We start from the raw sequence: 72089 nt of genomic DNA, 5'->3' as shown, positions 1-72089 counted from the left end.
TGGAAACAAGGTTTGCCTCTTTTCCAACTTTCCTTTTCCTACACTTGATAGTTTCCCTTTTTGTGAAATGTTGCCAATTCCATTGTTCAACCATATTAATGATAAATCTAATTACTTAATAATTAAAAATAATTATCAAATAATATATTATCATTTATTTTATTAATAATGAAACTAATTAAAGTTTCTTAATTAATAAATATGCCCTTCAAAATCTCTATTTACTGTTTTGCCCTTAATGAGTGTTAAATTCTCAAACTGACAAGTCTATCTTGAGAATTTTTAATTGATTAATTAAAATCAACTAAATGAGTCCTACAAGTAATATCATCTCAACTAGTGAGGGGACCATGGGTCTATATATCCGAGCTTCCAATAAGCAGATCTAGAATTTACTACTTAAATTCACTGACTTATTAATTCTTCGTTGAATCCACACATAGAACTCAGAATTGCACTCTCAGTATATAGAATGCTCTATATGTTCCACCATATAGACACATTATTAGTTATCCATTGTTATAATCCTAATGTGATCAATGATCCTCTATATGGATGATCTACACTGTAAAGGGACTTAGATTACCGTAACACCCTACAATGTATTTTATCCTTAAAACACTTAACCCTGTATAAATGATATTTCAACTAAGTGAAATGAGTACTCAATCATTTATCTCGTTTGGTTAAGCTCGAAGGAAATCACCCTTTGCTTACTATTCGCCAGATAGAAGCTATAGATTTCATATTTATGTTAGCGCTCCCACTCAATCGTACTATCGTGTTCCCAAAATGTATGTATTGCCTAGACTAAAGTTTTAGGCTTAACTAACAAATCAAAGAACACGAATAACACTCTTGAAATTAAGCCTAACCATATCAGGATTTAGATCATGTGATCTAGGATCAACTTCTGATATTGAATTGAATAGATGTTTACGGTAAGTTTCAAAATCTAATTCAAAGTTCAATATCGATCCATTCCAATGCATACTCCATGCATCCAACCTGAGCTTTACTTTAACCTATGTTCTGGAAAGAACATAACATTTCTCCAAATGTAAGTAAACTCTGTTGTAGATTGTCATATCAGTGAAACCGAGTGTTCTGATAAATCTAAGAATACTTTATTCACATAGTCATGTTTATTTTCCACTGTGTTGACAACACAATAAACATGTTCAAGTATGTGAAAGGGGTTTGGATGAATTTATAAATCAAATAGACAAGCAATTGATTAAGTGAACCAAAACATACACAAGTGAATGAAAAATTACTTCTGTTACTTTATTGATATAGAATAATCTGGATTACATTGAAACAGAGTTTTATATAGGGCATAAAACCCAAAAAACTCCCACTTGCACTAATATAAAACAAATCAGTACATTTCAATTAATCCTAAATTCTGACGGTGCTTTTCGAATGAAGTTACTGCCAAGACTTTGGTGAATGGATCAGCCAAGTTATCCTGCGTATCCACTTTCTCCACCAGTACATCCCCTCTTGCCACATATTCTCTGATAATATGATACTTTCTTTCTATGTGCTTACTTCTCTTGTGGCTCCGAGGTTCCTTACTGTTGGCTATAGCTCCAGTGTTATCACAAAGCAGGACTAGAGGCCTTTCCATTCCAGGAACTACACCAAGACTGGTGAAGAACTTCCTAAGCCAGACAACCTCTTTAGCTGCTTCAGCCGCAGCTATGTATTCTTCCTCCATGGTAGAATCCGAAATCGTAGTTTGTTTAGCACTTCTCCAAACCACTGCTCCACCCCAAGAGTAAACACCATCCCAGATGTAGATTTCCTGTCTTCAAGACATCCCTGAAAATCTGAGTTTGTATAGCCTAAGGGATTCAAAGCACCACCCTTGTAGGCTAATACATAATCTCTTGTACTCTTTAAGTATTTCAAAATATACTTAACCGCGTTCCAATGTACCCTTCCTGGATTTGACTGATATCTGCTCACGATTCCAACTGCATAGCAGATGTCAGGTCTAGTGCATAGCATAGCTTACATCAGACTCCCAACTGTAGAAGCATAAGGAATTTTTGCCATGTCTTCTATCTCTTGAGGATCGCAGGACACTGTTCCTTAGATAGACGGATACCATGTCTAGAGGGCATGTTTGCCCCTTTGGTATTGGTCATGGAAAATCTCTCAAGAACTTTGTCAATGTAGGCTGTTTGAGAGAGAGCAAGGGATCTGTTCTTCCGGTTTCTGACAATCTGAATACCAAGAACATAGGCTGCTTCACCCAAGTCTTTCATGTCGAATTGAGTGTCAAGCCATTCTTTGATGTGAGTCATTTTCTTGACATTGTTTCCAATGATCAAAATGTCATCAACATAAAGGACCAGGAATACTACTACTTGGTTTTCCTTGAGTTGGTAAACGCAAGATTCATCTTCATTCTGATGAAAGCCATAGGTCTTGATGATCTCATCAAACCTTTTGTTCCATGAGCGAGAAGCTTGCTTAAGCCCATATATGGACCTATTTAATTTGCAAACTTTATTCTCCTGCCCAGGAAGAACATAACCTTCTGGTTGCTCCATATAGATGGTTTCTTCAAGAAGCCCATTAAGAAAGGCTGTCTTGACATCCATTTGCCAGATTTCATAATCTAAAGCGGCAGCTATGGAGAGAAGAATTCGGATGGATTTGAGCATGGCAACAGGACTAAAAGTTTCCTCATAGTCCACACCTTCTCTTTGGGTATAACCCTTGGCGACCAGTCTAGCTTTGAAAGTTTCGACTTCGCCTCCAGCACCTCTTTTCTTCTTGTAGACCCATTTACATCCAATTGGACGAAAATCTTCAGGTGGTTCTACATATTCCCAGACTTTGTTCTTCTTCATGGAATCCATTTCTGAATCCATACCGACTGACCATCGCTTCCGTTGCGGACTTGCCATTGCCTGTTTATAGGTCAATGGGTCGTCATCAATACCGTCACCAACGACCATATTGATTTCACCATCCAAGCCATAACGAGATGGTTTCGTTGAAACCCTCCCACTACGACGAGGAGCGATGACTTTCTGAACAGGAGCTTTAGTAGTAGTTTTCTCAGTTGCTACAACTGAGGGAGTGGGATGTTCCTCTTTTTGAGTAGAAGAAGATGGTACATTTGAAGGAACAGTATCTGTGAGCATTTCCTCTAATACAATTTCACTTTTCGGTTTGTTGTCTTTCATATAGTTCTCTTCAAGGAAAGTAGCATTTGTAGAGACAAACACTTTGTTATCCTTGTGACTATAGAATAGTCCACCCCTAGTCTCTTTAGAATTTCCGACAAACATGCAAACTTCAGTTCGCGATTCCAGATTGCTTTCTTTATTTCTTAAGACGTGAGCAGGGCACCCCCAAATCCTATAATGGCGCAAACTAGGTGTGCGACCATTCCATAGTTCGACGGGTGTCTTAGGGACTGCTTTAGATGGAACAACATTCAAAATGTCGTTTGCCATTTGAATAGCATATCCCCAGAAGGACGTAGACAGAGTTGAGTAACTCAGCATAGACCTAACCATTTCTAAGAGAGTGCGATTTCTTCTTTCTGCAACTCCATTCTGCTGTGGAGTGCTAGGGGCAGTATATTGGGATTCAATTCCAAGTTCAATTAAATGATCTTTGAACTGCATATCCATATATTCTTCACCCCTATCAGTTTGCAAGATCTTTAATGTTTTACCTAATTGGTTTTGAGCCAAAGCATGAAATTCCTGAAACTTTTCAAACGTTTCAGATTTCTTTTGCATTAGGTAAAGAAAACTATATCTAGAGAAATCGTCAATGAAAGTGACGAAATACTCATAACCTCCTCTGGCTTTTACATTCAGCGGTCCGCAAACATCTGAATGTACTAACCCTAGTGGTTCTTTGGCACGCTCTCCCTTTGCAGAGAAAGAACGTTTGGTCATTTTACCTTCTAGGCAAGACTCGCAGACTGGCAGCTCTCCTAAGACGACATTTTTCAATGGATCGTCTTTGGTTAGCCTATTGAGTCTATCAAAGCCTATATGACCTAAACGTAAATGCCATAGATAAGTTTGATCACCATTATCAATCTCTTTTCTCTTAAGGCTTCTAGGTCTAGCTACATTGAAAAGTTCAGTATTTAGTGAGATTTGAGTATCAGGTCTTAAAACATAAAGCCCTCGTTCCATGTTTGCAACACATATATGAAATCCATTACGAGAAATTGAACAATTTGAACTCGAAAAATTCAATATATAAAAATGTGTCTATAAACATGAAACACTAATCAAGTTTCTACTAAAATTAGGAATATATAAAACATTCTCTAAAAGTAAAAACTTCTTAGAATTAAACTTGATTCGGGCTGTTCCTCTTGCTTTAACTGATACCAACTCGCCATTTCCAACTTTAAGCTTTAACTCATCTGGGTGAAGATTATCCCAAGTTTCAAGCAGCTGTAATGAAGAACATACATGGTTAGTAGATCCAGAATCAACAATCCACGAGGATTTGTCGTTCTCTAAAACACATGATTCAAATACAAAAGCATCACCTTCGTTTGAATTGTCTAGAAGCCTGGGACATTGTTCTTCTTTATGTCCCTTTCCATTACAATTCGCACATAGAACATGATGTTTGACATTTGTACTTAAAGAAGCAGCTTTGTTGGAGCCCTCATGCTTAATCTTCTTCCTCTGATTAAAACTTGCAATGCTAGCAGGTCTCATTGCAATCAGATCCCGCTCATGGGCCCTCAACTCAGACTCGAGTTTGTCCATGTCGGAGGAGTTAGGATTGTTCAATAAGTAATATAGAACAAAACTGTTATACTCCTGAGGAAGACTATAAAGTATGAGTTTCACCCATTGTTCCTTTGATAAATCAATTCCTAGTAGATTTGCCTTTTGGAATTTCAGATTCATCAACAATAGGTGCGAGTTAATGCAACTACCAGGATGCATTTTCACACTATTGAGTTCTTTTGCAAAGATACTAACTAGGAGTGGATCGGGATGAGGGTTATTCATTTTGGCACTACAACATATCAATAAACAGAAGTAAGGTTTCGGTTCTATAAATTCATACACAGGTTTAGAAAACAAACAATCACTTATGTTATAAAAATACTAAATCTAACATAGTTTATTTTCCAAGGTTTCCAACGAACTAATACAGTGTCCCGTTTAGGCGAGAGTCAAAGCATCATCCATTGAATAGAGTTGTCAATTCATCTAAAATGTCAAACATTCTAGCAACCTTTTATTCGATCAAGATTGGAATTCAGCGTTGTCCCGTTTAGGCGAGAGTCAAGGCAATTCTATCCTATGAGCTTCTATCATTGTTTCGCATTCTTATAAGTCTTACATAGTCGCCACCATTAGGGTGGTCATGAACCATATAAATAAACCTATAAGAATACTTATCTTTGAGATTAAACGGCGCTAACTTGCTAATGAACGTTCCTCCATTAGGGAGGATTACTCACTAAAACAATAGCTATGTAAAACCAACAATGGAGATCGAATTTCTCTTTGATTAAAGCTCATTATTTAAACATGTATTTTATCTAATCATTTATATTCCATATCTCAATAATGAAATATTACAAATTAAAGTAAAAACTTTAATTAAATTTCAAAAAAATGGAATAATTTTGAAAAATATCTTATTTAAGTTGTTTAGAAAATCTAAATACCTAACTTAAAAATATTCCTCAAACAATGACTTAATTAAATATTACCAATTAAGTAGTAACCACTTAATTTAGAAGATATTCCATTTTAAGTTCCCATATTTAGAAAATATCAACTTAAAAAATATCTAAAAAATCTTAATAACCAATTTCCAAAATTCCTCAACTTAATTTATAATAGGAAATTCAAAAATATTCAAATCTAAGTTGATTTGATAGATTTAACTAAATCTCAACTTAAATAGGAATATTTAATGAAATTATAAAATTAAGATTCAGAAAGAATTTATATGGTTATAATTCCATATTTAATTAAAACAAGAAAAATACATATAGCTTTCTAGAATATGACTATTCAAACTATGTTTTTCTTAAATTAATTTCAAGGAACAATGAAATTAATTATGTTGCTAATCAATCTTTTATTAGGTCAAACTAATATAATTAACCTATCACAGTTATCCAAATCAGGCAAATGGGCCTTCACAATTGGGGTTGTTCATGTGAGGGGGAGCTGGGTCCAGTATGTCGCACCCACTTCTAAGGCTCCCAACTCTCACACAAGGCCCAAAAGAGAGGAATTTAACCTTACAATGAATAACTGTTATTAATTGAATAGGCTCACAACTAAATGAGCCTAAATAAAATCTATCAGTTATGATATTTTATTTAGCAACAACCACCTATATGTATCTATAATAGAAATTAAACATATAGGCTCACACAGGCATACACATTTGGATGGATCCTATCATGTTGCTAAGTCATACACAGATGAAAGAAGTTTGTAAAAATTACCTGTTACAAATTATTTACTTGATCTATTGTCAATTGAACCTTTGGTTAAAACTAGATCATCTGATCTATTATCAAGTTAACCAAGGTAATTTAGATCAAGCAATAATAGGTTTTAGAAAACTTACAAACAATCTAAAACACATACTCCTACAACAAGGTTAGATTTGGATAGTAGGATGTAGGATTTATTTAATTTTAATCATTTATTTCGAAAAATAAAAATAAAATTAAACCTACCATTTTGAAAAATTAGGTTTTGGGTAACCTAAATGTCATTTCAAAATAAATTGCTAACTTTCCTTTTAAATTTCATGTTATTTAATAAATTAAAAAATAAAATAGAAAATGGTAAATACATACCCTTTTCTTGTTTTATAATTTAAAATAACAAATTTAAAAGTTAACAAAAAATACCTTATTTCCTCTTTTAAAAATTATCATGATTATTGTGATCTTATTTTAATTAAGGTCAAGTTACAAAAAAAAATTAATATCTGACCTTAAAAAAATAAAATAATCAAATTTTAAAGGAAATAAGAAAAAGGTAAGCAAAACCTGATTTTTTCCTATTTTCAAAATCAAATTACACTAATATCTAAAATTAATTTTAAAAATTAAAATTAATTTATTTCTAATAATTAGATTTGAAATTTGAAAAACAAAAATCAATATACAAAACTACTCAAAAAATCGGAATTTAATTCCATGAAATAGCATGAAAAATCGAAAAAATTGGAAAATTGGATGAACTGTATGGATGGCATGCTGTGCATGGCCATCCGCGCGCGGATCTGGGTGCATGACCGAGAGATCACGGCGCAGGGAGGCTGCAAGCAGCCCTTCCGCGCGCGTGATCATGTTGCTTGTCACCCCGATTTTGCCAATTTTCAAAAATTCATAACTAATTCAAATTAAATCGAAATCGAGTTCTGTAAAAAGGTAAATTGCTTAGAATTTTCCAAACTATCCAAAAATAATAATTACAAAATAAAAACAGTAACCATTTTTCCCAGAATTCACAAACAACATTCAAACATCAATATGACACTCAAAGCAACATGATACCATCCAAAAAACAAGCAAATCGTTTTAAGTCCAAATTTCTTGCAAGCAAATCAATTACCATGGCTCTGGTGCCAGTTGTTGGAAGTTATTTTACCAGGAACTTAGATCTACTCACAAGTATGTTGATTTAACAACCTAAATATGAACTTCTAAAACGATATGAAATTAAACACATAAGAGTATCAGAAATCTTACAGTGATTGCAGCGGAATATATATGTCTCCTCCCACTCAGATCTCTAACCCTTGATTCCTTTCTGTAGCAGAGTATAATCAAGATCTGAGCCCGAAAGTCCTTCTTTGTTGTCTCTGAAATCTACACAGCCTTCCTCACTATGATTGAGGTATTACTTGATGTGTGTGGGCACTACTCTAGCACTCATACATTTCGAAACAGTGAAGGTATAGAGAGAGAGAGAGGGTGGCGGCTCAGAGAGAATTTTCTGAGAGAAAATTCTTTCAGAATAATGCTGTGAAAAGCTTGTACAGTTGTTATAAAACTCTGAAGCCTTTGCCTTCTATTTATAGAAGACCACCAAGGGCTATGATTGATATTTTGAACTGAGAAAATCAAGGGGAAAAGGAAGGTAAAGGGGCCGGCCTAGGCAATGTGGAAACAAGGCTTGCCTCTTTTCCAACTTTCCTTTTCCTACACTTGATAGTTTCCCTTTTTGTGAAATGTTGCCAATTCCATTGTTCAACCATATTAATGATAAATCTAATTACTTAATAATTAAAAATAATTATCAAATAATATATTATCATTTATTTTATTAATAATGAAACTAATTAAAGTTTCCTAATTAATAAATATGCCCTTCAAAATCTCTATTTACTGTTTTGCCCTTAATGAGTGTTAAATTCTCAAACTGACAAGTCTATCTTGAGAATTTTTAATTGATTAATTAAAATCAATTAAATGAGTCCTACAAGTAATATCATCTCACCATGGGTCTATATATCCGAGCTTCCAATAAGCAGATCTTGAATTTACCACTTAAATTCACTGACTTATTAATTCTTCGTTGAATCCACACATAGAACTCAGAATTACACTCTCAGTATATAGAATGCTCTATATGTTCCACCATATAGACACATTATTAGTTATCCATTGTTATAATCCTAATGTGATCAATGATCCTCTATATGGATGATCTACACTGTAAAGGGACTTAGATTACCGTAACACCCTACAATGTATTTTATCCTTAAAACACTTAACCCTGTATAAATGATATTTCAACTAAGTGAAATGAGTACTCAATCATTTATCTCGTTTGGTTAAGCTCGAAGGAAATCACCCTTTGCTTACTATTCGCCAGATAGAAGCTATAGATTCCATATTTATGTTAGCGCTCCCACTCAATCGTACTATCGTGTTCCCAAAATGTATGTATTGCCCAGACTAAAGTTTTAGGCTTAACTAACAAATCAAAGAACACGAATAACACTCTTGAAATTAAGCCTAACCATATCAGGATTTAGATCATGTGATCTAGGATCAACTTCTGATATTGAATTGAATAGATGTTTACGGTAAGTTTCAAAATCTAATTCAAAGTTCAATATCGGTCCATTCCAATGCATACTCCATGCATCCAACCTGAGCTTTACTTTAACTTATGTTCTGGAAAGAACATAACATTTCTCCAAATGTAAGTAAACTCTGTTGTAGATTGTCATATCAGTGAAACCCAGTGTTCTGATAAATCTAGGAATACTTTATTCACATAGTCATGTTTATTTTCCACTGTGTTGACAACACAATAAACATGTTCAAGTATGTGAAAGGGGTTTGGATGAATTTATATAGGGCATAAAACCCAACAATATCCTGCTATCCCGGTGGGATAGTATCCTCCATAGGCCACTATTTGGGCCTCTTCAAGGTTGATGTACTTTTGGACTCTTTTCTAGAAGTTCTGAAGGCTGGCAGCTCCTTCCTGTTGTAGTTCATTCCAGAATGGAGTCCCTGTACGGATGCCTGCCTGGAGAAGGGCGAGTTGTTGTCCGTCATCAACTTTCTTGGTCTTCGAGGCTTCCTCTCGGAACCTCTTTATATAGTTTTTCAAGGTCTCTGTGGGCAGCTGCTTGATGTTAGTCAAGGCGCTGACCTCCAGGTTGACCTTCCTTGCAGCGACAAACTGTCTCCGGAAGTTGGTCTGTAACTTAGAGTAAGCGGGAAGCACAGACATTTTGCATCATTGCTAACTCTCATGACCGTCATGACACGGTTAAACCGTGACAGGTGGTCGCTTGGGTCGGAGTTCCCAGTATAAGCTGCCATCTCGGGCATCTTAAAGTTCTTAGGGAGCTCTGCTTCTAGGATGTGCTTAGCACATGGCTCCCGATCCTCACAGTCTGAGTCGGAGTCGTTCCCTTTCTGTCTCCGGGAGACTCGGGCGATATCTTTTCAGAGTATTGCGAGTTCCGCCATGATTCCTTCATTTATCGTTCCCGTGGAGACCGCGGGCCCGTATTTCTTTTGGTCAAGGTGATCCCGGAGGTCACCTTGATTCCCATTGATTTGATTTCTCAAATAAATGGGAGGACATCTCTGTCCTCTTCTTCCTCTACCTCCGGGCTCCTGGTGCACGGAAACGCTTTTTCGGTCCTCTCGATCCTGAGGGCCAAGACTCCATTTTTGGAGTATTCCCCTCTGCGGACCTTTCCCTTTCGGGAAATCTCAGCGGACCTTTCGCGGATCCCGTGCCTTTTTCTTTCTCCCAGGGGTAGAGGTAGGATTTTTCTTTTGGTCTCCTTCACCAGGATACCTTATAGGGCTAGGCTCCCTAGTCTTTTGTTGTTGGGTACTAGGCGATGATTCCTCTGGATCCTTGCCAAGTCCAGCAGTCATTGCCTTGGGATGCACTTGGATGCCAGCCGCCTCCATGGCTTTTTGCATGGCTAGCATTACCTCTTGCATTTTTTGGTTTTGTGGTTTTTGGGCTTCGATCTCAGCTTCGTGATCGATAGCTTTTTGCCTTAGAAGCACCAGCTCTGAGTAGCTAACTTCATCGTAGGCATACTCATCGAGCTTTCCCTCGTAGTCATCATCAGGAATTCCTTCTTCTTCCTCGGAGCCCTCAGCCGCTCTTGAGGCTACGTCTTCCTCATTTGGATCTTGAGCATCTTCTAGGGGGCGAGGTTGACGAGTGCTTCTAGTCTCCACCATTGTTGTGATGTAAAGTATATTTGGAGAAGCTTTCTTCAACTCTCAATGAAAGCACCAAAATGTTGACCGAGGTTTTCGGCAACCAATAAAATAATATAAGATTAGAGAACTGTAAGAAATTAAGAGAAGGATTTTTACGTGGTTGGGGCGTTAATGAGCCTTAGTCTACGAGTCAGTGTATTTATGAGTGTACTAAATACAGAGAATGTTCTTGGTGAGTATTTACTCTTTTTGCTCTTATGCAATCCCAAATTTTTGACCCCATTTAATGAGCTTTAAGGGGTATTTATAGTGTTTTTGGTGGGGTGATTCCCAGGATTATTGTACATGTGTCTCTGTAAATATCCATAAAGTTGGGTATTCCCAATGAATATACCATGGGTAATGCATGGTCCATCTCATTGCAAGTTTCCACAGGAAGTAGGAACACATTCATTGCATAATTAGGAAGAGATTGAGTCACAATTTTTATTAGGAGCTCCTTCCCTGCTCTAGACAGCAATCTTCCATCCCAACCTTGAATCATTTTCCGCATTTAATCCTTCAAGAACCCAAGTAAGGCTGTTTTATTATGTCCCACAATATTTGGTAAACCCAAATATGTGCTATCATCACCTGCCTCATTAAAACCCAACGTAGAACAAACTTTTTGCCTCACCCCATTGACAGTGTTAGCATTGAAAAAGATAGAGGACTTCTGCAAATTGACTTGTTGTCCTGAAGCCTTTTGAAAAATATGTAACATTTCTATCATATTGATAGCACTATCTCGAAGGCTTTACAAAACACATAACAATCATCAGCAAAGAACATGTGTGATAACACAGAAGCCCCTCTAGCAACTTTGTAACCCCAAATCTTTCCCAACCGTTCATAGTCTCTTATTAAAGCTGAAAGTCCTTCTGCACAAAGAAGAAAAGGATAGGGTGAAAGGAGATCACCTTGTCTTAAACCTCTTATAGGAATTATAGGCCCAATTTCATGACCGCCAGATGTGATTGTGTAGGAGACAGAACTAACACACCGCATCATCAATTTGACCACATGCTCATCAAATCCCAATCTCCTCAACATAGCCTGTAGAAAGGCCCACTCAACCCAGTCATAAGCTTTGCTCATGTCCAACTTAAGTGCCATAAACTCCTCCTTCCCCACTTGCTTCCTTTTAAAGTAATGCATAACCTTAAAAGAGATTAAGATATTGTCAGTTATCGGTCTTCAAGGTAAAAAGGCGCTTTGTGTTTCAAAAATAATACTTGGGAGAATAACTTTTAAACGATTGGCCAACACTTTAGATACAATTTTATAGACCACATTACACAAAGCAATTGGTCTAAGATCACTCATGCTTTCGGGTTTAGACTTCTTCGGGATAAGCACAATAGTCGTTTCTTGGAAATTATTTTACCAGGATCTTAGATCTACTCACAAGTATGTTGATTAACATCCTAAATATGAACTTCTAAAACGATTATAAAATAAACACATATAAAGTATGAGAAACCTTACATTGGGTGCAGCGGAATAAAATGTCTCCTTCCGTTCAGATCTCTAACCCTTGTATCCTTTCTCTCGCAGAGTATTATCAAGATCTGAACCTGGATCTCTTTCTCTCCTTCGTTTAGTGTTGAATCTCTTTCTTGTTGAATGTCTTTCTTCACGATCTTCCTCACTATGATTGAGGTATCACTTGCTGTGTGTGGGCACTACTCTATCACTAAGAGGTTCAAAATTTAGAATGAAGAAGAGAGAGAAGAAGGTGGCGGCTAGGTATAGAGAGAGAAGGTTCAGGTTTTTCTCTGAAGGAAACCAGATGTGAAAGTGTAAATTTCTTGAAGCCTTCACTATCTATTTATAGCATTCCACATAGGGTTATGTTTGAATTATTTGGCATTAAAATAATAAAAATATCAGATGACAATGCCTATAAAAGTGGCCGGCCATGGCTATATGGATTTGGGCCTCACTTTTGCAATTTTGCAGTTTTATCATTTCTGCATCCCATTTTCCCAAAAACGCCAATTTTCAAATTCAACCGTTTAAATGCCAGTTCTAACTATTTAATAACTATAAATAATTATTAAAGAATATTGTCATTTATCATATTTATTAATTGAACCATACAAAGTATCATAATTAACAAATATGCCCTAAAAACTCTTTCTTTACGATTTCGCCCTTACTTAGTGAAAAAATTCACAAATAGACATAGTCTAATTTGAGAATTATAATTGATTAATCAAAACCAATTAAGTGAGTCTTACAAGTAATATTATCTCAACTAGTGGGGGGACCATGGGTCTATATAACCGAGCTTCTAATAAGCAGATCAAGAATTTATAACCTAAATTCACTGACTTATTAATTCTTCGTTGAATCCACGCATAGAACTTAGAATTGCACTCTCAGTATATAGAACGCTCTATATGTTCCACCATATAGATATGTTAGGCTATTTTTAGCCTAAGTTTTGGATCACATTTTATAGTTATTTTTCTTCTTTATTATTGTTTTTGGAATAGAATTACGCTTGTTTTCTTTGGTTTCAGGTTTCAACACTTGGAATGTATAAATTGGACAAATTTCGGAAAACAGTGATCTATAAAATAGAGAAAATTTTGAAAGAGAATAAAGCTGAAACTTCAAGCCTAAATTCGACTATGTTCTGATCATATTTTGGAAACAGTCAAAACATAAAAGTTTTAGATCTCTTTCTTATCTTTCCAACGCATCTTGAATCAGCCCATTTGGAGTTCGTATGAGAAAGTTATGCCCATTTTACTAAAAGATGTCGAAGCTGAAAATTCCATCTCGCCGCGGCGAGAATTCCATGGCCGCGGCTAGAAAGTCTGGGCAGAAACGTAGTTTTTTGATGCACTTTTGGCCGCGGCGAGACCACTTTTGGCCGCGGCGACCGTCCGTACGGTCATGGGTATTTTTGTCCGACGAACCCTAAAAGTTAGATATAAATAGAAAACTGCGATTGGAAGTCAAGGGAAGCGATTTGGAACCCTAAAACACAGCAGAAAGAGGCAAGAAGAGCAAAGGAAATCAAAGTGAAGATCCAGATTCATCCACCAACAGTTTCTTTCTCTATTCCTCTTTAATTTATTTATGTTGAATATTGCTTTAGGAATGGTTATGGATTTGTTTCTGAACTAAATTTCCCATTTAGGGAGGATGATGATTGTTGTTTAATGTTTTGCCTAGTTAATGTTTAATTACCATTCCTCAATTCTTGTGTGTGAAATTATCTTAATTTGTTCTTAATTTCATGTTTAAGATTGATCACCTTGTGCATGCTCTATGATCTCAATTCGAAATCTGAAAAGTGAGAATTGAGAATGCTAAAATTGAGATAATCGATGTTCTATGTGAAACGAAAGTATTCACATGACTTATGTGACGAGTAGATTATTACTTAATGCTGATTTCATGTTAGTTTAATTAAGGAATTAATTAGATAACATGTGATTTAGAATCTAGAAGATCTGAAAGGAGCTAGGTTATTTCATAATCTGTCATTCACTTCAAGAATAGGTTAGTAATTAAGCATTAACGATTTGGGTAAACAACAACAGGATTCTCCTCCCTATTATCTCATCTTGCTCAACTTTCAATTGTGTTATTAAGTTTTCTGAATTACTTTCATACTTTACTGTTTTTAAATCATAATTACTTTTGATCTGCCAAATAGAATTATAAGTATAGTTTAGTGGTATTTAATCCAATTCCCTGTGGGATCGACCTCACCTGTGTGAGATTTACTACTTGATTGCGTATACTTGCGTAGTGTTTATAAATTATAGCAACAAGTTTTTGGCGCCGTTGCCGGGGAATTGTATAAAGATTGATATTACACAAAATTATACTAACTTCTACTTTGGTTTATTTCTCTTGCTGAATTTCTAACCAGTCTCTTGCAAAGCTGCTTTTATCTATTTCAGGTATCTTGAGTGCATGCGCCGCCAAGGGCAAGCAGTTGTATTACCCGTCGACCCTGAAATCGAGAAAACTTGTAGGAGAAACAGGAGGAACAAAAGGCAAGAGAGAGTTTCAGCACCTGCTGAAACACCAGAAATCATGGCTGACAACGCTAATGCTGCGAATAATGGAAGCAACAACGGTAATAATGGAGGTGCCGTTGAAGATCAAGCTAATGGCCGCAGCTTGAGAGATTATATCCTCCCAACTCTTACGGGGGTTCAGTCATGCATTAGGCCACCGGCAGTGGATGCTAACAACTTTGAAATCAAGCCTGCCATACTACAAATGGTGCAGTCTTCAGTCCAGTTTGGTGGACTCCCTTCTGAAGACCCCAATCTGCATCTATCGAACTTCATGGAGTTATGTCAGACCTTCAAAGTCAATGGGGTTAGTGATGACGCCATCCGTTTGAGACTATTTCCATTCTCACTGAGAGAGCGAGCCAAGAGTTGGTTGATCTCCTTGCCACCAAATTCTATAGCAACATGGACAGACTTAGCAACAAAATTTCTGTCTAAATTCTTCCCTCCAGCAAAGTCTGCAAAGCTGCGAGGAGAAATAAACAACTTCTGCCAACAAGATAATGAATCTCTCCATGAGGCTTGGGAAAGGTTTAAAGATCTAATCAGAAAGTGCCCTCATCACGGCATAGAGAAGTGGATGCTGGTTCACAATTTCTACAACGGGTTAGTTGGTAACACTAGAACTCTGATAGATGCAGCAGCTGGTGGAGCTCTTATGAGAAAGAGTGCTAATGAGGCTTATGATCTATTGGAGGAGATGGCTCTAAACAATCAGCAGTGGCCAACTGAAAGGAGTCAAACTAAGAAAGTAGCTGGTGTGCTAGAGGTTGATGCCATCATAAAGTTGACAGCTCAGGTTGAGGCCTTGACAAAGCTGATTGCAGGGCAAGCTAAACAAGCCCAGGTTATTTGTGAGATATGTGGAGGCAACCATCACTTTTCAGATTGTCAAGTAGATGTGGATAATTTTCCAATGGATCAAGCAAAAGCCATTGGGAACTACTCCCAAAATAATAATTATGGGCACAACCAACAGGGGTTCTACCAGCAGAGAAATCAGCCCCAACAAAACCAACAACAAAGTCCTAGTGGAGGCTCCAATATCCAAGCTGATTTATTGCTCCAATTCATGATGGAGACTAGAGCCTCTATTAAAACTCTAGAAACTCAGATGGAACAATTGGCTACTCAAGTGGCAAAACAAGCTCAAGAAAATTCACCTAGCACTAGTGAGGCAAAAGGAAAAGAGCAATGTAAAGCAATTTCCTTGAGGAGTGGAAAGAGTTATGAAGGACCTAGTGGCAAGCAACCAGTTGAAGATGGGGTTCAGGATCAACAGGCACAGACACAGGCACCAAAGGAAAAGAAGGCTACTGATAGCCCTGCACCACCACAACAGTCTCCACCGCCGGTATCGATCATCATGTGAAGATACCTTATCCTCAGAGACTCCGAAAGACCAATCTAGACAAGCAGTTCTCAAAATTTCTAGAGGTCTTTAAAAGACTACATATCAACATTCCTTTTGCGGAGGCTTTGGAGCAAATGCCAACTTACCTGAAGTTCATGAGAGAAATTTTGGCTAAGAAAAGGAAGTTGGAAGAATTCGAGACAGTGGCACTAACTGAAGAGTGTAGCGCTATTCTACAGAAGAAACTCCCTCCAAAACTCAGAGATCCAGGGAGCTTCACTATTCCTTGTACTATTGGTAAAATTGAAGGAATAAATGCACTATGTGATTTGGGAGCCAGTATAAACTTAATGCCTTTGTCAGTGTTTAAAAGATTGCAGCTAGGAAAAGCAAAGCCTACAACAGTGACTCTACAACTGGCAGATCGTTCTTTGACTCATCCTCGTGGGATAATTGAAGATGTACTGGTGAAGGTTGGTAAGTTTATCTTCCCTGCTGATTTCTTAATTCTTGATATGGAGGAAGATTCAACTATTCCCATTATTTTGGGAAGACCATTCTTAGCCACGGGTCGAGCATTAATAGATGTTCAAAAGGGGGAGTTAAAGTTGCGAGTGCAAGATGAAGAGGTCAATTTTAATGTTTTTGCCCCAACTGACATTCCTACCTGTTGCAAGATTGAGATGGTGAAGGGTTCTATTGTTAAAGCTGATAAGAAGAAAGAAAATCCTAAAGAGCGACTTCGAACGATTCAGCGTCGTTGGAAAAGATTGATGTGTGGTAGTTTTGAATGTGAGCTTACTCTTGTGCAAAACTCTGAAATCAACACTATTAGTGGTAAATTTTCTTCATTTAGTACGAGGGCTCTTTTGGATGCAAAGGGTGGACTTGATCCCTTCTGATGGGGCTCAGGTAAGTTTCTCTCAACCACAATTTTATTTTAACACATTGGGGACAATGTGCATCTTTAGTTTGGGGGGAGAGATTTAATTTTTTTTTTTTTCAGTTTTTCAGTTTATGTTTTCGTTTTTTTAGTTTAGTTTTTGTTTTTGTTAGTGTCATGTGTTGATAGCGAAATTTTGGAATATTGATTGACTTACTGTTATTCACTTGTGTAATGGATTGAAATCTTAACCGTGTGCTTGAGTCATAACTCTTTGAATTAAGTTGGATGTGTATTAGAAGGTTGTTCATTTAGATGTAAAACATTTGTTTTTGACGCATATCACTTGTGTTCTATTTGGATTGTGGAATGTTGGCTTGACATGGAATAGAATTTGTTTGACATACTCTCTTGAAGCGAAATTCTTGTTGATTTTTGTTTGGAAAGTGATTTAGGCAAGTTTTCTTTGGATCGATTGAGCCTTTCAAGCCTACCTAAAATGTTTTATCCTAGTATACCCAAAGTTGAGCCTTAGCCTATTTCCAAAAAATTTCACCACTTACCTAAGCTAACCTCATTATCCTTAACTCTTTTCACTCTAAACATACCTTATTATGCCATGAGCCTTTAAGCAAGTTTGGGGGGATAAATTGTTGCAAGTGGGGAAATAAAATGTATTAGTAAGAGATTGAAAAAAAAAAATATATGATAAAGTATTGTGTGTTGTGCCTCTATTGAAAAAAAAAAAAAATAGAAGAAGAAGAAAAAAAGAAAATATGTGATAATGTCTTCTTGAAAATAAATATAAAAATATGAGGTAGGCACATAGGAAAAAATATGCAATCTCTTACTATCTTCTTTGGGATATATGAAAAAGAAAAAATGGATAAGTGTGGGTGCTTGTTTGGTATAATTGTGCTTATGGTATAATGTAACCTAAATGACTTCTCACCTACCCATATACCTAAGCCACGTTGTGATAACCGAAAAAGACCTATTGATTCCAAAGAAAAATTTGTCAACATTAGTGGAGAGAGGTATGTCATCCAAACTTATTGATCATGTGTTAGTGGAATGTCGGGAAGTGTAGAATGGTTGTGATATGAACGTCAAATACTTCTAAATTGTACATCCAAGTTAGTTCTTAGAGTTATTGAGTTGAAATTCTGGTTATTGATTTGCTTGAAGTTGTGCAGGTGGTAGTGGTAGTTCAATCATTGGAAGGTTTAGTTATCTATTGCATTGTTTTTTTTTTCTTTAGTTTAGTTGAGTTTTAGCTTTACTCGGGGGCGAGTAAAGATTCAGTTTGGGGGAATTTGTTAGGCTATTTTTAGCCTAAGTTTTGGATCACATTTTATAGTTATTTTTCTTCTTTATTATTGTTTTTGGAATAGAATTACGCTTGTTTTCTTTGGTTTCAGGTTTCAACACTTGGAATGTATAAATTGGACAAATTTCGGAAAACAGTGATCTATAAAATAGAGAAAATTTTGAAAGAGAATAAAGCTGAAACTTCAAGCCTAAATTCGACTATGTTCTGATCATATTTTGGAAACAGTCAAAACATAAAAGTTTTAGATCTCTTTCTTATCTTTCCAACGCATCTTGAATCAGCCCATTTGGAGTTCGTATGAGAAAGTTATGCCCATTTTACTAAAAGATGTCGAAGCTGAAAATTCCATCTCGCCGCGGCGAGAATTCCATGGCCGCGGCTAGAAAGTCTGGGCAGAAACGTAGTTTTTTGATGCACTTTTGGCCGCGGCGAGACCACTTTTGGCCGCGGCGACCGTCCGTACGGTCATGGGTATTTTTGTCCGACGAACCCTAAAAGTTAGATATAAATAGAAAACTGCGATTGGAAGTCAAGGGAAGCGATTTGGAACCCTAAAACACAGCAGAAAGAGGCAAGAAGAGCAAAGGAAATCAAAGTGAAGATCCAGATTCATCCACCAACAGTTTCTTTCTCTATTCCTCTTTAATTTATTTATGTTGAATATTGCTTTAGGAATGGTTATGGATTTGTTTCTGAACTAAATTTCCCATTTAGGGAGGATGATGATTGTTGTTTAATGTTTTGCCTAGTTAATGTTTAATTACCATTCCTCAATTCTTGTGTGTGAAATTATCTTAATTTGTTCTTAATTTCATGTTTAAGATTGATCACCTTGTGCATGCTCTATGATCTCAATTCGAAATCTGAAAAGTGAGAATTGAGAATGCTAAAATTGAGATAATCGATGTTCTATGTGAAACGAAAGTATTCACATGACTTATGTGACGAGTAGATTATTACTTAATGCTGATTTCATGTTAGTTTAATTAAGGTTTTAATTAGATAACATGTGATTTAGAATCTAGAAGATCTGAAAGGAGCTAGGTTATTTCATAATCTGTCATTCACTTCAAGAATAGGTTAGTAATTAAGCATTAACGATTTGGGTAAACAACAACAGGATTCTCCTCCCTATTATCTCATCTTGCTCAACTTTCAATTGTGTTATTAAGTTTTCTGAATTACTTTCATACTTTACTGTTTTTAAATCATAATTACTTTTGATCTGCCAAATAGAATTATAAGTATAGTTTAGTGGTATTTAATCCAATTCCCTGTGGGATCTACCTCACCTGTGTGAGATTTACTACTTGATTGCGTATACTTGCGTAGTGTTTATAAATTATAGCAACAAGATACGTCATTAGTTATCCATTGTTATAATCCTAATTTGATCAATGATCATCTATATGAATGATCTACACTGTAAAGGGATTAGATTACCATAACACCCTACAGTGTATTTTATCCTTAAAACACTTAACCCCGTATAAATGATATTTCAGCTATGTGAAATGAGTACTCCACCATTTATTTTTGTTTGGTCAAGCTCGAAGGAAATCATCCTTTACTTTCTATTCGCCAGATAGAAGCTATAGATTCCATATTTATGTTAGCGCTCCCACTCAATTGCACTACCGTGTTCCCAAAATGTACGTATCACCCTGACCCAAAAGTAGGCTTAACTAACAAATCAAAGAACGCGAATAACACTCTTGAGATTGAGCCTAATCATATCAGGATTAAGATCATTTGATCTAGGATCAACTAGGCGATATTGACTTGAATAAATATTACGGTAAGTTTGATAAATCTATGTCAAAGTTCAATATCGGTCCCTTCCGATGCATACACTATGCACCCAACCTGAGCTTTACTTTAACCAATGCTCTGGAAAGAACATAGCATTATACCAAATGCGAGTAAACTCTGTTGTAGATTATCATATCAGTAAAACCCTGTGTCTGATAAATCTAGGAATCTTTATTCACATGGTCATGTTTACTTTCCAATGTGTTGATAACACAATAAACAGGATCAAGTATGTGAAAAGGGTTTCAGATGAATTTATAAATCAAATAGACAAGCAATTGATAAGATGAACCAAAACATACACAAATGAATGAAAAATACTTCTGTTTCTTTATTGATGTTGAATAAAATGGATTACATTGAAATGGAGTTTTATTTAGGGCATAAAACCCAACATCGTTTCCTTTAAATGATCATGCAATTCACCAAAAGTAAAGAAATGTTGAACTAACCGAATGATATCCTTGCTTACAATATCCTAGAATTTCTGATAAAAACCAGGATTATAGACATCAAGACCAGGAGATTTATCAAGATGCATTTGGAAGAGAGCTTTCCGAACCTTCTTAGCTTCAATCGGAGTTGTAAGAGTCTCATTCATAATGGTCGACACCCGACTATGCACACAAGCCGTGACCCTTCCCCAATCAATTTCTGAAGCAGTAAACAACTCTCTAAAATATTCTTCTACAACACCAGGTAAACCATTATCCCAATCCACCCAAATCCCACTTCTATTTTTTAGAGACAAAAACTGATTGTTTTCTGCCAAGTACTTGCACAAGCATGGAAGTACTCAGTGTTTTGTTTTAGTCACCTAATTGCAACCACATTTCTTTGGATCGCTGTTTCCAAAAAAACCTCATTTTGAGCCAGGACTTCAAATAAACGGTTTTGAGCCTCCTTATATCTGTTAACCGAATCAACATCCCTTCTATTCTTCAAAAGCTTCTTGAATTTATTACAACTGCTTATTCTCTGCTTGAAATTACCTGTAATATCCTTCTCCCATTCGGCTAGAGCAGTACTACAACATTTGATTTTTGAGCTCAAGGAATTCAACTCATGAACATCCCAATTATCATGCACAATCTGACGGCGCATAGGCTCACGCACCCAAGCATTTTCAAACCAAAATTTCTTCATACTAACCACCTTTTTAAATAGATTAAGATTCAACCAAATGGGACAATGATCTGAAGCAGAAATTTCTAAATTTTCTAACCTTGCATCCAGAAAAAGATTATTCCAATCGTGTTGATAAGAGCTCTATCCAACCAAACCTCTAACCATGCCTCCGTACCCCTCCCCTTCTCCCAAGTAAAAGGATAGCCCACCAACTCCGTATCAATAAGATTGCATTATGAAACCACATCTTGAAACCCTGAATTAAGGAGCCTGGATAAGGTCGACCGCCTCTTTTGTCACTAAGATGAAGGACATTATTCATGTCTCCCATTAAGCACCAAGGAAGAGTCGATTCCCCAGTTAATTGTCTAATAAGTCTCCAAGAATTACCACACAAACTCCTCTGAGGTTCACCATAAAAGCCAGTCGCACGAAATAAAGGATGGCCTTCTATCTTCAACTCAAAATCAATGTGGTTATTACTAAAGTTGAGAATTTCGCCATCATCTTTATTTTCCACAACATTGGAAGTCCCCCACTATGACCACGGGCTTCTACAACAAAACTTTCATCATAGCCCAATAAAGCTCTAACACATTCAACTTTGTCTTTCTTACAAATTATCTCACACAAAAAAATTAAATTAGGTCTCTTTTGAAAAACTATTTTTTTTAAGGAATTGAACAACTCGGGGGTTCCCAATCCCACAACAATTCCAACTTAACAAACTCATAACTCTCGATGGGCCCCAACATGAGAACCCGCCAATAACAAGTTTTTTGAAAAATACCATTTTTACCATTTGATTTTTCCATTTCTCCCACCTGATTCTTTTAAGCCTCTACGTGCTCTCCTTTTGAGTCCATATCCACATCTATCTCACCTCCAGCCCAATTTAATGGGTTAATAACCTCCCCTCCTCTTACCCCTATATTAGACTGGCCCATTACCTCCTTCTCCTCTCTTTGGCCCAATTCTAATTCCTTTAGCTAGCCCGCATTACTCTCCTCCTCCACACGCCTTCTTTTCAAATCATATATGACTAACCCTTATTTTTGAAATTTAAACTTGCTTCCTGATATAGGCTCATTAATATCAATCCCACCATTCTCTCCCTGATTTTTATCCAACCCATATCCTCCTTTACCTCTGAAATCCCTGCCCCCATGAATTGTGTTATCCCCAAAATCAACCTCCATGATTCTTGGACTTGCTCGAGCACTTTTCTGGTGTGTAGTGGCCGGCGATGAACCATCAAAAGAACCTTCCATAGGCTGCCCCGTGCTATCTCGAAGTCACCTTGCACCGATTTGTCGATGTTGTTTACGATCAGGGGCCTTCATAAACAATCCGTACGACTTGACTATGGAATCTAGCGATTCCTCAAACAATCTATGGCAGAACTTCTCCGAGTGGCCTATAACTCCACAGATAAAGCAAAACCTAGGCACCCGTTCATACTTAAAATTTGCCCAGTACCACTCTTCGTTGCTCTTGTATATCTTCATTCTCCTTTTAAGAGATCGATCAATATGTATTAACACCCGGACACGAAAATAAAATCTCCATATCCTAGTAAAATTCTTTGGACAGAAAGAAACAAATTTTCCTATGTAAGCCCCAACAACCCTTAAAACATGTTCACTCTTAAACCCCACTTGTAAATCATAAACCTGGACCCATATCTCCATAGTATTCAAAACACATAACCTGGGATTATCACCTTCCCTAAGCCTTTTAATGATCAAAGGTATCTTGTTGAATGTCCATGGTGTGCCTTCAAGGGCCCTATTGATATCAACTTCGTGAAAGAACTGAAACAGGTATTTGTTGGTCTCTAACTCCTTAACGTACATGCCATTTCCTGGACGCCAAAGAGATCCCATTATGTTTCGGACTGAATCAAAATCTATCAATTTATCCGACAATAGTCTCCCCACTAAACACCATCGAGCATCAAAGTCATCCATCAATCCTTCCACCTGATCAAACATGAAACCTGCATCTTCTTCATCGTCAACGTTCAGATCTGCCCACCTATTACCCAAATCCTCCATCATCCAACTGCTAGAAGCCGTTACACCAAACACTCAGCACTGAACTCGCCACTCAACAACTCAAATTTCACATAAAAGACATGTCAAAAGACAAGTGTTGTCGAGTGAATTTCGCAACACCAAATTATATGATATTATTAGTGACAAGAAGCAATTTACGTGAAAAGACAAGTGCGAGTATTCAACCTAGAATGGCGAGTACTCAACTGGGAATGAGAAATAGTTAACCAAAAACTGGAAAATAACAATGAGACAGAGAAATTATAGTGGTTCAGTCAGATTATGGTCTGCTTAGTCCACTGTAGCAGGAGATTTGTAGGTGCCATTTCACGGTGGATCACCCCTTTATATACAAAGCAGGTGTCCGATCAGTTGTACAAGGATTGCATTCATTGTTAATCCATTTTTACACATTGAATTACAATAATTAAACTAAGCAACGTTAACATTAATAAATGAATGACAGTTACTAAGTTCATCAACGTATGTGTCTTCCGAATCTGCGAGTTGACTGTTCATATTCCGATATTAAGCTCGCAGGGTTATCATTATGTTTAGGATGTCTGCGTCCTTAGGTAGTCGCTTCTTGTAGACATCGTATGTCGAGCTGATAGAACCTAGACATGCGAGTCTATATTACATTATAAAGGCTGCAGGGTTCTTAAGACCAACTCGTATTTACAGAGAATCGTTCTCCTGGTTTACATAAGGACAAGGGGAGGATGCTCGCATATATTCGATATATGCGATCTACTCTCTTGTTTCGGATGCGATTAGACTTCGGTCATGCTCGCCACCTCTCGCTGGTTATATCTTAAGCGAGGTTTAAAACTTCGAGGAGTCCCTCAAGGACAACTCAGCTTTCTGTGGAAAATCTGAGTATACGTGTCCTTTAAGTAGGGGTCTGGTCTCGATTTTCTAGGTGAGAGAAATCTCACTATAACAACAAGATTAAATGTATAGTTTTTTTTTCAACAATCATTTTTTTTTTCTTTACTTTTTTATTAACAAACCTAAAAAATAAATACTTCAGCTTGACTATAAAAGCCAAATGTTATATATGTGGTTTGAAAAATTAAGAAAAAATAGAGAATTTTAAACTAAATAAAAAATAAAGATGAGAAATAAAGACAAATGAAGTAATTTTATCAAATAAAAAAATGAGAAAATTAAGGAGAGAATAAATAGAGTTAAATAAAACAATTTTAGACTGACACATCACTTCATCATACTTTATATATATATAGACTAGATTAAAGAAAGTTACGTGCAAGGCACGTATAATTAGTTTTATGTTAGATGCTTTCTATTTTATTTAAAAAATAATACAATAAATAATTGAAGAAAAAAAATTATTAGTTATTGTTTGAAATTATTTTTAATGTGTATTCAATTAATGTCAATAATAGTATTGCAAATTAAAAGTAAATTTTGAATGCAATATTATACCGTGTATATCACACTATTTGTAAAATCTGTATCAATTAAGACTTGCCTTTTGAAAAGATTAATAAAATTGCATTGAAATATTGAGATGACATGATAATAAAGACAACAGTGCAGGCTCTCACACATAGACGATGTTTCATAATGGGATAAAATAGGAAAGGACTCAAGGAGAGTTCTTCTGTTATAGTGAGATTTCTCTCACCTAGAAACTCGAGACAAGACTCCCATTTAAAGGACACGTATGTTCAGATTCCCAATAGAAGCTGAAAATGTCCATAAGGGGTTCCTCGAAATTTGATAGAGCCAACGAGGTCTTGCGAGTACGACCAAAGTCGGATCGCGTAATTCGCGAGGAGAGAATGGATCCAACTCGCATATGTCGGGGCATATGCGAGTATCCTCCCTATACTTCTGCGGAAGCATAGAGATCAACTCTCTATGGTGCGATCTGGTCCCAACGACCCGATAGCCTTGATAAACCGCTATAGGCTCACATGTCTAGGTTCTATCAGCTCGATATGCGAGGTCTACAAGAGGCGATTGCTTAAAGACTCGGACAGTCCCTAACGTAATAATAACCTTGCGAGCTCAACAAACGGAACATGAACAGTCTACTCGCAGATACGGAAGACGCATACGTTGATGGACTTAGTAACTGTCACTCATTTATTAATGTTAACGTTGTTTGGGTTTAATTATTGCAATTCAATATGTAAATAATGGATTGACAATGAATGTGATCCTTATGTAACCGATTGGACACCTACTTTGTATATAAAGGGGTGATCCACCATGAAAATGGCACCTACGAATCCTTTGCTACAGTGGACTAAGCAGATCACAATCTGACTGAACCACTATAATTCTTTGTCTTATTGATATTTTCCAGCCTTGTTGATTGTTCTTGCATTCCCAGTCGAGTACTCGCCATTCTAGGTCGAATACTCGCACTTGTTACTTCTCTGAAAAATCTCTTTTTATATTAATTAAGTAATACATTTTGGTGTTGCGAAATTCACTCGACAACATCTTCCATTCTCCATCCATTCATATGTATAACAAAAATTGGCAGAAGGAAACAAAATCCTTGATTCCTTGTTTACTCTTTCTCAATCATTTTTAGTTACGATTATTTTTATTACAATTAATAAATATTAAACATACCCATATACAGGGGATATAATAATGACTTTGAACAAGATAAGTTGTAGAACCATAACATGATTAAAACTAAGCCACATCTCAAAAATCATAAATAAGAGATAACATAATTGAAGTTAACTATAAAAAAACATAACCATATTAAGAAATTGTCTTTCCTTGGTTACTTTTATCAGTATCCATATTAAGAAACAAGAGTTCAACGGGATCATTCTCATCAATTTCAATCTCATCATGTAGAACAATCTAAGTATGGGAAAAAGAAACATAACCATTAGAGGTTACAATATTTATAACAAACCAAATCTTCCAACTAAATTATAGAAAAAAATCTAGTATTATAAATCTTACACACACACATGGGCAACAATTTGAACAATACTCAGAATTATAAAAGTGTTTTGATAAAACAAAATTATAAAAGTTATTAGCTTTATAGTAACTTTTTTTTTTTTTATAATTATAGGTGTTTTAGTGTAAAAATTTACCCATAACAGCTCTCATGATGTTCTAAGAATTCAACTCATTAGAATTTTATATTAAGATAGCCTCTCATATATTATCAAGATAATTTTTTATTTTTGAAAAAGAACCTCTCATATATCAAGATAATTACTGACATAAATAGGCACCATTCATAGACGCTACCTGCTTAATGCAATAGGTTACAGCTAGAACTACCCAAGACATCATTCCGAATCTGTAATTTGTAAAAACTTTAATGTCAAAAAAAGGTGCCAGGTAGTTATGGTTCAGGAAGTTTTCAATAATGATAACAATTATATACAATTGGTAATACAGCAGAGCTTAAGATGTTACAAGGCTCATATTCTCCAGCAAATACAATTAAAACTTTTAACTTTTTATAGAATGACAAAAGTAATTAAAATTCATGATACAATCAACTTGATTTGGAATAATTTAGTGCTCGAATAATTTAGAACTATAAACTGATTAAGCCCCGTTTGGGGTAGCTTTTAAAAAAGTTAAAAGTGATTTTTGAGAAAGTTATTGCTTAAAAAGTGTTTGGCAAAATAAAAAAAAAAAAATAGCTTTTTTTAAAAATTTAAGTTAAAATTATAGCTTTTAGCTAAAGTTGGCCCACACCAACTTTTATATTTTAGTAAGGGAATTTGAAATTTGAGTTTAATGAATTTTTCATTTGACCCAATTGCCCTCATCTAATTTTAAAATTCTCCATTTACCAATTAATTTTAGGGCTTCTTACATTCTTTCAATCTCATCCTTATTCAGATAAAAAAAAATCATTCTCTGATCAAAAACTACTCAACAGTCATCTTATTATTATGATTATTAGTAGTAGTAGTAGTAGTAGTAAAAAAAAAAAAGGTATTAGTAGTAAAAGTCTAATTCATTATTTTATTATATAAATATTTAAAAGAATTAAATATTATAAGAAAAAAATTGCCGTAATTTATAAGATAATAAATAATATTTATAAATATATTAATATGTATAAAATTATTTAAATAAATTAGATAACAAATGTCATACCTATTTTAGTAATTATATATTTAACAGCTATTTAATCATTTAGCTTACCAAATACTTATATACAACTTTTTCAACTCACAGCTGTTTTAAAATTATATTTACCAAACACTTAGTAGTTTTTTCTTACAAGATACGACAAATGCTTTTTCTCACAAGACTACAATCGTTTTTTCCCACAAAGACAACAAGCAACTGGCCCTAAGTTAGAGCATTGATGAAGTGGATCGTTGTACAATTAATTTAGAAGGGCTTATACATCTTTTCTGGCATATCAGATTACACACCAAATAAAAAAGGTGGAATTAAAGGAGGTTCCTTGACATAATTGAGTAGTAATTTACAATTAATAACAAATTAATCTAATACTATTCATTATTAAATTAAATATATATAATCAAGTAACACTTAAATTTGTTAATTTCATAAAATTAGTGTCAGACATATTCAAAAATCATGAAGAAATATAATATAATAATTAATAAGAAAAGGGTAACTCCCCAAGCACCAGGTAACATTTTCTTAAAAATTAAAAAAAAAAAAACAAAAAACAAAAAAGAACACCGGGTACTAATAAAGTGTCACAACAAAACTGATATATGCCTATAATCATCACCAACAAATGTTTTAAGACTAAGACCTAAATTGTATAGAGAATTGGTGCAAGAAAGCTAAATACCTATACATGGGAAGAAAAAAATTATGGAATCCTGACAGCAACTGCAAAATTTACTACCATAGAAATATTTCTCCTATCTACCTCTCTTGATTTTTGACTACTACATTCTTTTTCTTGTTTTCAAACATGGCTAATCAGTTTGACAAACACAACTAATAATATGGGAAATCAATACTAATAACTTGTTTGAATTCTTGACCAACACATCTGTAGTGTTTCATAGGTCATGAACACATCTGTATGTCTTGTAAAGTGCTTTCATTCACTCCGTTATTGGTACTGAGACCTCTATTGAGTCAACATCACTATCGGAGACTTCCTCAGCCGAAATCTCCATCTGGGTAATGTGTGTGACAAATAATCTATGGGCGAGCTCGAATAATCGTTGTTTAGGGGCGTAGTTTAAAAGGGGAAGAAGAAGGTTGAGGAAGTGTACTAGGGGAGTTGAGTTCATCGTGAAATTCTTATGCGCAGTGGAATTGCAATTAGGATATTAGGGATTTTACTTTAGTTACAGATATTTTTTGCGCAGAAAAAATAAAATTATCTAGTTTAAATTAAGAATAAATTGTTAACTTTGGCAGAGAAGAGAAAAAAAAAAACTTTAAAAAAAAGTCACCCTATAATTTCTCATAAACCAAGAATTATGTTATATATGCAAGAGTTTTTTTTAAATTTATTATATTTTTTTCTATAATTTAAAAGATTTTAATTTAAAAAATTAGAAAATAAAAACGTGAAGGTGAATAGTTTTATGTTATATTATGTAATTTTTTTTTAAAAAAAAAATTATTAATAATAGTATTAAAAAATTAGAAAAAATACGAGATTAATTAATTAATTAAAAAATTAAGAGAATTAAGGAGAAAAATAAAAAAAAAATGACTTTAAAGTATTTTTAGACCGCCACGTCACCGCCTCATACTTCTCATTTATATATATAGATTTTTCTATAATTTAGAAGATTTTAATTTAAAAAAATAGAAAATAAAAACAATCTAATACTCCTGTTGTTATTCTTTTCCCTCTTGACAACAAACAATCTAATTAAGGAAGTGTCAGACGAGATAACGATAGTACAATGAGTGTTAATAGGGACAAAGTTCATTTCACGTGCAGGTACAAAATGAAAAGGGTATTTTTAGTGTAACTTAGGATGTCGAGTACATCAAACCACCTAGGATACAAAATTATCAGATGTGAAAGTGATTTCACATTCGATAGAGTAGGGATCTAGTAAAGTTGTAAAGTACTAAAGGCTCACTATAAATAGGGCCCTTAAATTTATTATAAAAGAACTTTTGGTGTTAGTGAATAAAACGATAATATTTTTGGAGATCAAAGGTTGTGATATTTTTATTTCAATCATTTTTCTATCAAGATCTTTAAATATTATTTTAAGTCTTTATTCTTTTGTTGAGGAGTTCTCACCATCAACAATTGGTTTCTTAACGTTAAAATCAATTACATTACAAATATCAAAACTCATTTATAAATTTACATGCTTCTTATAAGCTCCAAGACTTAACCACCAAACCACTACTAAAACTAAAACCAATACAAGACCAAAATTAAAACCAATTACAAATTTCTAAGAAGCTCCAAGAATCGACCATCAATTCACTACACAAAACAGTCACTATCCACTAAAACAAAATATTAATCGCAATAAAAGTAGAAATAGAATGAGAATATTTGACAAAATTATTATCATCATCGAAAAATTCGACGCTCCCACAAATTCAACATAGTTAGACACCGAAGTTATCACTGATATTGGACATTTGTTGGAGTTATCGCTAGAGTTGGAAAGAATTTGACAAAGAGAAATCAGTAATAATTACCAGCTAGTTAAAAATATGATATTGAGAAACCTGTTGACCTCGCTTCAAGCAAAAGACAACGAGTCTTTATTAAACAATTAAATAAAATAAATAATAGAAAGCAAAGAACTATAAGTAAAGAAAATACCAAAATATTCAGAAGTTCGGCCCCGTGATAGTGGTAATGACCTACTTTCCTTTAGGTTGTATTGATTTATGAGACAAAGAACAAAGTATTCTACTCTAAAACTCTTACAAAGAATCTCTGAGTAACTCTCTCCTAGATCACTATTTTCCTCTTGAATATTCTCTGATTTAATCTGTCTCCCCCAATAGTGAGGTGAGACTCAAAATCCTAAGTTACATTTCAAATACTATGTAATTTCCTCTTTTCCTATTTAGTTTAATATTTTGGGCCAAGTCCCAAAGTAACCTTGCTTCCTTTGAGTTGATATTGGGCCAGACCCAAAGGGCCCTATTTTATTTTATTTTTTTTCAAAATGGGCCTTACTTAAATGTCACGCTTCATCATAATTGTGCTAACGAGTCAACGATCTGTAAAGCGCGAAGCCCTAAGTGGCCCAACGAGACAAACAGAAGTTAAGCTCTGTTATGGAGAAACACTCTTGAAATCGAAGCTTTCTTCTCCGACTCCGATCCAATCCAATCTCAGCTGCTAATGGAGGACGCCTATGCTAGATCTGTAACTGAAGTCTTAGATTTCTTCGGTGTGGAACCGACCAAAGGCCTCACCGACGTTCAGGTCGCTCAACATGCCAGAGATTACGGCAGAAACGTTCTGCCGGAAGAGAGAAGAGTTCCATTCTTGAAATTGGTATTGAAACAGTTTGATGATTTACTTGTTAAGATTCTAATTGTTGCAGCAATTGTTTCATTCGTTTTGGCTTTGATTAATGGAGAAACCGGTTTAACTGCATTTCTAGAGCCTTCTGTTATTCTGATGATTTTGGCTGCAAATGCCACAGTAGGAGTAATTACAGAAACAAATGCCGAAAAGGCTCTTGTTGAATTACGTGCATATCAAGCTGATGTTGCGACTGTGCTTCGAAACGGTTGCTTCTCTATAATTCCAGCTACAGAGCTTGTTCCGGGAGATGTAGTTGAAATTTCTGTGGGTTGCAAAATTCCAGCTGATATGAGAATGATAGAGATGCTTAGTAATGAATTACGTGTTGATCAGGCGATTCTAACTGGTGAGAGTTGTTCTGTAGAGAAAGAACTCGAGTCGGCGATTACAACGAAGGCTGTGTATCAAGACAAGACTAATATTCTTTTCTCGGGTACTGTTGTGGTTTGTGGGAGGGCTAGAGCTGTTGTTGTAGGTGTTGGTACTAACACTGCCATGGGTAGCATAAGGGATTCGATGCTTCAAACGGAAGATGAAGCAACGCCATTGAAGAAGAAGCTGGATGAGTTTGGTACTTTTCTTGCAAAAGTTATTGCTGGGATTTGTGTATTGGTTTGGATTGTAAACATTGGTCACTTTCGTGACCCTTCTCACGGTGGGTTCTTGCAAGGAGCAATTCATTACTTCAAGATTGCAGTTGCGCTTGCTGTTGCAGCTATCCCCGAAGGGCTTCCGGCTGTTGTAACGACGTGTTTGGCTCTAGGGACAAAGCGAATGGCGCGATTGAACGCCATTGTTAGGTCTTTGCCATCTGTTGAGACCTTGGGCTGTACTACTGTGATTTGTAGTGATAAAACGGGTACTCTGACAACCAATATGATGTCTGTATCGAAGGTTTGTGTTGTTCAGTCTGTGAATCGTGGCCCTCTTATTGATGAATACAGTGTTAGTGGGACAACTTACGCACCCCAAGGAACTATCTTTGACAGTAATGGCACGCCAATTGACCTTCCAGCTCAGTTGCCTTGCCTTCTTCACTTAGCAATGTGTTCAGCTCTTTGCAATGATTCCATCTTACAGTATAATCCAGACAAAGGGAACTATGAAAAAATTGGGGAGTCAACTGAAGTGGCTCTTCGTGTACTGGCGGAGAAGGTTGGTCTTCCGGGCTATGACTCCATGCCTTCTTCTCTGAATATGTTGAGCAAGCATGAGCGTGCATCATACTGCAATCACTATTGGGAGGATCAGTTGAAAAAGATCTCCGTGGTAGAATTTACTCGAGATAGGAAAATGATGAGTGTTCTTTGTAGCCGAAATCAACTGCAAATTATGTTTTTGAAAGGTGCTCCTGAGAGTATCATTTCTAGGTGCACAAGTGTTCTGTGCAATGAGGATGGTTCTACTGCTCCTCTTACTGCTAGTACCAGAGCCGAGCTGGAATTGAGGTTGCAGAGTTTTGCTGGAAAGGAAACATTAAGATGCTTGGCTATGGCCTTGAAGATGATGCCTGTTGGTCAACAGACTCTCTCCTATGATGATGAGAGGGACCTCACATTTATTGGGTTGGTTGGTATGCTTGATCCACCAAGAGAAGAAGTGAGAAATGCTATGCTTTCTTGTATGAATGCTGGCATACGTGTTATTGTTGTCACAGGGGATAACAAGTCAACAGCTGAATCACTTTACCGCAAGATTGGAGCTTTTGACGACATGGTAGACTTTGCTGGACGCTCTTACACTGCTTCTGAGTTTGAAGAATTACCGCCGTTGCAGCAAACTATGGCATTGCAACGTATGGCACTCTTCACTAGGGTTGAACCTTCTCATAAAAAGATGCTGGTTGAGGCCTTACAACACCAGAATGAAGTAGTTGCAATGACTGGTGATGGCGTCAACGATGCACCCGCACTAAAAAAGGCTGATATTGGAATTGCGATGGGTTCTGGAACTGCTGTGGCAAAGAGTGCTTCAGATATGGTTTTGGCTGATGACAATTTTGCTACAATTGTTGCGGCTGTTGCTGAAGGAAGAGCTATATACAACAACACAAAGCAATTCATTAGGTACATGATCTCTTCTAATATTGGTGAAGTGGTCTGTATTTTTGTGGCTGCTGTACTTGGAATACCTGATACACTTGCCCCTGTACAACTGCTATGGGTTAACTTAGTCACTGATGGATTGCCTGCTACTGCTATTGGCTTCAACAAGCAAGATTCTGATGTAATGAAGGCTAAACCGCGCAAAGTGAATGAAGCAGTAGTCACTGGATGGTTGTTCTTTCGTTACATGGTAATTGGAGCTTATGTTGGCCTTGCCACAATTGCAGGATTTATATGGTGGTTTTTGTACTCCGAAAACGGTCCTAAACTTCCATACAGCGAGCTCATGAACTTCGACTCATGTTCAACAAGGGAGACATACTACCCATGTAGTATTTTCGACGACAGGCATCCATCAACCGTGTCCATGACTGTACTTGTTGTTGTTGAAATGTTCAATGCATTGAATAATCTAAGCGAAAACCAATCACTGCTTGTCATCCCACCTTGGAGTAATTTGTGGCTTCTTGGTTCAATCATCCTAACCATGCTCCTTCACATACTGATTTTGTATGTGCACCCACTCTCAATTCTTTTCTCTGTGACACCATTGTCTTGGTCTGATTGGGCTGCAGTCCTATACCTTTCTTTTCCGGTCATAATCATCGATGAGGTGCTAAAGTTCTTCTCAAGAAAGTCCAGCAGTGGTGTGAGATTAGCTTTTAGATTCAGAAGGCCTGATTTACTTCCAAAAAGGGAAGTTCGTGATAAGTAGTGGTAATCAATGGAGCTGTGACTCACCCAAATTTATCTCACTTCCATATTCTGCAACAATAGGTACGAATATGATGATGAACAGTGCATTAAAAATGCTCTTTTTCTCTTTATCTACATTGATGCACACCACCACGAACCAAGTCATCATATATATATATATATGTTGTGGTGAATGGTTATTTTCGTGCCATTCATCTACCTCAATTTTAATTCAACTTCGTTCCAACATTATTTGGGTTTATTGTTGATGCTCACAATATTTTTTGTAATTTTATTTGTAATGAAACATACAATACCATCATTTTTCGGGTCTAATAATGTCTCGTAGTGTTAGAGGTCCATGGTGGGAATTCTTATGGCATTTTGATGATATTATGAAAAAGAGCTCTCTTGTGGAATTTTAAACTTTAATTAATTAAAAAAGAAAAGTGGAATCTATTATTTTGAAGAGCCTCATAAAGACTTTGTGTTGTAGCTTTGCAAATTGATCTTGGAAATATGTGAAAAGCACTGAAATCTGAGTTTTATTTTGCAGAAACTCAGGCTGTGGTTTATGAAGATCTAAAGTCAGAAAAGATGATGAAAGTTCCTATATGTGACAATTTTGTTGTGATGTTATAAATTTCTAACTTCTTTTTAAAGCAAATAAATTTCTACTTATTTATTGATGTAATTATATAAAATATAATAGATTCTATTTTTTATTTTATTTTATTTTTTTTAAAAAAAAGAGCTTTAAATTATAATTAAGCCTAGTAGTATTACATTTCAATGATTTCATCTCAAATTCAAATCCCTTTTCTTTCTTTCTTTTTTTTTTTTTTTTTTGAAAAAGAGGAAACTTTATTCAAAAAACAAACAAGATACAACCAAACAAGGCACAAGCCTACAAAAGACTCACGGCAGCCACCAAAACAAGCAAAGGACTACCAATTCTTAATTACATCAAGTAAATAAGCATTCTCAAGGCTCCTTTTAAAGGGCTCTTTACTCAACACTCTAAGATGCACAATGTTTCTAACTTCCAAACTTATACTTTTGGGGGAAGCACAAGTTAAGTCAAAAAAACAACAATTTCTATTAGCCCAAATCTGATAATAGACAGCAGCAGTTACCATGTTCAGGAGGCGCTTTCGGAGGTCATGCTTCTTGAAATCACATCTGAAGCTAAGATCAATGGTAGAGTTCGGCCAACTGTAGTTTCCTAGCCAAGAGTTAACTTCTTGTTGGACCCGCTTAGTGAAGATGCATCTATAGAAAATGTGCTCATGAGATTCCTCTTCATTATCACAAACCGGGCAAAGAGTGCTTTGAATCAGAATAATCTTGCTAAGAAAGTCACGAGTGAGCAGTTGGGTGTTGATAATTTGCCAATAAACAAACCTATGTTTTGGCAGCAGAAGGTTGTCCCAAATGCCTTTTGAATAAAGAACTTTCGGTTTCTCAACAAGGAAGTTGTAAAAAACCTTTGCTTTAAATTTGGTTCCCTTCACGGCCTGCCTCAACTTGGCCTCATCTGTAGAGTCTCGAAGCTTCAGCATCTTTTTAAAATACCAGCTAGTGTCTTGAGTCTTTGGGACGCTCCATATGTCTCTGCCCTTCAAATAGATGGATTTGATCCATTTGACCCATAAGGAATCTTGTTTGCTTGCAAGAGCCCAAAGAAATTTAGCCATAAGCGCCTTGTTCCAATTTTTCCCATCACGGAAGCCAACTCCACCAAGACCTTTAGGGAGGCAAACTTTATCCCAAGAGGCTCGATGAAGCTTACTCCTGTTGCCATTAGAACCCCAAAGAAAATCTCGGCAACTCTTATCAATAGCAGCCGTGACCTTAGATGGGAGAATGAATATGCTCATCCAAAAGTTCCTTATGCCAAGTAAGACTGAGTGGATCAATTGAGCCCTACCCGCAAAGGACAAGTTTCTACTAGCCCAACAATTGAGATTCCTGTTGATTTTATCAAGGATTATACCACAATCAGCAAACTTCCATTTGGTAGGACGAAGGTTGACTCCCAAGTATTTAAGAGGGAACCCTCCTTCTTCAAACTTGACTAGATCTAGCATTTGCTTCCTAGTCTCAACATTAACTCCTCCAAAAAAGATTTGAGACTTGGAAGTATTGGCTGCCAAACCAGTTGCTTTGCAGAAGCAAGAGAAAGCTTCATGGATTAACTTGATCGAGCTAACATTCCCTTTGCAAAATATAACAAGATCATTTGCAAAACAAAAGTTTGTCAGTTTTAAATGTTTGCACATCGGGTGATAGCCGAACCCTTTCTTCCCAGCAAAGTGACTACAAAGTCTAGTGAGATACTCCATAATCACCACAAAAAGAAGAGGGGACATTGGATCTCCTTGACGCAAGCCTTTCCTGCCTTTGAAATTGCCTTGGATTCTACCGTTCAACAGTAAATAATAGTGAGTACCTTCCAGACAAGTCATAATCCAACTAATAAAGCGCGAGGGGAAGCAAAGAGACCTCAAAAGATCCTCAACAAATTGCCAATCAACAGTGTCATAGGCCTTGCTTAAGTCAATCTTCATAATACATCTTGCTGAAATATTTTTCCTTGTGTAGCCTTTAAGGAGATCTTGAAAAATCATGATGTTATGAGCAAGTAATCTGTTTTTGATAAACGCTCCTTGATTATTCTGAACAATGATAGGAAGAACTTCAGAAAGCCTTGTGCAAATCATTTTGGAAATACACTTGTAGATTGTGTTACAACAAGCTATAGGTCTGTAGTCCTTTGCTGATTCCGGGTTAGCTACTTTCGGGATAAGAGAGATGACCGTTTCATTGAAGTGTTTTGGGAGCCTCCCATTTGCGAAGAACCCCAACACTGCATTAGCCACATCGTCCTTAATCTTTCTCCACATGTCCCTGTAAAATCCAGACCCAAACCCATCAAGCCCCGGGCTTTTAGAAGGATGAATACTGAACAAGGCTTTTTTAACATCACCCTTGTTAAAAGGTCTAATCATATGGACTTGTTGCTCTAAGTTAAGGCACTTTCCATGGTTGATACTTTCAAGATCTATCTTCAACGTAGCATTGCTCTTGCTGCCCATGAAGGTCTCAAAGTGCTTCACAAAGTGTTTAACAACATCCTCAAAGCTGTCCACAATTTTATCATCTTTGACAAAGGTGGTGATTCTATTCTCCATTCTTCTTTTCCTCATGGCCATATGAAAGAAATTAGAGTTTTCATCATTAAATTTAATCCACTGAATCTTACTTTGTTGCCTCAGCCACTTCGAATACCTGTCTTTAGCTAAAAGAAACTTTTGCTGAGCAATGGTGACTGCTGCCTGTTGAAGAGCATCCGAGGGGTTGGTTGCTGCAGCCTCTTGACTGAGACAAAAGTTTTCTTTAGCAGCCTTGTATTCCATAACCACATCCCCAATGTTTTCCTTGCAAAAAACTTTCAATTCATGCTTCAATCTGAGAACTTTCTGCACCAAACCCGCCAGCCCCTCATAAACCGTAGGCTTTCTCCAACTTCCCATAACTGTTTCCTCAAACCCCAAGTAGGAAGACCAATGATTCCCATATCTAAAAGGTTTTACCCCCATATTACTAGCCTCATGAAACCGGATTAGACATAAGCTGTGATCTGAGACAACTTCCCATTTGAAGCAAGCATTGGTGTTTGGAAATTCGTCCAACCAAATATTGTTAGAAAAAACACAATCAAGTTTAGAATAAATTCTATCTCCAACTTCATGTTTATTCGTCCAAGTAAAGAAGGAACCGGAACATTTTAGCTCCTCAACTTGGCCTAAAGCAAGCCAAGATTGAGCATCTAAAATGTCTCTGCTAAGAATCTGTCTTCCCCCAAATCTGTCTTGGTAGTTGAACATAGCGTTGAAGTCACCAAAGATGATCCAAGGCTCGTTTATATTCCCAAAACCAGCAAGCTTATCCCACAAATCCTTTCTAGTTTCTAAAGAGTTGCTGCCATAAATCGCAGTAACAAAAAAAGCCTTTTTTTGGTCAAACAACTTGACTTTACAATGAACAAATTGGCTATCCTCGCTTATCATGGTCACTTGAACATAATTCTTCTGCCAAAGTAAGATTATTCTACCAGCAATAACAGTGCTAGAGTAGTAATTCCAAGAAGTAAAATTCTCCTCCATACTAGAACAAGCTTTTTCATGCTTAAGTTTGGTCTCAAACAAAGCACCAAACCCAATTTTATTCACTCTCAAAATATCAAGGATAGCAAGTTGCTTGTCCTTTTTATTCATCCCTCTAACATTCCATCCTAACATGTTTAAAGCATCCATAAAAAATGATTAGAGTTAGGAAGTATATCCCCTTCAATTTCTGCATTTTGCAACACTTTATAGCCATTGGTACTGCTGGGTACATTACTTTCCTTCATGTCTATAGCAGTCTTACTTTGTCTCAGCCCTTTCTTTCGAGGGGTTAACCATCTGTTCTCCCCATCTGCTTCTTTTACCTCACTTGGACCTGCCGCCCCTACCTTATTTTGCACTAGCAAACTAGTGTTTTCCTCCTGTTCAGTAGCATTCATTATCCCTGGTTCTTTGTTCAAGTTTACATCCTGTTTTTCCTTCAGAACCTCATTGTCAACACCTTGTTTTTTCTTCCAAACAACCTTTTTATCTCTATTACAATTAACAACAGTATGCCCCAAGTTAGCACACGCTGCACATTTGGAAGGAAGCCATTCATACTCCACAGGTTGTTCAACTAGTTGCTTTCTTTCATTAACAAAAGCAATAGCTTTCGGAGGGTCATCCGATATTTCAATCTCCACAAGGACACGAGCAAATTTCACCATCGATCGCTCTTGCGTAACTTTATCTATCATCACCGGTTTGCCAATAGTACTAACAAGTGCACTGAGGTTGTTTCGTCCCCAATATTGCAGCCCCAATCCATTTAGACGGATCCAAACGGGAACTGAATTCACCATACGAGTTGTATCAAGATCCGTGGACCAAGGACGCAAGACAACAGGTTTCTTGTCAAAATGAACCACATCTGCCTCAAGAATCAGATCACGGGTTGCTTCATCTCTGAAATTAACCAGAGTACATCCTGAATGCATACGGACGATCTTCTCAATACCAAGATTGCCCCAAATTCTCTTCACAAATTCTCTTCACAAATCCTTCAAATCCCTTTTCTTAAATATAAAACAAAGTAAAAAAATGATAATTAAATGTGTTTTATAGCTTTGTAGACTACAAAGATATAATTTGGATTGTCTGAGAAATTGTTATTGATTTAATAAAAAAAAAATGACTAAAGACACTTTCAGTTAAAATATGAAGAGTGTTTTCTTAAAAATTTTCTCAATGGTTATGTTTAGAAGTTAGATTTTCATGGGATAAAAAAATACAAGGAATGGGCAGGGAAAAAAATGTGTGTTGTATAAAAGAAATTTGATTTAACAAAATTTTTCATATCCAACATAAAAAAATTGATATATATGTATAAGACATGTTTATAGTTGGGATTATTGTTTTGTCCCTATTTTTATAGCCATATAATAAATCTAATGATTATAAGTAAGTAGATGTAAGATAATAGTTAATATTTGAGTGTATTAAATTATTTATTATATATTTTCTAATAATATTTATTAAATAAACTTTTTATTTATAAAATAATTAAATATTATTTCTCTCCTCTTCCCCATTCCTCTAATAATCAATTGACAAATATTTTTTATTTTTTTTTTTAAAAAAAAAACTAACTTGATTAATAAATAAGACTCATTTTGTCAAATGTTAGTTAAATTTTTAAATTGTGTTTTAATATTTTTGAATAATTTTTTCCTACAATAACTTTTTATTTTCCTTTTACCAGAATTTATTTTAGAAAAGCATACTTACATTCCTAGAAATATTTGTTATAATATATTTTTTTAAGAGCCAGTAGTCTCGTGATCTGTAAAGAGAAATAGTGGGTAAGCTGTGCAATTTCACATCGACTGGGGAAGGTCAAATCTGATGATTCTGAGACTGTGTAGGTATGGGACTACACAATTGAAGGGGGCTTAAATGGATTGATTGGTACTACCTATATCAACAAGGTGCATCTTGTTTTTCGGTAGCCCATCACGAAAGAACTCCACAATTAAGCGTGCTTGACCTTGAGTAATTTCAGGGTAGGTGACCTCCTGGGAAGTTTTCCCAAGAAGCGTGCGAGTGAGGACAAAGCACGCTGGAAACACTCGTGTTGGTCTGTAAGGTCAGTCATCAATCCAAGAAGCAGCTAGAGTGGCGTACTCGTGTATAAGAGCCATTATTCTGTGGGTGTAAGGGCCCAATGGAGGCTTGAAGCGGGAACATTACAAATGGTATCAGAGCCTTGACCCAGCCAGAAGTGTGGTCGACGAGGACACCGAACCCTGTAAGGGGGGTAATTGTGACAGTCAGTAGTCTCGTGATATGTAAGGAGAAATACTAGGTAAGCTGTGCAATCCCACACCGCCTGGGAAGGTCAAAGAGGGATTAAATGGATTGATTGGTACTACCTATATCAACAAGGTGCATCTTGTTTTCTAGTAGCCCATCTCGAAATAACTCTACTGTTAAGCGTGCTTGACCTTGAGTAATTTTAGGATGTGTGACTTCTTGGGAAGTTTTCTTAGAAAGCATGCGAGTGAGGACAAAGCATGCTAGAAGTACTCGTGGTTGTCTGTAGGGCCAGTCATCAATCCATGAAGCAGCTAGAGTGACGTACTTGTGTATAAGAGCCATCATTCCGTGGGTGTAAGGGCCTAATGGAGGCTTGAAGCGGGGACGTTACAAATGGTATCAGAGCCTTGACCCAGCCGGAAGTGTGTTCGACGAGGACGTCGGACCTCGTAAGGGGCTGATTGTGACAGTCAATAGTCTTGTGATCCGTAAGGGGAAATAGCGAGTAAGTTGTGCAATCTCACATCGCCTGGGGAAGGTCAAGTGTGATGATTCTGAGACTGTGTAGGTATGAGACTACACAGTTGAAAAGGGCTTACCGTGTAGAGATAAATGATAGAGTTCTTATTTCAGTAATTATATTATTTTACTAAAATATCATTCATAGAAAACTAAGTGTTTTAAGGATAAAATACATTGAATGGTAAAACGGTAAATTTTTCCATACTCGATGTAAATCATCTATAGAGGATCTTTGATTATTAGGATTATAATAATAGATAATTAATAGCGTATCCATATCTTGGAACATATAGAGTGTTATATATAATTAAGAGTGCAATTTCAAATCTATAGTGGAGTCAGGAGGAATTAATAAGTTAGAAAATTTACTCGGTAAATTCTAGAACTGCTTATTGGAAGCTTGATTATATAGGCCCATGGTTCCCACACTAGTTGAGATAATACTACTTGTAGACTCAATTAATTGGTTTTAAGTAATCAATTAGAATTCTAAATTAGATTATGTCTTTTATTTATGAATTTTTACTATGGAAGGGACTAATTGAGAATAAAGAGGTTTTTATGGTTTATTTATTAATTGAGAGACTTTGTAAGGTCAAATTAATAAATAAATTAAATGAAAATTTTATTTGATAATTATTTATAATTATTAAATAAATAGATTTGACATTTAAATATTTAAAGTTAAAATATGACATTTATGAAAGAAAATATAAGTTGTTGAAATAAAATAGCAAAACTGTAACTAGTGGGGTCCACAATAGAGGGCCAACTACTTAAGTGATTTTAAGCCATTTTTTTTATTTTATTTAATTACATATAATTTAAACCTAACCCTAGATAAAAAAACCTATAAATAGAACATGACAGACTCATAACCTGATAACTCATCATTAGTCTATTTTGTCAGAAAATAGAAAAGAGAGGCTCCTCTCTTAATTTTCGAGTTCTCTTCTTCTTCATCATCAAAATTTCGTGCCTATAGTTTTAGAGTACATGATCACTCATATCAAGTCAAGTACTTAATCATAGTGTGGAAGATTGTGAAGAATTCTAACACCTGAAAGAGATCCAAGCTTAGATCTTGTTATTACTCCGCGATAAAAAGGAACAAGTGTTAGAGATCTACGTGGAAGGAGCCATATTATTCCGCTGCCACCAGTGTAAGATTTTCTATAACTTTATATGTGTTTAATTTATTATTTTAGCAAATTTATATTTAGGGTGTTAGATTATAGGATATAATCAACACACATGTTAGTTATTTAAGATATCCTATAAAATTTTAAAAAATTTGAACTAATTTATAATATAGAAAGCAATATTCAAATAGTCTATTTCACACACGTATAAAATAAAATAGTCACGCGTGCAACACACTCTCTGAACCCTATTTTCGCTGCGTTAAATTTTTTAAAATTTTTCAAAATTTGCAAGATGTTTTAAATAACTATAACATACATGACCATGAGAGAAAAATTGATTAAAAAAATATTTCAAATACCAAAATAGATTAAAATGTATCGTTGTATCATTTTTAAGAGAATGCATTGTAGAATTTCTAAAAAAAAAAATATACTTTCAAAATAAAAATAAAAATAAAAGAACAGTTAAAAACCTCACGTGCGTTGCACGTGTCTTACAGAGATCCAGTTAAAACCCTTCTCCATTTTCTTCAGTCTCTCTCTGCATTTCGCTCAGCTCACTGAAACCCTAAGACGCCGAGCATTGAATCCCAGGTAATTTGCGTCAATGGTATCTGGCTTATACGTTATTATGGTTCAGTTTTGTTACTTTTGATTTAAACAACTGCTTTTCATTGAATCATTTATCTCGTGCATAACTGAAACTAGAAAAATTAGAGTTGGAATTTTTTTTTTTTTTTGAAATCAATTAGAGTTGGAATTTAAGTTTGGTTTGGTTATTGATTTGTTTTCTTAATTTGAAAGCAGCTCTGAAAAATCTTGTTGAGTTGTGCAAAAAGGAAAAGGGGAAGATGCCTTTGTATGACTGTATGCTTTTGTTGAAACCCCATGTGAAGAAGGAGGCTCTCATGGAGTTGGTTTCTAGGGTAGGAAAACATGTTTACAGAAAAAATGGGGTCCTCACTGAGGTTAAATCATTTGGAACTGTTCAGTTGGGTTATGGTATTAAGAAGCTTGATGGAAGGTACTACCAGGTAGGTTTTCTACTAAATCATTATTATGATTTCTTTCCTTTCTTTCTGAAATTGTTCTCTTTTAAGAATTTAGCTGTGATGCTTTTGTGGTTTCATGATCATCTAAGGACACATTTAGAACTTCATCTTTGCCGTACCTTTTTTCTTTGGCATGATTTATTGTGATTTTGCTTATATGAAAGAGGATATCAATGCCAATTCTTTGATGTATTAACGTTATTGGAGGTTGATTGCTGGGAGACAGTGAAATTTCATTCTGGGGATTTCTGAATTTCTAATGTTGCTTGTGGATCATTGTAAGGATTATCAGTTAAAGAACGTAATTTTTGGTGGTTGCCTTGATGACACAATTTTTGATCATTATATGTGAAGGCTGTTTGTATTTATAGTAGTTAACTGGAAATAATTTCTTGTTGTTTTCTGTTAAATTGGTGTTTTTCACTTATTTTGTATTAATTCTGTATTGTTAATACAAGTTTGGGGTCATTTCCGAAAAAAAGAAAGGTTGAGGTTCTGTTTAAAAAATAAAAATAAGAAATCAAAGTAATATCTCAACTTGATTTTAAGTTTGAAATTCTACAGATTTAGAGTTCAATTATGTAGTATGCTGTGAGTGTGTGTTCTCTACTTCTTCAATTAATAAAGAATATACTAAAATACTACTAGAAAGCATTAGATTATCGATGTCTTGAGAAGCTTCTGAGATGGTTTGTTTTCAGTCTTGTAAATTTCTAATAGGCACTATGCAAGGAACTCCTAAAAACTGAGAATATTTCAAACCAGTCTTGTGACCCAGAAAAGTTGTTGCTTTCATCTGTTAGTGGCTTTTCCCATGTTATGTGTTGATGTAGTTGGAATTTAAGTTTAAGGGATCCATATTTGATGGATTCTTGGGATTATGTGATGGAATGATTTTCTATATTTAAGGTACCAAATGTCTAGTAATACAAAAATTTAAGCTTCATTGAATATCCAAATCAAATACCAGCACCTTTTGACTTATGTGTTACATATCTGATGATATTTATCTTAAGTTGTTTTTATTTGTGATTGAATCTTAAATAATAATTAAGAGATCCTATTTTAAAAAAAAAAAAACATTAAAAGAAAGAAGAGTCAATCTTTTTTCCAAATTTATGTTTTTTTGGTTGGACATAAAGAGACATTTTTTGCACGTGCTATAGGGTCAACTGATGCAAATGACTATGATGGCTACACCCAACATCAACAAAGAGCTGCATTACCTTAACAAGGAAGATCGGTTGCTGCGCTGGCTTGTGGTCAAACACCGAGATGCAAAATATGGGCTGGAATTTCTTAGCGAAGAGGACAGCACAAGTGAACTCAGTAAGTTTCCTCGAAGCGCTTTATTTGATAATGAAGATATTGACGAGGAAGATGACAACGATGATGAATATGCCGTGGAAGAAGAAGAAGGCAAGCAGGCATAAGGTTAGTAGAGTAGAATTTTGTGGTGGTTCTTATGTCTATTTTCATACATTTGCATTTTGCTCGAAACCCGGATGTAATTACTGTCCAAATTTTGGTTACAAATAAATGTAATCCACAATTATCCCCATATTATTTGCCATGTTCTAGAATGTAGATCCTCATAAAGTATTTCGGGTTTTTGTGTTAGTAAATGATATTTACTCCCGTATTATCTAGTATCTCTTCTATAGTAATTAGAATACTAATGGCAGATGAACTTTATTTAATTCAATAGCTATTAGTCTTCTAGGCATTGCACCCACATATTCATATTTTAAATGAAGTGTTTTTCTAATCCTCTTTTATCTTGTCACTACTAAATAACAAAACTAAAGATTCTATTAGAATAGTGACTTTGTGTTAATCCACATTATGCAGCCAACAGGATAAGTCAATTGGTTTTTTGTGTTGTATGGGAAGATCTGGTTTTTATAAGTATGTTGTTTTAAATTCTGTTTTTCTTCTTTGATGCTTAGAATTATTTAAATTTACATTTAAGGTGGCAGTTTATGTTGGTATTGTATTTAGATCAAGACCCGTTTGTAACCATTAAATATGAAAAGTGAAGCCCTCGAGTAATTTGAACTGTGACTTTTACTTGTTATGATTCACTATGTAGGTGGGTAAAAATACTGGATGAACTTTTAATGTTTTACCACACATATACATACAGGCATGACAAAAAATCTCACTTTTTGGGGTCGGGTTGGGGTGAGTCGAGTCATGTCGTGTTTTCTTTAAGTTGTCATCTTCCAGAAATCTGATATAGGAATTTATGTGATAGCAAATAGACAACATCAAGATTTACGTTTTTTTTTTCCTTTTGATTGTTTCTATAGATTATAGAATTTCAAAAATTATATATTAGCTAGGATATGATAAATAAAATGAAATAATTTGTATATTTGTTCATTTCAGTTCATGTAAAAAACTATATTGTAGTTTTGTGTAAAAAAGAATTGTGCAATTCGGGCCGGATCTAAATACATATACAATTGTTGCAATATTTACTAGAAATTATGAAGGGGGAGAAGAGTAATAGAATAAATGTGGTGGAGCTTCTCATGGAAAGAGTGCCATGGAGATTAATGCTAGAAATATTTTGTATATTTCTTTCAGTCATTATTTGTATTCAACTTCAATCTTAAGTTTACCTAACATTGGTTATAAAAATGGATGCTAAATGCTAATCATTCTTCCTGGAAATAAAATTATATGATGTGATTTGTTACTTTCTTGGACATGCATTCTTACCCAAATGAGAAGTAAACTATAATAAGTAAAGATGGCCTTCTCTTTGTTTGTTGGATTCAATTTGAGATGGAGAGGGCCTACTTTTATTACCTAATAAAATAGGGAATTGATAGGGGTGACAATTGAGGTAATGACACAAACTCGATACAAATTATTGCGGGTTAAGGTCATAAAGAATAGATGCGAGTTGAAATTGAGTCAGACTTGAATGACACGATTATTATTTGGGTTGGGTTAAGGTTAACGCATGTGACACGGAATCAATTAGAATTGATTTGTTTATATCCATATATTATCAAAATTATTAATATGTAGTCAAATCATTATTTATTATATTAGAAAGAAAATTATTATAAAAATACAAGATAGATAATTTATACTTATGGAGAATTTTACTCATTGTATTTTTAATTTGTGATAAATTATTTTAATTAATCAATATATTTGATTGCAACTTGATATATTTTTATTTAGTATATTTAAATGAGTCAAAAAAAAAAAAAATTGATCTTGTGAAGGGTAGGCTCAAGTTGTCTCGAATGACCTATAGGGTTCTCGTCTCGCGATGGGTGCCTTCTACCCTGATCTTTTGGGGTGCTTTCTGTGGATGATGTGGAGTCCCTTCACCCGACATATGTGGTTGGGACCCTGTGCTTTTGTTATTGGCTTTTGTACTGAAAGTGCGAGACTTGAGTTTTGCCTTTGAGTACGTCACTCTAACACTTTTTGCATGCCATTTACCGTAGCTTCTAGCCTTTGGTTCCTCTAACGAAGGTCGTTTATCTCCTCTTTATGGCGGCGAGTTCGGGAGCTAGAGCTCACCGAGTATATTCGCTTTTTCTTTTGAGGTCCACATCTTGAAGTGTTTGGGGTCTTGTGGCACAGATGGTAGAGGGTGCCACACCGAAGTGGTTGAATGCTTCTATTGACGGGGTTAGCCATCGATGCAGTCGTCAAGCCATGTTGTGCTGGGGGCTCTTTTTGCATTGACTTGTTGGTTCACGCTTTGGTTATTCTTCTTTTGGTCTTCTCCAGCGAAGGGAGGTGGAGGTTCTCTTATGATGGTGGTCAGCTGGTTGTCATCTGAGCAAACTCCATTTTCTTGTTGATATTGTGAACGTCTACGCATCTCGAAACAATAGAGTAATTTAGGAACTAACGTAGTTAGTGCTTGTTGTTCCCATAAATGGCGCCAAACTGTTGACATCAAGAACTCGTCAGCCAAGCTATGGCCGAAAAATCTAAGATTTTAGGCGAGATAAGATTAAAGTGTTTATGAACTCAAGAACATGAATGAATTGCAGAGAAGTGATGGAGAAGAAGAAATAGAAATTTTTTATTGCTATCTAAGTGCCTTGCTTACAATGATTTTCCAACTCCTGTCAAATCTGAGGAAATGAGTATTTATAAGTGAGCTCTATTAGCTCTCATTTACATGATGATCCTCTAGTGGTCCCCAAATGTCAGGGGAAGGACGTCCTACTCCTCCAGGTCACAGTTGTAATAGGTGGTCTTGCAACATTGTTGTGAAAATTCTAATACACAAGTATACGTAGTTGAATCAAGTTATATAATGATAAGTAATGTATCGTTCCCACAAAGACTGCAATTAATTACCAAACAATTAAATTTTTTAAATTCTATTTGGTGACAATAATAATAACAAAGAAGGTTTAAGTTCTACTGAAAAGAAAACAAATAATTAAAATGCAATTAACAATGATCAGAGCTTAGGGTGATTAATTTTGATTGAATCTACTTTCTATGATTTAATATAATTTAATTTAAATTTTTAATTTTCATGTGGTAGCGAATTTATTAAAGAAACTTATATTCGTAGGATATATAAATTTCAACCTATATGCAAACTTTCTACGTTTTCGTGATAAATTTAAACATATAGAAGACATTAAGCATAAAAATCCTAAATGTTATACAGGCCATACAGGTACTCTCGTCTAATATCGAAATTTGTACTTATTTCACTATAATATAATTAATACTCACTTCTCTGATTTTGCATTGAAATCATAAACAATTAATTGGTGATCAGACAATTAAAAGAAATTAAATACAAATGAAATAGATACACATAGAAAATTGAGGAAGAACTAAATCATACTAAAACCATAATAAAGTTTTAAACAATCTTCATTAACAACCTTGATTAAAAGTATAGCTACTCATAGTCATTGTAAACAATTGATAACAACTAATTAAGAACATGAAAAATAAAGTAGAAGAAAGAACTCATTGAAAAAATAATGTTGAAAGTCTCCAGAACCGCCTTCTTCCTCTAATTTTTGTTTCTCAAAAGTCCCAATCAAAAGCCCCCTTTTAATTTTCGAAATCAGGGTTTAAAAAACCCTATTGGGCCTCTAAAAGCAGGTGGGTCGCGGCATGGCCCTTCAATGTCGTGGCCCCTGGGTGCATTTTTTGGGTAGCAAGCTTCCTAGTGAGACGACTATAATATTTTAGCCATAACTCTTTCAATATTGCTCGGAACTAGACAATTCAAGATGTTTTGGAAAGTTAAAAGAGAGATCTAAAACTTTTATTCACAATATTTTTCCTCAAAGTGAACTCATCATAGTCAAAAATTGGCTTGAAGCTTCAGACTTGATTTTCGATCAAAAAACAAAGCGTGTTGAGCAACTTTAAAATCTTTCACACCATTATATCTTAAAACTTCAAATTCTATGATAAATTCATCATATTCATCACATTTAACATGTTTTTTCTCATTTTCAATTCATATTATGAATTTTACCATTTAAACATGAAACAAGTATAAAATAAGTGTAATTTTGCACAAAATGAATATAATTAACTAAAACACACCTCTAAAACACTTCATAAAATACACTTAAAACTAGCCTATCAAACATGTACTGTTGTCAAGTGTTAGGTGGTCCTGGGGACAGGAGTAGTGGCTGCAACGTGCTCGTTGTCAGGACATCAGAGCTTGCAAGTGAGAAACCTCCACAACCCGTCCTCTCCCTGTGCTAAGGTGTTGCAGGCGAAGCGTGGCCTTACTCGCTTGCGATGTCCTTTTGATTCTTCTCCTCAAAACATGTTGAGTTTTGGTTGCCTCGTTGAGGGACGTGATGATTTAGTACAATACCTTGATGGGGTTTGCGAGGTCAAGAAGCATGCATGCATGCATCGAGAGAATGAGGCCTACAAGAGGCATGTTGCTTGTGAGGGGCTTGCTGCCTGCGAGCAGCCTGCTGCCTATGAGAGACCTGCTGCCTGCGAGAGGCATGTTGCGACTTGCGGGTGGCATGCTTCTTGCGAGAGGCATGCTGCCTGCCAGTGGCATGAGGCCTGTGAGTGGCCTTGACGAGTGGCTATGTCGTCGAACGATCCCATCATGGCCAACTCCAGGAGTGAGCTTCATCATCCTCTCGAATAGCCTGGACAAATCTAAAGGATTACAAGTGTTAATTTTTGGGGTTAACAAATATCTATATGTTCAAACTTTATTATTTTTTTTGTTAATTTTTTTTATTATTTTTTGGTTTTAAAAAAAATAAAAATCTTTATTATTCGTTATGATAATTTATTGACAAGATTCCTAATAAAAATTAATAAATTGAAAGTACTCTAATTATTTTGATAGATTTTAGGGTTAATACTGTTGACTGTGAATTTAGCCAACTGACACAAAGTCTGACTAGAATTTGATCGTTACTTATGACTGTCACGTGTGGAATAATAAATGTAAGAGACATACACATTTATAGAGGTCCTATCCTTTTTGTTTAGGTAATGACATATTCCCATTTTAGTTGTATTCACTCTTGAGATAATACCAATCAGATTTCAGGCTGAAATCTTGTAATTTCTAACTAGGCTTTCATCAGTATTACGATGTGTTTTGCATGTGAGAAGTATGAGAAAAGAGAGAGGACTTATTGCTATAGTGCTTCTAAGAGTGATTGCATGTATCTTTTTCACGTAGATTATGACCATTTATATAGTATTAGGTTTTACAAGCTCTACATAGAGATATCCATAAAAAATAAGGAAGTTACAACGTATATTTGAAATTCAAAGCAAATAATAATTAATTCCTAAGGAATAGGGTTGTTATTTGTTGACGAAGAGTTCCTATCTTTGTGGGCAGTTTGAACTGCTCTGAAGTCGTAGGAATGATGAGAGCGAGTTGGAAGGCTTGTGAGAATAACACAAGTGCTGATGTGTTTCTGTGCACTTGGCCCGCCAGCTTTGTTGAAGGTTGCTCGGTGCTTGGAAGCTGGCACTCCTGGCCGACCAGCTATAGGTCCGACTAGGACCTTGCTGGCAAGGTTGTACATCTCATTTTTCTTGTGTGTATCGTGCAACATAGAGTCTCAAAGGTTGAGAGGCTGCACGACAATAATCCTGGCAGATTAGTGATGACCTGTCTTCAACGTATTTTCTGCTTTTTGCCATGTAGATGAGCTACGTCAGGTGGACAAATTTGGGATAACAAATGCTATTTTAGACTCTGTGTTTTGTAAAAGTTAGTGAATGGACCATTTATTTTATAAAATGACAAAATAGACTTTATATTTTTCAAATGGTACAAATAGGACCCTGAGGTACAAAATAGATCTTATATTTTTTTGAATATAACCAACTTGAAGACTATTTCTAACACAGAACAATACAAAAAACATAACCAATTTTGTAATAACAGTTGTAGTTTTTTAGATCGACTTATTATTAAGTTTTATTTTAACAAAAAATTAGTTCATAGTATTATTTAGTACTATTTAAAAAAATACATGGTCTAATTTACGCATAGCTTTATAAACTACATACTTATTATTATTTGTTATTTTTTTTAAGTAGAAGCCTTATCTTTCATTCTTTATGTCTTCTAAACGTACAAACAAAAATTTACTTAATTTTTATTGTCAAAAAATATTATTTTTTCTATTAATAATAAAAGCTACTTTTATGACCTAAATTGTACCGACTAAGACCACTCTGAAGAGTTATTTTACTCTATGTTTTGAAATACACTACCAAAGTTTTTATGTTTTCTATTTTATAACGCTCTTTTACGACCCCTGAGGAGGACACTTCCATCGAAGTGGCTCGGTTACTACTCCATGGACAGGAGGGGCAGGAAGAGACTGACCATTTATCTTGTTTTCGGCATGGTAAGAACTCAAGAAATAAGTCGTCGAAGGACCAATGAATTCTGGTGGAATAGAAGAATTTTCATGCACTTGTTTATTACGACGAAACCAAATATGTCGCCAAGTAACAAGGACCAATTCAAATTTCTCTACAAGGAAGTTGAAGAAGATAATTGCAAATAAAATTATAAATATCATCTACAATCATATGTGGATTACTAACTTTAAAGGCACAAAGCTTTGGCGTCGAGGCAAGCTTACTACAAACCCAAAGCGCATGATGTATAGTTTCCAATCCACTGGGACAAAGCGGGCACAAATTATCATTCAGGAGTCCATGTTATGGAGATTGATCTTTGTAGGAATCCAATTAGAAGAAAGTCTCCAAGAAAAGTCTTCAACTCTTCTTTATTAGAGCACTCACAACAATTTCTCTAAAATAGAGCTTTAACTCAAATTCTTGTGGTCTTGGTATGGTGGCCAGAGATCATGATGGTAAGGTTTTTGCTTTAGTTGATTGGGAAGTCCATGGTAGTCCTCCCTCGGAATGGGTCGAAACTCTTGCAATTAGCAATATCCTCTCTCAGTGCATCTCCTTTTGTATCCACAATATTTAGATTGAATTCAATTGTCAAAGTTTGATCCACAAGCTCAATACTTTAATGATCTTGGACTCTTTTTTGGGGTTACTTCTTGATGATATTAGAGATTCATGTTTTGAATTTTTCTACTGTAATTTTCAATTATTATCTTAGACTTGTTAATGTAGTAACTCATACCCTTGCTAAATATGCTTTGCAAGATACTTCTAGTACAATTTGGTGGCATGATTACTCTTCATGTATTCATAACAGTTTTTTGGCTGATGCTAGTTATCAGTAAATCCTTTAGTCTTTGGCCTCTTTGAAAGTCACCGTGTTTGGGGGTGTTTTTTGAGACTATTTTTTTTTTTTCAAAAATAAATAAATAAATAAAGAAGAGAAATATTAAGGGGCACCTTAAGGTATCAAACATTATCAAAGGTGACATATTGTTATTATTGTAATTTAATCGAGTCTCACACATTTTAGTATAATGAATTATATAGGAAGCTGCTATGCTAACCACTACCAACTCACCAAAATTGTATTGTGTTGAATACTAGGGGTGTTCGCGGTGCGGGTGGTACAGTTTTAACTATTTTTTCATATCAATTCGCACATGCAGTTTTTTTTAATTTTCCAAACCGCAATCGCACCGCGAAACTAAAAAACCGCAAAAATTGGACCACAAAATATAATGTGGTGCGGTGCAGTTTATGCGGTTTTAACGGTTCGGACTATCACTAAATAATTAAACTATCACAAATAAAGTAAAGCTTAAGCAACACTTGTCAAAAATACCATAAGATTTGAAAATAAATATGAAAAAAAAAGTTTCAAGTTTCAATAATAAAATAATTAGTGGGTTTGGGTTGGGTCGTCACATATTGGACCTAATAAATATAAAAATTTGTATTTTTATAATATGCGGTACGGTGCGGTTTGAACTGCATATTAACAATTCAAAACTGCAAACCGCACCGCACTGCGCGATTTAAGAAAAATTCAAACCGCGACCACACCGCAAAGAATTTCAAACTGCATATTTTTTGCAGTGCAGTGTGGTGCAGTTTGAACGGTTTGATGGACACTCCTATTAAATACCATAAAGTATCTTAAGCAATGCTTAATAAAGAAAATCTGAAAGATAGTCCAATTTTGTACTTTCTTTCTTCTCAAACAGTATACATAGGGGAATATAGTTTGTACCTTTCATAGGTAAAATTAAATAATCTAATTATCTTCTTTTTTTCACCGACTAATATCTGAATTATTAATATTTAATAGATGAATAGTTCATGAGTTTCGATAAACTTTTTGCTACTCAATTCTTTTAGTATTATTAATTAAGGTAGGCTCTAGATTAGTTCAACCCCAATAAACGTTAATTTAAATGCTAATTAATATTGTTTATCTAATTGCAGGGTACGTCCAAGGCTCATGTTAGCACTGTGAGTCTGTGAATGAAGTTGCTCGTGCCACCATTTGACACGTGGCAATCAACGTATATGTACGACATTCAAATCCAATTCAAAGGTGGACCCATAGAAATTGAAGCTCAATTAAATTGGGAATTTTACAAAAATACTGCTTTTGGGCCAAAACTTTACAATTATACTGGGACACGGCAAAAACAACATTTTTACTGCCCCAGCCCAATTTCATTACTTTTGTACTGTCCAAGCCCAACAGTATAACATTTATACTGTGAACAGAAAAACACACGGGAAACAACCTTCTTCGTGTGTGGGGAGACGCCGGAGACGGAAATCACCAAGAAAAAACCATTAAATCCGGCAAGAATAAACAAAAGCAGTAAAATCGACGTCAATAAATAATCATGGCAAAACAACAGTAAAACAACACTAAAACAATCAAACAAAACAAAAGAAAAAAATGATTAAAAAAAACAAACAATCTGCTGCACAACCTCAACACCAGATGCAAAATCAACTATGTTTGCAAGTCTATTCCTAGAAAATTATAAAAAAAAAAAACTAGTAAAACAACACTGAAACAACACAAAAACAAATGAAGCAAATATAACTACTTAGAAAAATATAAAAGAAACACACACCTCAAAACTCTCTTGTAAGTGAGCTCGTCAAATATATTTATAGGAGAACCAAAAGAAAAAAAACCACAAAAATAGCCAAAGAGAACGAAGAAGAAATGTATTTATAGCCTCCATCTTCCACACTCACAGACATAACCATCACAACAACACGAGAACACCCAGAAAATACCTATTAATTCCAGCGAGATGGAGCAAGGGCAGTGAAATCGGCATCAAATAAATAAATCATGAAAAACAACAGTAAAACAATACTAAAACAATACTAAAACAAAAAAAAACAATAAAAAAGAAATGATCAAAAATTAACTATGTTGTGCACATCCTCAATACTAAATGCACTATATTTGCAAGAAAAGTTCTAGAAAATTAGAACAAAAAAAAACCACACTAACTCTTATATTTAAAAAAAAAAACATAACTAAGAACTTCAAAAAATTAAAAAAAAAAAAAAAGAAGAAGAAAAGAAAAGAAGATGAAGAAGAAGAACTAAGAACTATCACCATCATGGTCTTCCTTCCCCTCATCATCTCAGCCATGAATTATCTATTCTGTGTCTTTGCAGCCGGTGTTCTAAGTTTCTTTCTTTTCCTTCAATATTTTTTTTTTTTTTGAATGGTTCCTTCAATATAATTAAGTATATATAATAGTAGAGTTGGACATCATATATATATGTTGATAGGAGAGGAGATGTACGTGGCAAGCATGCATGAACTGATTTGTCACATCTCACATCTCTACATATATATAATAGTAGAGGGTTAGCTTTATTGAGTAGTGTGTGTGAGAGTTGTCACATCTCACATCCAAATCAATCATTTTAATAAAACAAAAAAATTTAAATTTTGAAGTGGGGAGACACAACTACCCATTATTTCTTATTTTATTATTATTATTATAAAATATTTTGGAAAAATGAAGCAATGAAGCAATTGGTAATGAATTATGTACTCTGGAATCCGAAGAAAATAACCAAACACAGCTAAAGTTTCAAGGCAGTAAACTGCCAAAGAAAAAAAAAAAAACAGTACAAATGTTGTTTCCAGCGTGGCCCAGTATAAATGTAATAAAATGGAAAAAATCAGTAGTGGGTGTAAATTTCCCTTTATTTGAATGCTATTCTGGCCCCACGTATGGTCGAGATACCAAATCCATTATCCACCTACGAATATGTCCAATCGAAAGAAGAAGACATTACCTGTTTTAAGGAGTGTCCTTTCAAACTTGTCCAAATTAACCATTCTATTTTTTTTTTTTAAAGGAATTAACCATTCTATTTAAGGGAGCAAAATATATAGTAATAAAAAAAAGAAATAACATCTTGTTATTATGTTATTAGTTTAATTCAATATTAATTCTTATAAATTTTTATCAAATAACTATTATATAAAATTACTAACTACTAGTAAAAACATCATCTCATGGATCATAGTATTGTTAAACACTATAGTAATGTTTATGGCAATAATAACTTAAATTACAAATTTTTAATTTACAGATGTATAATTATTTTCTACACAATTAGAGCATCACCAAGGAGGCATCAAATTTGGTGATGCAGTAGAATTAGCCCTCCAACGTAACATTAAATTTTACACTAAATTGTTGTGTGTGCTACAGTGCACGGCATATATGCCGTGCACTGTTCACACGGCATACTTTTTTTTTTTTTTTTTTTTTTTATATAACTAATTTTTGTATATGTCTATATTATTAATTGTATTTATTAAATTACAATTTGTCTTTTTAGTCTTTTTTTTTTATTAAAAAATTAATATAATAATAAGGAATATTTTTTTAGTGTAATTTTTGATGTTGTGGTTGGAGTGAAGATAGTTTTTAACATCAAATTTGGTGATAGTGTGACACCATATTTGATGAGCTCCTTGGAGATGCTCTTATACTAACATTATTAGTTAACATACAATGTTATGTGTGTGTCCAACAATACTCAATAAAAATAAATAAAATTGAGAAAACTCCTTGTACTGTTTTGTGATTATGATTAATAAAAGTTTCATAATTGTTGAACACAGGGGTGGACCCACATATAACCAAGGCGGAAGTCATTTCCCTGAAAAAAATCGGGAAAAAAATATATATGTAATTTAATTAGTTACAACATGTATTTGTAATAAAAAATAATATTTATAAGTATAATATTAACTTTGGTGTAATGGTTAAACTACTTAGCATATAGGTTCGAGGACAAGGGTTCTAATCCCATTAAAAAATACGCCCCCCTCACTTTGAATTCTAGATCTGTCACTGGTTGTACACTTGTTCGTGCATGAACATGTAATTACTTAGAAGAGTTTGATATTTTGATGGTGCGTTTACTAAACTGTAATTGGAATCAGAATAATTAATGAGAGAAATGAATCAGTTTAAAATAAAAATAATCGAAAACAATATTTTATTATGTTGTTTACTAAACTGTCCGAAAAAAAAACCAGAATCATATTATTTTGTTTACATAAATAGAAAAGGTAATCGAAATGCTTTAATTTGACAAAATTGTCATGATTAAAACATGTAATTATTTTCTGTTTATAGACTTTTAAAGGGTATATTTGTCTTTTTTATTTTTAATTAATAAAATTAAAATAAATTAAGTTAGGAAAGGGAAAAGTATTCCTTATAAAAAAATAGAGGGAGAACCTTTTCTTTTGTTTTCTCCCTAATTTGTGTGGGTCTCAATATTTTTTCCATTTTCAAAATTTAGTAAATAATTGTATGAGAATCAATACCAAACTATTCATTCACATTTTTGGTAAGTAAATATGCCCGTTGTCGACTTTAATTTTGTAAAAAAAAAAAAACAAATTGACAGGCAGGTGTCCCCTAATACATTTTGACAAAAGCTTGCTTATGTATCTCTTTATTAGAAAACAAAAATCATACTAGGCTTGCTTATGTATTTCTCTTTTTTTTTTTCTTTTTGATGGAACACCAAGTTACAATTTAGACAGGTATGTTGTTATATAAAATAAACTTAGACAGGTAGGAATATATCTGTATTAGTATTCTTTATTTTTGCAAATTAAAATAGCTAAAAATTAAAATAGAGAGTTAATTTTTATTTTTGCTGTTCTAATTATGGTCTTTATTTTAGTTAATAAATTTAAATTTATCAAGTATAAATTACTTTTATAAAATAATAAAAATATAATAGTACATAAGAGCATGAAAGTGTAAATAAATTGTAAAAAGTTAAAATATAGCTCATTTAACAAAAAGTGTGTTCTAATGGTGTGCTAAAAAATGATGTAAATTTGGCATATAGCAAATTTTATACTAAATTTAGCACTACATTTACTATGATGTAAAATTTATACCACAATAAATACACTACTTTCTTATTTACATTTATGTCATTTCTATTATTTTATTAATATATTTAACTATCACATTAAATTATAAAACATTTATATTATTTTTTTATTGTCTTATATATTAAAATAATAATAAAAATAATTATAAAATTATAAAATTTTATTTTTTTTAATAAAGTATTAAGTAGATATTAAATTTTACATCAAAATTTTATAATTATGTATTGGAATACAAAACTAAAATTTAATATAAATTTACCACAAAATTATTTTTCGTGTTAAATATAACACAATTTTTTACATCTTCCTTTAGAAAATGTGTAAGATGAATGGTTATGTAAATTTTATTTTAACATAATTAAAAAAAGTTAATTGAAATTGTTTTAAAGAAAATTGTCAAACTTGTAAATCGTGCACACTAATCAACTCATGCAATGCAAAAACATCTCACTCCAATCCTACTCGAATTGGTACGTGTAATTTGACAAATCGAGTAATGTTGGACAATTTGTAGTTTGAAGTTTCGATAATTAAAATGCACCCCACATATATTTATAGAATTAATTAAGGGACCAATTAGGATGATTAAGTAAAAATTAATAATTTCCCTGAATAAAATCAAATAAATAAATAAATAATAAATTGAAAGTAAATATAATAAAATAATGGCGAGGAAGCTTTGAACAGTGCTGTCTTGTCTCCTCATCACCTGTCTCAGCGTTCTTTCTTTCTTTCTCTCTCTCTCTCTCCTCCTCTTTTGTTGGCTGACATTCAATTACAGCTTCAGCTCGTTTTGAGGAGAGAGGAAGGAAAGAGTGAGTTATAGGCGGAAAGAGGTCTAAAACGACCATGGATCCGGCGACGTTGAGCAAGGAGAAGAGCGTCGGATCCGAGAACGGTTCGGAGCAGAGTTTTGGAAGTTGTGGTAGCGAAGAGAAGAATCTGTTTGAGTATTTCGGGTGTGTTTTTCACCTAGGTGTGAATTCGATCGGCCATGAGTATTGCCATGCCCGCTTCTTGCTCATCAGAGGCAAGTACGTTGAGATGTACAAGAGGGACCCCCATGAAAACCCCGGCATTGTAAGCTTTGTTTTTGTTTGTATTTGTTCTAATGTCAGTACTTTTTTTGAACCTTTTCTTTTGATTGATAAAAGCTACGTTGGCGATCGAAGTGATTGTATTTCGTTTCGTCTTTTTTGTCTTTTTCTTGTTATCTAGAAAAGTACTTTTGTTTTGCTTTGTTTTTGGGTTTGTTAGAAAATTATAAGGAAATAAGACATTGTTGGATTGTCAAAGCTTTGATTCTTGAAGTTTTGGCTGTTCATGGATTGCATTTCTGGTTGTTTTTGTCGAAAAATGAAGATGACCGTATGTTTTGTTAGAAAATAGATGTGGGATGATCAGAGTGGCAAGGCCTGCCGTTTAAGGGGAAAACGCAGTCCGTTAGTCTCTGGCATATGTAATAGAGGATTAATTTATGTTTATGTAAAATTATGAATCAATAATAGAAAAGAGGACTGATTAGATAATGAAGACCTTGCGTTGTGAAAGCCAGGAGAAAGGGTACTGTTTAAAAAATTTGAATATGAGGTATTGATATGAATAACTCTTGTTTCATCTTATTTTTGTTCATTGCTCTTCCCTTAGTAAGCAAATATAAGCATGGAAGAAGGTCTACTAGCATATGCCATGGACTCATCTGAACAAATGATGAACACATCTCCTTCTAATTCCTTTCGAGTACTGCATGGGATAGATGATTGAACTGATGATATAGAATTATGATTCACTTCTAATTCCTTTCGAGTACTGCATGGGATAGATGATTGAACTGATGATATAGAATTATGATTCAACATGATCGTAACATTCAGTTTTGGGCTTGTTTTAGATTGTGTCTGGATTTCTATTCCATAATTTTATATAGATGAATAGCATTACTTTTGGAATTCACCATTTAATGGTTTTCTTTTTAATTTCTTATCAAGTATAATATCAAATTAATGCTTGTAATTCATTCTTTTTGGCTAGAAACCTATCAGGAAGGGTGTTGTTGGGCCTACTCTTATGGTGGAGGAGGTAGGGCGTCGAAAGGTCCGAGGGGTAAGACACTTTACCTCTGAGAAATTATTACTTATTTTTATTCTTGGTACTGTCTAAGATTGTTTTTTTCTCTCTTTTTTTTTTTTTATTCTTATACTTTTCTGTAGATTTTTATTTGATGTATTATCTCTGTTTACTTATCTTTATTCTTGGTAGTGTTTAAGACTGTTTCTTTCTCCCATTTTTTTATTCTTATACTTTTTTTCAGATTTTTATTTGATATATTATCTATATCCACTGGTGGTTTTCTTCTTTAAGTAGCTACTTAGAGAGAATATAACTAATGCTGTCTATGAGATTTGTGGAAGCTAAAGTAATGTTAATGTTTTATTTTGTAGGATAAGGATGTATATGTCTTGCGTTTTTATAATCGCTTAGATGAGGAGAAGAAAGGCGAGGTAAATTGTAGCTTACATTCTCCAGTTTGTAAATTATTGGTAGCAATGAATGCTAAAATTGCATGACAATTTTGTGCTGCATATTCTTTTTAGAAGTTGGGTTTGTTGATTCTGACCTAACTTAGGATTTCGAGCTGTTCCAAACTATTCTTGTTCCCAAGTATTACAGGACAAATAGCTTGGTCACCTTAAACTCACCTATTCGGAGAATACTGAGTTGGTTTTATTTATTTTACTACAAGTAGCTCTTTTGGTTCATAGCTTCCTGTTTGTGGCAATAATTGGTAGGTGAAGTTTCATGTTCTATGGAAGAGATTTTAGTTATAAAAAGAAAAGAGGAATGTTATATAAATTTTAGCCCATTACTCATAAAATTACATGAAGATTATTACCAGGGACAAAGGCTCTGGAGTATAGACCTTATTCAAAAATATCTTTTCTTATGAGCGGGAGTTTCCTTGGAGATAATTTCAATTTGAATAAATTAGGGCCGAAATAGTTATTTAAAAGTCAACTGTTAAAGTGTAGTTACTTAATGAACCAGCTTTTAGTACATTGCCTAGTCTATGTGAATTAGAAGTTTTTGTATTCTTATCTTACATTTTCTTTTTAATACCGATGTTTTAATCCAATCATCATTTTTTCTTGTTTGATGATAATGTTTAATATTTATTTGCTTTTTGAAGATTGCTTGTTCTACAGCTGGAGATGCTCGAAAGTGGATGGAAGCATTTGATCATGCCAAGCAACAGGTGCATAACATTTTAGTAAAATGCTGCCGCTTGCATAATTAAGTTAATTAATACAAACTACGAAGTTTTTCCCTTGCAAAGAATTTGTTTGTTTTGAAAAAAAAGGAATTTGTTTGTTTTGCTCCATAACTCGAATACTTCAAAGGTTTATATGACATTTAGACTAAAATTAGAAATTATTTTATAATTCACAAACATGTTAGAGAGGATACAATCTGTTGCAGCGTTGTTCTAGTTTTCATCATCTTTAATGTCCTGGGACTCTACTTTTGGCAGGCTGAGTATGAGCTATCTGAAGGAGGCAGTTCCAGAAACAAACTGAACATGGATAATGAGTAAGCTTGAGATTCTTTATTGCTGATGCATTTGCTTTAGTACTTCAGCAGTTGATTTAGTTTTAATTGATTGTATGTTCATATGAGATTTTGAATCGAGCTGCATTCTTCGAAAGGGAAGCTTTGATTCATTAGTTTGTTTTCATTAACTAGCGAGATCACTTTGAAGTTGGAAGTGGGACTGTGGGAGGTTCCTAAATCACACAAGCTAGGAGTGAAATATGAAATTATAGTTGATGCTCATTAGTTTTTGTTTTTTCTTAAAGAGCTTTTATTTTTATTTGGTTAAAGACATGATTAAGTTCTCCTTTTCAGAAATTGGTTTGTTGTATCTACTGGTTCAATCTAATAGAACATAATGTTAGCATTCTAGTCGAGGAAAAAAAAAAACCTATCTTTGATTTTGATGCTTATCTTTGGTCCAGACATTGTTGATTATTGTTTAAATATTGTTCATGCTTTGGACTGGGTTATCCTTGTTATCTTATGTGTTTTATTTTATCAGCCTTCCCTTTTCCTACTAGTGGAGCTGTTTTGTTTTCTTTCATGTTCTTAATATTTTTCATTCAGACTTTGAAGAATAATATTTTCTTATGAAATTTAGTGTAAATCTTGTGAAAAATTGTGTTGTGGAAGGATCAATCTGGAAGGACATCGACCTAGAGTTAGGCGGTATGCACATGGATTGAAAAAGCTGATAAGAATCGGGCAAGGTCCAGATGCACTTTTGCGTCAGTCCTCACACTTGGCTGCTAGTGCTGGGACAGATGGATTCTTTGACAGGGAGGTCGGTGACGTGATCGAGGCACATGAATGGAAATGTGTTCGAACAGTTAATGGTATCATTTCTTAGCCTTTTAAAGCATACATGATAGACCAAACCTAGATAAAGGGTTAATGGATTTTTGTTCTCTTGATTGGTGGCTGTCTTTTAGATTACCTACAGGTTGCCGAGCTTACTGCTCATTGCTAATAACGAGAGCATTCAAGTTGTTAAAAGTTGTTCTTATCTTGTAACCTCAATTTTGTGGCTAAAATTATTTTATGGAATTGTAAAGATAGTTAGGGAGCAGGTTAAATTGTCAAAAATAGTTTACTATTTTTGTGATGCAATTAATGTCCTGAATTTTACTGAGATTCATCTTTCTCTTGCTGAAAGTAGCATGCGGAAAGGGTACTAGGATGTGTGCTTGAAACTTGAAGCTTTTTTTTTTTTTTTTGGTGTTATTGGAGTTTCATTTTGGGAAACACAGATTATATATATATTTTATAATAACCTCAAAAATCTAGAAGAATCATTACAATAGCATGATCAAGGGTATTTTAAAAGAGAAGTATTAAGTACTTTTGATCATCAAGTTGTTTATCTTTTTGAGTCTCAAACAATGAAGATGCTTTCTGCAATTTAATATTACTTTGAGTTTCTTGGCCTTAATAATATTTTTCTTCTTACTTCCAGGTGTAAGAATTTTTGAAGATGTTGCTGTCTCCCAGGTATCATCTCTCATGTTATTCTTTACATTCAATGGAGCTGCTTGAACCGTAGATCCATGTTCTTCTTACTTTATAATTTTTTAGATTAAAAGAAGTCAACATTGTGTGCCTGTTTGTAGAATGAGAAAAATGTTCTTGTGAAGTCTGCTGCTGTTTTAGATGCTAGTGCAGACACTGCTTTTGAAGTGATTTTAAACCTTGACCGACACCAGAGATATGAGTAAGTTGATTTGATTACTGGATGCTTGATAAAATTAACTTTCACCTAATAATTTTATATTTACAGGTGGGATATGCTGACAGGAGATTTGGAGCTGATCGATTCTTTTGATGGACACATTGATGTTGTGTATGGAACATATGATCCGAAATATCTGACACGGTAATGTTGATAAATATGATCATGGTTTCTGTATACTTATTGATTGGCTGATCAGTTAGATGGTTGTTTTGACCCGTGGATACATTGGCCTCTGTTCCTTTTGTTTTGTTTTTACAACATAAATTAACTTCTATTTGATTATTCCGCAGGTGGCATTCTAAAAGAGACTTTGTTTTCTCTAGGCAATGGTTTCGTGGACAAGATGGAACATATAGTAAGGGGATTTGACTATCATGAATATTTTAGCTTGAATGGTTTCTTGTATTTTCTTTCTTTTCTAAAAAAAAGTAATTAACATTTAATTGGCCACTCTATTGATGTCAAGCACTTGCAGGCCACCATTTAAGAATTCATTAAGTTTCTCAATCGGGGTATTATATTCAATTTGGCAAGTTTCCCTTAGAATATAGGGATTTTGTGGGTCCTCTAGTTTCAAACTGAATAATTTGAGAAATTAAATTTTGACAACCATTGATATTGTATTTGAAATGTAAGGCTTACTTTGGGAACAGATTCTTTCTGCCTATGCTATTGCATTCTTCTAGGAAGAAATATGAAATGGAAAATGAAGAAAAATTAATGTAATTGGAACTATAGGTTTGTAAAGGAACCTAGGTGACATGATTCAAAAGTTAAATTACTTTTAATGGCTTCAAAAACTGTATTGTTCAGTTCAATGGCATGTTTGATGACTTAATGCCAATATCAATTGGAAAATGCATTAACATATGGTAATTCCTGACATTGGTGAATGGAAAGATCCTGGCATTGGTGCATTAACATATAGTATTCTTTTTAGATCTGTGTAGAGAGTGAACACTTCTTTAGACATTTTTATCATTTTAGGTGCTGTTTTATTAGCCCCTAAGGAGAATTTTTATCTGTATTTTTCTTTTTGCTTTTCCTTTTTGAACTATAATTGCTACTGTCACCACGGTTTTCTTTTGCGACAAGTGAGGGTTTCTATACATTACGGGGGGAGGTCAGTCAGAGGCCTCTTTCTCTTTTCAAAAAAATAAAAAATAAAAATAAATAAAAGAATGGAAAGAATCTCTTTTACTGTATTTCATCATAACAGAGGATGTTGTTTGGAAGCCTTCGTATTTGGCTGATATATTTTACCATACTTTAATGCAGCAATCTTACAAGTACCTGCTGTAAATAAGAAGAAGCCTCCCAAATCTGGATATCGTCGCACAAAAATTAATCGTAAGATATTTGATTTTTCTCTATTGGGAACCTTGGTAGTATACAATTTCTCAACCAAAAAAAATGACTTATTATTGTTTTCTATTGGTATCTACTAACATGCCTGCCTTTTTATACTTTTACTACTATATTATACTTTGGCTATAGCATCAACTTGGGAGATTAGAGACTTGAACACATCAATGGGTTCAAATGCTCCTAAATGTCTTGTGACTCAAATGTTAGAGATACCTTCAGCTGGCTGGTTCAAATGGAAGAAAAGTCACTTCTCAAAGTTTGAAAAAAGTGTGCCTTATGCATTACTAGGCCAATTGGCAGGTTAGAGATGTTATCCATATTAACTGAACCAATTTTCCTTTAATTTTTCTGCACATTATAGTTATCAAATGTTTAGCATAGCATGATCTTAATCAGAAATTCAAAATCCAGTACAGAACTCATTTATTTTCCCACCATTGATCCGATTATCACTTTCTAATTTGCCTTGCACTGGAAGGAAGTGATCAAAGTGTTGGTCTTGATGAAACCTAATTAACCATTAAAACCCACATCTCCTTGCAGTCTATTACATTTCTATCGAATGCTTTATTTTTTTGACCTTCTGCCTTTCCTTAAATTTAATCCATCACTTTTCTATTCTTTTTTTAAATTTATAAAATCCATTATCTCCTGATGCCCTTACATTTCTTCTTTCTCTTAGCAACTATTCAACTATGCTAGATACAGTACAATCTGAGTGAGAATACCTTGATATATTAGTACTTTTTCAATTGCAAAATCTATTTTGATGTATGGACCTTCAGTTTTGGTAATTATCTAATGTTTTTTGGTTTTTGACTCTTTAAATGAATAATTTTCAGGTCTTAAGGAATATATTAGTGCAAATCCTGCTGTCAAATATGAATCAACCACTACAGTTGTCCACTCTAAATTCACCCAAGTGTCTATTTCAAACGGAGAAAATGGACATGAAGAGGAGACACAAGCACATGAAGAATTCTATGACGCAATTGCAGGAGACTCATCATCATCATCAGAAGAAGAAAGTGATGATGATGAAGAAGTTGACCATAAGGTTTTCCAGTCTTTTGTCATTTGAACTAGAATGCATTGCTCCACACATCATATTTAATGAAGAAAGATGGTGAAAAAAAATCTGACATTTTTTTCCTGCCCCTAAATTTTCAGGATGGAAATGTGAAACTGAGGAATGTTTCATGGGCCATTACAAGCTTAACTAAAAAGCGAGCTTCAGGTCTGCCATTGCTTTGTGGTTTTAATTAGGCCTTTCAATGTTCTGTGTTGCATTGCACTATTTGTGTTTCATTGTAATAGAAATGTGGTTGCCTGGAACACGATTCTAAAATAAAACAAACAACATTTTGATCAAAAAGCCAATGTTGAATCAGTGAGGCTTAGCTGCTTAAGCCCCACATGCTTTTGAAGTTTACATCTCATTAGCAAGCCCCGACCAATTAACACAGCGCTTAAACCTCACACACCGCACATTTCCCTATCTCTTTATAGGGCTGATCAAGGCTTAAACCTGACAGCTTTTAAAACCGTTATTACCCGTTTGCTTTTTTTTTTTTTTGTTTGTAGTATAATGTATGAATATTATGATTTGTAAATAGAAAAGCTCTGCATGTTTACCTTCTATTTTCTTCTTTTCAGCTACAAAGAAGGAATTAGATACAAATGCAACTTTTACTGAAATTGATCCAAACCAATTCAATGGCTCCTTGCATAAGGAAAAGGACGAAAAAGACACAAATTGTTGGACTTCACCAAGTGGGATGGGATTTATGATTAGAGGAAAGAGTTACCTAAAAGACAATACCAAGGTCGATAGTAATATCCTTTCTTATAACTTCAACATCATTTACATGTATGACATTGCATGGACTTTGGCTGTATCATGTTATCTTCTGTATTTTTTATGGTAAACTACTGAATATGTTTTCTCCTCAGGCTCTATAAATTAAAGTTTTATAAAACTATGTGCCTTCAGTAATTTATAAATGCAGTGTATGCTGTCTTCTGATGATCAATGTTGAATATTCTATTTTGCTGTTCTCATCATCTGTCATCTTTTGATTAGAATTTTCTACTTACAGGGAGTTGTACTAGTTTGATTTTTGACAATTCTGATGTTGCTAGATGCATATGCACTACATTTATCAGATCTTTTTCTTTGTGTGTGTGTGTGTGTGTGTGTGTTTTTTTTTTTTGTTTTCCTTGGAAACTTGTTTTTTCCCCTTTCCTATATTCTACAAATTAATCTAATGATTTGTAGCTTTTGTGGGCGTTCTTTTGAGTGATTGATGTGCATTATTCTGTGGATGTTCTTATCTGAAAAATAGTTCTGAGGGTGTTAGTTAACACATGGACATTTTCAGATAATGGGAGGAGAACCCCTTCTCAAGCTCCTTGCAGTTGATTGGTTCAAAGTTGACAAAAGTGTAGATCGAATTGCATTGCATCCCAAGTGTCTTGTTCAGGTAGATATTCTATTTCGAAAGGGAATGCAATTATCTTTTATTCACTTCTATGTTGATCTTCGTGTGGTTGGCCCCACTCCCTGGATCCCTTAATGTGCCCTCTTTTTGTGGAAAAGTAAACTTTCAAAGAGAAAAAACAAAAAAGTATTTTATATTCCAGTCAAGATATGGGGATGTTTCATTATTAATGCAAAAGGAAGATAATGTATATTTGCCCGTCTTAGTTTTAGTTCTTAAACTCCAAAATATTTTCCTGTTTTAATGACAATCCTTCTCAATTTGTAGTCAGAAGCTGGGAAGAAGCTTCCGTTTATACTTGTCATCAATCTCCAGGTATGTAAATGCTTTAATTGTGTTGCTTGACATTTAGTATGGATTTATATTATATTATCAAGTATTTGCTTTTCTGCTTTATAAGGCGATAAAGATTTTTGTTTATTAGTTTCATGGTTGCCTACATAATTTTTTTCTTTGTAAGTACTAAGAATTTTAAAATATGAAAGGTTACTTTTTCCACTTTGGTGTTTAAAATAAATTATTTTGAATTGTTATTTTTCTTAGGTGCTTATAGCTTACGAATTCTGATTTGTAAATGGCTTACAGGATCAATTTTTCAATACTTAATCAAAATTTCTGAATTATATACTTATAGTTCTAGAAATAATAAGATAATTTTATTGATTCAAACAATGCTCTAAGAGTGGTAGTTTTCTAATTACATGAGAGAGAAATAATAATTTTTTTTATATATATATTCATTGTTCAGAATAATATTTGAAAAATATTGTTTAAGAAAGTATTATAATGCTAGACTCAAAAAACAAATTAATTTGTCAAGTTTCAAACAAGGTGTTTTATTTTTCTAAAGTGATACGTCACGACCCAAGTATCACCACTAATCTCGAGTCACTTAAAATGGTTCCAGTAGCTAGATATTCTCAACATTTTAAATATGAACTGGTCATGAGAATTTTTTAGCCTATGCCTTTGTTGTGTTCCAAATAATTCTTTGGTGATATGATTTCTTGTCAGCAAAGTATGTTGGCAAGGATACATGATATATGTAATCTTTGATCTGGTTTCTCTGAAAGTTTAACTTATTGGAACTCTGAAATTAATTATTATGTTTATCTTTAATTTTAAGGATTTTTTGTGCTAACAAGATTTCTTATGAACAAGACTTTTAAGGATTTTTTGTGCTAACAAGATCTCTTCTGAGAAATCATGGTTTAAATATTTATCTGGTTTATATTACAGGTCCCTGCAAAACCAAACTACAGTCTGGTGCTTTACTATGCTGCTGATAGGCCTCTGAATAAAAATTCCTTGTTGGCTAAATTCGTGGATGGTAGTGACATGTTCCGCGATGCAAGATTTAAACTGATTCCAAGTATTGTAGAGGTACTAGTCAGATAAATTTAACTATCTCCAAGGTGTTTGTGCCTTAGATCTGTTTTTATTTTACTACATCGAGTTGACTCGGCTAATGTCTTAATCAATGGTAAGGGATATTGGATGGTCAAGCGTGCTGTAGGAACAAAAGCTTGCTTACTGGGGAAAGCAGTCACTTGCAAATATTTTAAACAAGACAATTTTATGGAGGTATGTTACGTGAAGTGTTATTTATTTCTTGATTATTTTTACATCAACTAGAGAAGTGTTAAGTTCTGAGTTTTACAGAAACATTTACCTTGGCCCTTTTGCTGCTGAAGTAAAATGATTTTCATGCCTCCCTGCTGTGGGATTAATGTCTCACCAGTTTTCCCAATCAAACTTGTCCTTTTCTTTCTATGGGATACTAAATTGCAGAAAACGACAGCTTAACCGTTTATTTTGCAGATTGATGTAGACATTGGATCATCATCAGTTGCAAGAGGTGTCATTGGCCTTGTCTTGGGATATGTCACAAGCTTGGTGGTTGACCTGGCAATTTTGATAGAGGTTTTGTCTTAATATTAATGGATATGTTTTCCGCTTCTCAACTTGCACTTCTGTATTTCCTGTGGTCTTTCTATTAATTGTTTCATTTCAGAACTTTAGAGAAACATGCATAAGAGGGATTTCTATGTCCACGATCTACTGTTTTAACTGTCAAAATACTCTGTAGTGGGTAATTAGGAAGATGTTATAGAGGGGAAGCTTGGTGACAAGTCAAGGCAGTGGAGTTCTGAAATATGTTTCTCTTTTTTATTCTTTCAATAGGGATAGTTCGAATGGTGCTCCTACTAGATATGATGTTCGAGTTACTTATAATTGTTAGCTTAGGTAGGAATCCTAGTTCAAAAAAAAAAAAAAGGAAAAAAAAGATTACTGTATGCGTCTTTGTAACTATTTGCTTAGGAAGGAGCATCTCTAAATATTTGGTTGGTTAACCATAATCATCAGTTTGTCTATAATACATTTAAGTTGGTAGTTTTTAAATATGTATTACATAATAGCAAGATGATATTTTCTGATGTGGTGCAGGCAAAAGAAGAGGAAGAGTTGCCCGAATACATTCTTGGAACTGTTCGGCTAAACCGGATTAAGCCCGAGTCTGCTGTACATTTGGACGTTTGAGGTTTCATCATTGTTGTAATCATCATCATCATCATTATTATGATAAAATTCAATTGGTACGGTTTCTCCATTATTTTCAACTATCTGTTGTAAAGTATTAATAATTAGTGAGCCAGGACATGCAATAATAGTTTAATAATTTATCGGTTTATCTTTAGTTGAAATGTCATAAATTATTGCTGCTATGATTGCTTGTCATAAAGGTTTAGTGGGTTGATCTAAACCTTTGATTGACTTAGAAAGAAGTTGGATTTGGCAAGTCTCCATGATTGTTGGACATGAGTCACATGACCAACTAACTATTAAGGATATGACCTTGATCCAATTCTCCTGATGAGGCCTGTGTTTGGTTGTTGAAATTATGTGTATGAAATTTCATTTCCCCCCCTTTCATGTGTCTATTTCTAGGGGAAGATTTTTATAAATTTTGTACAAGGCCAAATATTTCTATGTACATAGCATTGTTTCCTTTCTCTACATCCAAATTCAGCTCCATTGTAATCTTAAACAAGTTTCTTGTAGCTTATCTTGTAAACATGGTTTCATAATGTATGCAGATATATCAATTAATTATATTCTATAATGGCACTATAAGAGTGTATTTCTTTATTACAGTATTATACTATAAACTAATTGTCATTTACAATCAGCCGTCTTTGTAGTAATGGCACAAATTTCATATGCACAAGATTCCCTCTTTACTAAAGGTTTAAACTAACAATCCAATCTTGCATTCATCATCATTTTGCTTTTGCATTTTTAATCAATGAAAACAAGTATAGTAATCTGAAAAGATTTTAGAGAGAGAATTAATTGTGAAAAGGGTTCTTTTTCTTCAATCACTTTACTAATTCCACCTACTTTCAATCTTATCTTTATGGTTTTATATATGTTTTTAACAGTATTTTTCAGCATGATTGATGCCTTTCTCTGCTAAAGATATCAATATCCATTTTGTTTCATTAGTTTCTGCACTATAATTATTTTGACTCTGTTTCACCATTGATTTTCAACCCCAAAATATCCCTGGATTATTCACAACCTAATCCATGGATATCAGTGGTCATTTTCTAATAATGAATTCGGATGTAAACGGGGCGGGGCGGGTGGGGGGATTGCTCTCACCTTTATATTCGATACCTAAATTTGCCCCATACCTATCTCAATATTTGTTTAAAATAAAGCGGGGACGTGGCGGAGATTACTCAGCTGGGAGAAAGATTCTCATCAGGTGTCCATTACATATATATTATTGAAAAAAAATGATGTCTCAAATAGAATTAAAAAAAAATCATAAAAACTCATTAGAAAAATAAATATAAGTAGTATAGTGTGTATAATAAATAGAGTTAGTAAATACAATATTGACAATCGAAAATAAGTGGTCAAGTGTCATTTTTTTAAAGCAGTTAAGTTTGTTTATTAATATGCATCACCACAGGTATTTTCATGAAAATTGAAATGTTTTATTAATGTAATTAATAAAAAAAGTTAAAGCATGAAATTATTTTAAATGTAATAGTTAATATTTTAAAATTTAAATATATACATATCATATCGAGGTGGGTATCTATCATTTGTTCCCGCTCCGAACTCAATTCGGGTATGGACATTTAAACTCATACCCGCCTTTATCCTTGAAATTCGACCCTCGCCCCCGTCCTATTAGGGGTGGGTACCTGCAGGTGTCCGAACTCGCGGATATAATTGTCAAAATAACAAATGAGAAAGAAGGTGTGATTTTCATATCTAATAATCTAATAATTTAGTTTAGTAATATGTGTATTGTACTTTTCCATTTGATTAGATGAGTATGATATCAAATCAAACATAAACTATCTTCTAGCCATCAAGCCCTAATGGGAATCACATTCAATTGTCTTTATTTTTTATATAAAAAGATGTGTTCTTTTTCTTCTTAACCCACGGCCACATTGGTCGGCTGGTGTCATTTTCAATCTTTCTTTCTGTTTTTTTTTTAATATTTTATTTCTATGTATGTATATATAATTTTATTAATTTCTTTCCCTTACTAGGTAGGTACTAGGTAGATAATGAAATTTGAAACTAAGAATATTTTAGACTAATTGTCTATTTATACCGTTGTATGTAAGATCTTGTAGGATATGAGAGTCAAATATAATTTTGATTGAAGGTCATAGTCCTTGTCTAAGTTAAGGTTAGGAGGGTCTTAAACATGAATCATGGAAACACATTTGCATCCATAGCCATTGTCACTACCTTATGAAACAAAAGTAAATTTCACATAGTTTTAATAGAACAAATCTTTTTTCTTATTTACTGATTATGATTAGTAGAAATTATACAAGTAAAATTATAAGATTTTTTTTTTATGGTTTAAATAAATAATATTATGGGGTTACGAGTCTTTTTATTTTTATTTTTTATATTTATATGGAATTTTTTATGCTATATTTTGTAAAAAAAGATAGAAATTTCATATTTGTAAAACAATAATAAACTTCGCCGGAAAAGTTAGTGACACTGGAAAAGTCACCAGAAAAGTTATCGTCGCCGGAAAAGTTACCATCGTCGGAAAAAGTCACCGTTGCCAAAAAAAGTTACCAGAAATAAATGTCGCAGATATAAACAAAATAGACCTAGTTCTATTATATAATGAATAAAAATAAATAACCTAAAAAAATTCAAACTAGTTATAATTGAAATATAACTGGTACTGTAACATAATGAATAAAAATAAATAACACAAAATAACTCAAACCAGTTATAATTAAAATAGAATCAAATCTATAACAGTGTTACAATGAATAAAAATAAATAACACGAAATAACTCAAACCAGTTATAATTATAATAGAACCGGTTATATAACATAATGAATGTGTATTTTGAGGGTAAATAAATATGGTATGTGTGTAATTATTTAGTGGGTTGGAGCATGTTGAATAGATATTTTTGTTTGAGTTATTTTATTTAACTGGTTTTTGTGTGTGAATTTTTATCTTAGTTGTTTTACGAAACCAGTTTTTTTGTCTCTCAAATTTTAAACTAGTTGATAAATATAGTCGGTTTCTTTATATTATATTTGAGTTATTGTGTGTTATTCTTTGTGTGTATTTATTTTGCTATGGAACCGATTCTTTTCATATTTATGTCTCAATATTTTTTGGAATTGATTCCCATTTTTTTTTTTAAAAAAAAAATTATAATCAGTTTTATGAGGTATTTTGTTGTGGAACTAGTTTTATTTTTAATTTTTGTTTCAGCATTTTAGGAATTGATTTCATCTTTGTTTTTTAATTGTAATCAGATTGAGTTATTACGTGTTACTTGTTTGTATTCATTATGTTATATAACCGGTTCTATTTTAGTTATAACTGGTTTGAGTTATTTTGTGTTATTTGTTTTTATTCATTATAACAATGTTATAGAACCGGTTCTATTTTAATTATAATTAGTTTAAATTATTTAATGTTATTTATTTTTATTAATTATGTTACAGAACCGGTTATATTTCAATTATAATCAGTTTGAGTTATTTATTTTTATTCATTATGTTATAGAACCAGTTCTGTTTTTAGTTATATCTGAGACATCTACCTCTGGTGACTTTTTCAATGATTTTTCTTACGACAGTGACTTTTTCGGCGACGGTGACTTTTTCGGCACCGATGATTTTTCCAGCGTCGGTGACTTTTCCGGTAGAACTTATTATTAAAAGTTTTGTTA

The 72089-nt window shown here is 34.2% G+C and overlaps 4 protein-coding genes and 1 non-coding gene across 9 annotated transcripts; 3 read left to right on the top strand and 2 right to left on the bottom strand.

Annotated features, from left to right (window-relative positions):
- Positions 1 to 15253: 15253 nt before the first annotated feature.
- Positions 15254 to 15360, bottom strand: LOC115696025 (small nucleolar RNA R71). Its single transcript, XR_004007626.1, has one exon. It is a non-coding gene; the product is annotated as a small nucleolar RNA R71 (small nucleolar RNA).
- A 7235-nt stretch (positions 15361 to 22595) lies between these two features.
- LOC115695052 (uncharacterized protein At4g02000-like) lies at positions 22596 to 23357 on the bottom strand. The gene has a single exon (XM_030622150.1). It carries the CDS (start codon positions 23355 to 23357, stop codon positions 22596 to 22598), a length of 762 nt encoding a protein of 253 aa, XP_030478010.1.
- Positions 23358 to 30517: 7160 nt separating this feature from the next.
- Positions 30518 to 34380, top strand: LOC115725115 (calcium-transporting ATPase 3, endoplasmic reticulum-type). The gene is made up of 2 exons (XM_030654545.2): positions 30518 to 33731; positions 34207 to 34380. Exon 1 carries the CDS (start codon positions 30661 to 30663, stop codon positions 33667 to 33669), a length of 3009 nt encoding a protein of 1002 aa, XP_030510405.1. The 5' UTR covers positions 30518 to 30660; the 3' UTR covers positions 33670 to 33731; positions 34207 to 34380.
- A 7840-nt stretch (positions 34381 to 42220) lies between these two features.
- LOC115725754 (uncharacterized) lies at positions 42221 to 47165 on the top strand. 4 transcript variants are annotated; one of them, XM_061117050.1, is made up of 4 exons: positions 42221 to 42339; positions 42553 to 42779; positions 43964 to 44231; positions 46271 to 47165. In XM_061117050.1, exons 2-3 carry the CDS (start codon positions 42597 to 42599, stop codon positions 44228 to 44230), a joined length of 450 nt encoding a protein of 149 aa, XP_060973033.1. In that variant the 5' UTR covers positions 42221 to 42339; positions 42553 to 42596; the 3' UTR covers position 44231; positions 46271 to 47165. The 4 variants fall into 4 exon arrangements, with proteins under 4 accessions (XP_060973033.1, XP_060973032.1, XP_030511218.1 ...); XM_061117049.1 differs by lacking the exon at positions 46271 to 47165 and adding an exon at positions 44649 to 44849; XM_030655358.2 differs by lacking the exon at positions 46271 to 47165 and adding an exon at positions 45285 to 45501 and having other exon boundaries at positions 42222 to 42339.
- Positions 47166 to 57231: 10066 nt separating this feature from the next.
- Positions 57232 to 68957, top strand: LOC115724877 (protein ENHANCED DISEASE RESISTANCE 2-like). Of its 2 annotated transcripts, XR_009688279.1 has the most exons (22): positions 57306 to 57726; positions 58678 to 58749; positions 59088 to 59147; positions 59834 to 59899; positions 60176 to 60234; positions 60871 to 61073; positions 61694 to 61728; positions 61848 to 61948; positions 62015 to 62110; positions 62260 to 62324; positions 63248 to 63319; positions 63467 to 63637; positions 64180 to 64394; positions 64508 to 64574; positions 64994 to 65163; positions 65719 to 65820; positions 66106 to 66153; positions 67078 to 67221; positions 67327 to 67422; positions 67660 to 67761; positions 68287 to 68435; positions 68619 to 68957. XR_009688279.1 is itself a non-coding variant. In XM_030654242.2 (21 exons), the coding sequence occupies exons 1-21, from the start codon at positions 57496 to 57498 to the stop codon at positions 68377 to 68379; spliced, it is 2268 nt and encodes a 755-aa protein (XP_030510102.1). In that variant the 5' UTR covers positions 57232 to 57495; the 3' UTR covers positions 68380 to 68957. The 2 variants fall into 2 exon arrangements, 1 of the variants encoding a protein (XP_030510102.1); XM_030654242.2 differs by having other exon boundaries at positions 57232 to 57726; positions 68287 to 68957.
- Positions 68958 to 72089: the final 3132 nt, after the last annotated feature.

Source organism: Cannabis sativa, chromosome 6 (assembly GCF_029168945.1).
Source record: "Cannabis sativa cultivar Pink pepper isolate KNU-18-1 chromosome 6, ASM2916894v1, whole genome shotgun sequence".
In the NCBI taxonomy this organism is placed as follows: Eukaryota; Viridiplantae; Streptophyta; class Magnoliopsida; order Rosales; family Cannabaceae; genus Cannabis; species Cannabis sativa.
Note: the sequence above shows the minus strand (reverse complement) of the source record. Positions and strands in the feature narration are given on the sequence as shown.

Excerpts from the sequence above, each read along its gene's own strand:
- LOC115725115 (XM_030654545.2), top strand. The coding sequence starts at position 30,661 with ATGGAGGACGCCTATGCTAGATCTGTAACTGAAGTCTTAGATTTCTTC.
- LOC115725754 (XM_061117050.1), top strand. The coding sequence starts at position 42,597 with ATGCCTTTGTATGACTGTATGCTTTTGTTGAAACCCCATGTGAAGAAG. Across the intron at positions 42,780-43,963 it reads TTGATGGAAGGTACTACCAG|GGTCAACTGATGCAAATGAC; the intron begins GTAGGTTTTCTA and ends CACGTGCTATAG.
- LOC115724877 (XM_030654242.2), top strand. The coding sequence starts at position 57,496 with ATGGATCCGGCGACGTTGAGCAAGGAGAAGAGCGTCGGATCCGAGAAC. Across the intron at positions 59,148-59,833 it reads ATGAGGAGAAGAAAGGCGAG|ATTGCTTGTTCTACAGCTGG; the intron begins GTAAATTGTAGC and ends TGCTTTTTGAAG. Across the intron at positions 62,325-63,247 it reads TGGACAAGATGGAACATATA|CAATCTTACAAGTACCTGCT; the intron begins GTAAGGGGATTT and ends ACTTTAATGCAG.
- LOC115695052 (XM_030622150.1), bottom strand. The coding sequence starts at position 23,357 with ATGGAGGATTTGGGTAATAGGTGGGCAGATCTGAACGTTGACGATGAA.